Here is a 66,082-nt window from a genome sequence, read left to right as displayed (position 1 = left end):
GAGAGCCAGGCCCAGGCAGGCGGCAGGACTGCCACCGGCTCCTGCCAGGCCCCTGGCAGCATGAGCAATGGCAGGCTGAGCGATAAGAAACTAATAATTTATGTTTCCAGTTCCCGCGGCCCCGGCGCCGAGGGAAGGCTGGGCCACAGCCTCCTCCTCACTGCGCGGCCGCAATCCTTTATTGCACAAATTATTAACGACCAGAGAATGAATGACTCTGTAATCAGATCAGGCCTGCCAGCACTTTTCATTTCATTTATTTGTATAAATTCTGAAGTCAGGCTCTAGCCTGAGCTCAAAAGCCAGCCTCACTCTGGCCGGGGCCCAGGTCCCCACCAGAGCATACCCCTCCCTCACCATCATCCGTGACTCCAAGCGGGTACTGAAGACAGAGGGGGTTGGGGAGGGGGCAGGGAATGGGCCTAAGCTGCAAGATGTTGCCACGTGCCCACCGAAACCACCTCAGATCATGGGTCCTGGGCCAGGATCAGAATTTTGTCCTTCAGCCCTCTCAGGGCCCCCTCCTACCTGTCCTCAGACCAGGGGGTTCCTGGTCCCTGAGGGAGACCCGCCCCTACCCATGCTTCTCCTTCACCCCAGACCCTCACTCCCCACAGGAGGCCCTGATACTCCAGGCCGCCTCTGCTTCCTCTGGCCCCAGGCCCGTGCCCCTTTCCATCTGCTTCTGCTGCCTCCTGGTCCTCCTCCCCCGTCACCACCTGCCTCATGGGCTGGTCTCTCCCTGCCTTCCACCTTCCTGTCCTGCTGCTGGACTGGGCCCTCACCTCCCTTGGGTTCAGGGGCTGTGAGGCTTTCTGGTCGGCACTGAGCAGTGAGCTGCCTATGGTCCTCTCACGAGCCCACTTTTAATCTCATTGACCTCTCGTTATACTACAGCACATAAATTCAGATTTGGAGAGCTTATGTTCCATCATAAATTGGGCTGGCAGACTTCCGATCAACAAGATAAAGCTGTCTCCTGTGAGGTGGGTGTTTTATTAGTCTTGGCCTCCGTGCTGCAGGCAGTGGAGGTGGGGTGGGGGAGGGAGGTCTCTGGAATCCTCCTGTGCTGTTTCAGATGGGCCTGATGGTGCTTTTTGCCATCATGGGTACAATGGCATCCCCTAGACCCCCATCCCCATAGCATCAGAATGAGCAGCCACAGCTGGACCCCCAGGCTAGGCACTGGAAGGGCAATAGGGAGACCCCATGTGCACCCAGGCATGTGTCCATGTGTGCCCCTCCCCCTGTGGTGGAGCTTCGTGAGCTTGGCCAGAGCCAGAATGGGGTTCAGGGGTGGGGAGGCAGCTGCACATGCCTGGGCATCCTGAGGGACAAAGGGCTGGAGGATGGGCCCAGAGAAAGAGCATCCAGGATGCAGCTCCAGAGACATGGTGGCCTGGCCTGGCTATTAGAAGCTGCAGACGCCTAACCACCAGGATCCCCAGAGATGGATACAGGGAGGTCTTGACATCTTCAGGCCACCCAGCAGGGCCTGGGCTCCTGCTGCCCAGGATTGGGGATGATGTCTGCTGACTGTGCCTGTCCCTCCCTGGAGGACAAGTCCTTCCTCAAGAATTCAGTCTCTGCCAACACTCTCTCCCTAGGCTCCCAACACTTCCAGCCCAGCCTGCCAGCACCACCACTGTGAAGCCACCCAAATCAGCACAGTGGGAGCTCCACCTGGCTCTTTCAAGCCACCAGCCCTGTGTTCCTACCCACTCTGAGTTTGCTGTGATTGGAGCACCTCTGAGTACCCGGGCCTGCCCAGGGCCCTGGCAGCACAGCAGGAAACCTGGGAGACTGGATATATGATGGTGTTCTGGGGGCACACTGGGGCTCTACCAGGAGAGGAGGTGATCCTGGGAGGCTTCTTGGAGGAGGGGATGCTGCTCTGAGTCTTGAAGGTGAGTAGGTAGTTGTTCAGTCACTAAGGCATATCCACTTTTTGTGACCCCATGGACTGTAGCACGCCAGACTTCCCTGTCCTTCACCATCTCCTGGAGCTTGCTCAAGTTCATGTCCATTGAGTCAGTGATGCTAATCAACTATCTCATCTTCTGTTGCCCCCTTTTCCTGTGCTCAATCTTTCCCAGCATCAGGGTCTTTTCTATTGAGTCAGTTCCTTGAATCAAGCCAAAGTATTGGAGCTTCACCTTCAGCATCAGTCCTTCCAATGAACATTCAGGGTTGATTTCCTTTAGTATTGGCTGGTTTGATCTTGCTGTCCAAGGGACTCTCAAGAGTCTTCTCCAGCACCACAGTTTGATACCATCAATTCTTCGGCACTTAGCTGTCTTTATGGTCCAACATTCACATCCGTACATGACTTCTGGAAAAGCCATAGCTTTGACTATACAGACCTCAGTTGGCGAAGTGATGTCTCTGCTTTTTAATATGCTGTCTAGGTGCTTGCTCCTTGGAAGAAAGCTATGACAAACCTAGACAGCATATTGCATTGAGCAGAAGCTGACAAGTTTCCTCAGGGCCATGTTCCTGGCTGGAAGATGGGATGACCCAGCCCAAGTAATAGCTTTGCTCTTTACCAATTTTGAATCACCTGTCCCATTTCTGAGGCCTTAGGTGCTCAGGAACCCACACATACCAACTGGATCTCAGACAGAGTTACACAACTGCTGACATGGGGCAAACTCTCAGATTTTGACAAGGCCAGTTAATCCAGGAGAGTAGTGTGTCTGTTCTGGAAGGAGACTCTGTTGGCATCTGATATACAAAGAGGATCAAAGACTGGGGTCCTCTGACCTGACAGGGCATGAGGACCCCATATTTGGAGATGCCTACAATCCTCTACACAGCGGTGAAAATACCCTATATAAGCCCTTGCTCTGCTAGCTGCCTCTTCTCCTCCTCCCATTCTCAGTGGCCTCCAAGCAGTCTTCCCACTTCCCCAGTCTGCAGGTGGAAGCCCCCAGTGCTAAGCTGGGACTCTATTAGATGCTCTGAGGAACACATCAGGTTGTGGCCTTGGACAGAGGCCTGGAGCTGCTGCCCTCCCACATCTAGGGTAGATGTGGTCTGGCCTCAGCACATGGGCTCTACTCAGGATCTCAGCCAGTACCACGCTGTGCCCTTCAGCCAACTCACTTCTGGGTCCACATGCGGGGCACTGTGCGTGACTCCAGGGGTATGTGCATCCCAGGGCCACCCATTGTGACACCCTAGACATCAGCACAGAAGACAAGATGGACTCATGGAGAGCTCAGCAGCTCACACTCAGACAGTGCCCACAAAGACATCAAAGCACCCCACAGGATGTTACTGATTCAACCTGTCCTGGAGAGATGGGCTCCTTGGCAATGGGAGTCCAAGACTTGCCCTGGGATGGGGTCAGGCTAAACCTATGACCTTAGAACACCAGTCTGGGTCAGAGTTGTGGGGAGAAACAGTAAAACTCACTGTGCACCTAAGCTCTCTACTTTTGAAAACCCCTAAAGGACAAATCGATGCTGACAATGTGATTGCTGGCTCTCCAGGTGACCCTGTGGTGTGACTGTGTATGAGAGGCTCAGACCACCCACTCCTCCTCCTGGTGCAGCAGGTGCAGAGCAGCAATCCCACCAGGGCACAGGTGGATGAGATCCTAAAATATATAGCCAACTGCACGGTGAAACCCTGTAAATTCTGTTGGGGTACAAGTTTCATTAAAGAAAGAAAAATGAATGGTAATCCAAAGCAACAGTGGTTTATGTGAGGTTCCTCAGTACCCCTGACCCCACTTACTGGCCATGAGGCGGGCACCCTGGAGAGCAGCCAAGAGTGATGAGGTTGGAGGAGCCCATTACCCAGGACAGAGAGTGTGAAGGCCATTTCCAGGTACCTCTGGCTGTTTCTCTTTGAGGTTCTACTCTGCTTTCCCTGTGCTTGAGTTCTGCCCTCTAAGGTCCCAGAGAACGAAATGCTGGTGACCCCTCTATGTAGCACAGAGAAGGCACTCTGCGGAAAGAAAGTGAAACGGGACTGGAGGGCTCAGCCAGTCACAGCCTGTCTCTGAGACCTCCTCCAAGGTCTATGGTTGCTTCTTCATGCAGGAGTGGATGCAAGCCTTGCCAGGACCTCAGAACAGTGGACCACACCTCTCCTTGGGCTCTGACCTCCCTCCTCTCTCTGTGGAACACCTGCCAACAACCAAGGGTGCTCACTCTGACTCCTGCGGGAGGGTCTCCCAGCCTCCTGAGTTTTTTCTCTTGCTCTGGTGAGGAGGAGCTTCTGGGACAGTAGGGTGGGCAGGTGCTGGGAGAAGAGGTGAACAGGGGTGGAGCTGTCCCAGGCCGGGAGGCCAAGCTGGGCTGGGAGTGGATCACATGGGGACGGCCCCCAAAGACAGTCCTCACACTGACACATGAGTGTGTCTGGGGAGCTGTTGCCAGGAGCTCACATTCCGCAGGAAGTCCATCATATAAACGGTTACTGCTGGGCCAGTCTGGTCTCCCTGCACAGCCTGGGAGCCTCGCAGAGCTGGGCCTGGAGGCAGTGACTTCTGCTACCACTGCTGAACCAGCGCCTCAGCTCCAGCTTCTCTGTCTTCAGGGTCCTGCCTGGACGCCCTCTCTGCTTCAGTTTGCACCCAGCAGCCTGGCAGAGAGCCTACCTGGTCCCCTCTTCTGTAAGCCCCCTCTTACTGCCCCCAGGGTCCTTGACTGATGCCTTGAGGATACACAGTAGGTGTCTCTAAGGGTCCGGGAGGACTCCCATCCCTTCGCTTGGCCCCACTTTCAGGGGGAAGCCTCCAGCTCCTGCACTCTGAGACCATTTATGGAGAAAACATGGAGGGTACGCCAGGGCTCATCACAGTATTGACTAGGGCCCCTGCAGCTATATATCACCCTGTCTGCTCCAAGCCAAAGGGGACCCCACAGATGTTGAGCCCCTCTCTCATTTTCAGATGGGGAAACCAAGGTGACAATAAGGGCAGAGGGGCCTATGTCACACAGTGGCTGGCCAGGAGGACCCGAGTCTCAGGACACTGCAGGGTCTGCTCTCTCCACTGCCTGTTTCAGCCTCCCCAGCCCAGCTCAGGCCCAGGCAGGGCCATGGCACTGAGCAGGCTGCCCCAGTGATGCCAGTGAGTGAGTGTTTTCACTCGTGGGGAGGGACCAGGCATGCAGAGCCAGTGGCAGCTAAGACACCCACCCATGTGAGCAGACAACAGTTCCCTCTGTGCTGGCATCAGTGCACCCAGTGTATTCTGTAGCTTGTCAAGCACATGTGCATCACTGTCCTTGTGTCTGGGGTCACTTCATCTGTCTGAGAAGCTATGTACACGTCAGCATGTGTAAAACAGCAGGTGAATATCATGGCACATGGAACCGACAGTGTGCACCCTGGGGGTGCCCCGAGTCGAGACACCGGGCCCTGACTCTTTACTTCTTTAAATGGCATTAAGTTAAGGTCAGTGGACTATAAAGAAGACTGCATGCTGAAGAACTGGTGCTTTTGAAATGTACTGGAGAAGACTCTTGAGAGTCTCTTGGACAGCAAGATCAAACCAGTCAGTCCTAAGGGAAATCAACCCTGAATACTCATTGGAAGGATTGATGCTCAGGCTGAAGCTCCAATACTTTGGCCACCTGATGCAAACAGCTGACTCACTGGAAAAGACCTTGATGTTGGAAAAGATTGAAGGTGAAAGAAGAGGGCAGCAGAGGATGAGATGCTTAGATAGCAACACTGATTCAATGGACATGAATCTGGGCAAACTCTGGGAGATGGTGAGGAACAGGGAGGCCTGGTATGCTGCAATACATGGGGTTGCAAAGAATTGGACGCAACTTAGCAACTGAACAACAACAAAAGGTCAGTGGACAGACCAGCCTCAGAAACACATACTTTCCTGAGAAAGAGGAAGAACATGGCCTGCAGCCAGTTCACAGCTGGCCAACAGCGAGGCATGTCCCAGCAGGGTGGCCCCTCATGTGTCTGACCTGGAACCAGGAACAGATGCTTCCTGAAGGTTCTGACCATTTCTGCAGGGGTGTCTGAGGGAGCCACTGTGCCACTCACCTCTGACCTCGCATCTACCCTTTCCTGATGGAATGGTGCTGCAAATCAGACCCTTTAACTGGACAAGCTGTCTTGGACATGACAACGGTATCCATCTGGCACTCATGCTGCAGGCCCGTGTGTCTTTGTATGTTTCATGCATAGGTCCTGGTGGTGTCTTCCATCTTGGCTGTCATATAAGTTAGCACACACACCGTCTGTGCATATTTGTGCTGAGGATGTCAGCATCTGTGTCTGCACCTGTCCTGTGCCAGCAGCTTTGGGAGCTGCTGGGAGTGAGTGTGGCTGTGAGCACACATGTGGGCTGCTGTCTGTGTGCCTTTGAGAAGGCATGGATCTGTTGGTTGCCGTGGGTGCTTGTGTGGGCATGTGTGTGAGGCTGTGCCCACACCTGTGGGGCCCCTGTGATCTGTCCTGGCATGGCTTCCTGTCTGGGCGGGTCTGGGCCTGTACTCCTACACCCTAAGGTACTTGGGTGAGCACAGGAGGCTGAATGAAGGTGCCCCTGCACCTGTGGTCTCAGCGACCCACTGCTTTCTTCTGTATTTTCCAGCCTCACCTCTAGGTCTCTCTTTCTGGGGTTTTACCACATCTGGTACTCAATAAGTGATTGATTGGTGAAGGAATGGATGAAAAGGGGGCTTTGAGGGGGTGTTCTGGAGGGGAGGAAGGCGGGCAATCCAGGATGGGAGGGAGCACCAGCTTTGGACTGGCCGGGCAGTGCCAGCCGGGCAATGCTGGCAGAGCCTGGGTCGGGGGCATCGGGGTCTGTGGGCCGCCCCCGCGCTCTCTGGGGACGTCTCGGGTCACCGTCTGCACCGCCGGCCGCGCCGCCCCGCGGGTTATTTATGACCCCCTCTCCCTCCCTGGCGGCGGCGGCGGCGGCGGCGGCGGCGGCGGCGGCGGCGGGCGGCAGCAGCAGCGGAGGGCCCCGCGCGGGGGAACCTCGAGAAGCGATGGCGCCGCGGAGGCCGGCGGGCTGGGGCGGGGCCTCCTCGGGCAGAGGAGGAGCTGCAGCCGCCGACCCCACCTTTGCTCTCCGTGGGGTCGCCAAGCCTGAGGGCCAGGTGGCGGTGATCCCAATGCCAGAATTCTGTCCCTCTGGCCTGACTCCAGTCTGAGAAGTGCAGAAGAACATGCGGGCTCAGGCGCCAGACGGACACAAGTGGACAGGCGGGAGGAAGGGAGCAGATCCTTTTGGGAAGGCAATGACAGCCAAGATGAGGATACCTAGTCCTCCAGGGGAAAGCTGCTCTGAGCCCCCGTGGGCAGAAGGCTCTATTTCCCAAGAACAGGGGGAAATATGTGGGGGCGGGGGTGAACTCCCCTGATCAGTCAAGACCCTGGAGGACCCCTGGAAGATGTCTCCTTAGAGTCAAGAGCAGCTCTAGGAGGAGGGGGGTCCTGCAGGTAATTTTGGACCCAGTCAAGGTGTTTTCAGGAGGGTCCTGGTCCTCCAACGAAGGCTGGAGCCAGATGGCAGCATGGAGATTAGGCTGGGTCCGGTAGGTCAGCCCCACACCTTGAAAGCTGGGCCCCTCCTTGAGAGCCACAGTTGGGGGTCCCGCGTGCCACTCCTAACCACTGTGAGAGGCCAGGGATGAGTGAAGGGTGGTCCTGGGAGGACCCCTGCTCAGGCTCAGGACAGAGGAGAGGCCAGGCCTGACAGCTGCCTGGTATTGTCTCAGATCTAGAGATGAGCTTTCAGCCTCCCTTCCCCAGACCACAGTGTGAAGGTCAGGGGTTAAGAGGCCTGAGGCTGAGGGGACAGGTGCAGGCAAACGTTAGAAGAGCTGGGCGGAGGCTGTCTTTTGGCAGCTGGGTCAGGGCTGTAGCCAAACAGGCTCACTGGACTTGGCCTCTCCATATAGAGCTATGACCGCAGATTAACATGACAGCTCCCCGAGGGTCTTGGCACTCAGGTGAGGACAACCTCCTGCATCCATTAGACATGGAGCATCACACCTGAGAACAAGACATAGGCCACAGAGGCTGGGTGTGGGAGGAGCTCCCTAGCTGTCACTCCTGGGGTCAGGTATGTGCAGGAGTCCAGGTTACAAAGAGAGCAATGGGGCTGAGGGTGGTGAAGTAAGGAGGGGTCACTTGCATTCACACCTGTCTTGCCACCCACCCCTTAAACCCCTACAGACAAATAAACAAGAAGTAAAGGAGTGGAAGTTCCCAGACACATCCCTGGTCTGAGCCCGCATCTCACTCCCCAGGTTGGTCTTGGGGCTGGTTGATACCTAAGCTGAGAGTGAGGAGAGCAATGTACATCAGCACGGAGGTCCCCAGCAGTCAGCCACATGCCCACCTGGTGCTGACGTCTGGTAGGAAGCCCTTGGGGAGTAGCGGTGGAGTGTTCCCTCACTCCCAGCCCACCCTTGCAGAAGGTGCAAGCACTCCTATGATCCAGCTCACTTCCCCCCCCCCCCCCCCCCTCCACCCCCCCCCTCTGCCCCAGAGCCTGGTCAGGAAGATGCTCATATGGGTGCCCCAGTAGGTACATCTCAGAGGGGCAGGGGTCTGAGGCTACTTTCTAGCTTGTCCAAAATGGCACACCTGAGAAATTACAAAGTCTCCACCAAGTACTGTCAGAGCCACTGGGTTTCTCAGTTTCTCTTCCTAATTATCCCACCACGGGGCCACCATGCCAAACTGTAGGGAGGTATGGGTTGATCCCAGGGGACAACCCCCCCTCATTCCAGGGCTAGAGCAAGGCTGGAGGAGGAGGTGAACATGGATGCAGAGGTCCATCTTCCTCAAACTTGCACGTGGCAGGTAACAGAAATATGCTCAAGTGCACAGTCCCACATTCAGCTGCCTCTCCTCCCCACACACCCCACCCTCCACCCACATTGCCTCTAGCCCCACTTCCTTGCCCCACCCCATACTGTTTGTTGTGGAGGCAGACAGCCCGGATTTGAAACAACTGTGTGACACCAGGACAGATACTTGGCCCTTTTGTATCTCGCCCTTCCTCATCTGTAAAATAAAAACTCTTTGGGTGTCAAAAAAAAAAACAAACCCTCAGATGATCAGGTGAACTAAGGCTTGTGAAGTGCATGGTAAGGGGGGCAGTTATTGATAGAATTATCGTTGTTATTCACAGACCACAAACCTTCCCCAACACATTTTCCGCCACCACACACCACAAACCCACAGCGCACACCCTGTAGACGCTGAGGAGACCACTCATGCCCTCTGCACTGATTCCCAGAGCTGCTGGCTCACGCGCACCGCCAGGAAAGCGGCAATTCCGATCCCGGATACGCTCTTTCGCAAGGAGCCAGCCCTCGGTCCCACGTGGACTCCGGGACTCTGACTGGGGTGCCCAAACAGTGACTCCCTCAGCAGTGTCGCCGGCTGTGCGTGCCGCGACTCTCTGGCCTCCGTCCCGCGCACCACCACCTCCCACCCGCCCCCCACACATCGGTCTCCTCTCCTCCCAAACGAGAACTCCCACCCTGGAATAAGGCAGGAGGTGCAGCCAGGTCCCGTCGCCCCCGTCTGAGCCCAGTCGGCCGTCACGCACCCCCTACGGGAGCCCGTGCCGCCCGCCCGCCGCGCCAGGGCCGTTTAAATGGGCCAAGTTGTGGCGGCGGCGGCGGCGCGAGTCTCCCAAGTCCCCGCCGGGCGGGCGCGCGCTGGAGTACGCGGGTGCGCGGCTGGGACGGTGGGGCGGGGCGGGGGCCTGGGACCCTCGGGCGGGGCGGGGCACGCGGCCGGAGGCTGCACAACTCCTCACTGCCCGGCTCGGCCCCGCGGGCGCAGCAGCGAGCCGGGCGCCGGGCCGCCCCAGGGGGCGCGGGCGCAGGTGGCCCAGCGCCCAGTGGAGCCCCAAGGCCCTGGAGCTGCGGCGCTGGGCAGGTCGATCGGGGATCGATAGAGCTCCGGCAGCACCATGTCTCGGGCGGCAGAGGCCCTGCCAGCCGGACGGGCAGCGGTCCGAGGTGGCCCGGCTGGGGCGCAGTAGCGGGGAGGGCGGGTGTGCAGCCAGGAGGCTCCAGAGCCCCGGCCCTCGAGACCCAACTCCATCCCGGCTGGAACAAGTTGCGCCGGCGGCGGAGGGCCAGGCTGCAGGAACACAGGCCCACCATGCCGGCGGTCAAGAAGGAGCTACCCGGCCGCGAAGACCTCGCTCTGGCTCTGGCCACCTTCCACCCGACCCTGGCAGCGTTGCCACTGCCGCCGCTGCCTGGCTACTTGGCGCCACTGCCCGCCGCGGCCGCCCTGCCCCCGGCCGCCTCGCTACCAGCCGCTACAGCGGGCTACGAGGCGCTGTTGGCCCCGCCGCTCCGTGCCCCTCGCGCCTACCTGAGCCTGCATGAGGCCGCCCCGCACCTCCACCTGCCCAGAGACCCTCTGGCCCTCGAGCGCTTTTCGGCCACTGCGGCCGCGGCACCGGATTTCCAGCCGCTGCTGGACAACGGCGAGCCCTGCATCGAGGTGGAGTGCGGCGCCAACCGCGCGCTGCTCTACGTGCGCAAACTCTGCCAAGGCAGCAAGGGTCCGTCCATCCGCCACCGCGGCGAGTGGCTCACACCCAACGAGTTCCAGTTCGTCAGCGGCCGCGAGACGGCCAAGGACTGGAAACGCAGCATCCGCCACAAAGGTGCGGCCGCCGTGGGGGCGCGGACCGCTCCGGTCCCTCGCCTCCGCTCCCTGAGGACCCGTGGGTCCGGATCCCCCTCGTCTGCCACCTGGGAGACTCCAGTTCTGCCTAGAGAGGGCGCTGCGACTCTGGGGCGGCCGCAGGGACATCCCCTTCCCCCAAGCACGGTCGGCCTTGTTGGACCCGGGCTGAGCGCCCTCGGCCTCCGTGGTCCCCCCCAGAGCTGGCCGCACGAGCCGGCGGCTCTTTCTGCCTGGAAGGTCTTTGCGGGGTTCCTGGGCCTTCAGGCTCCGGGGAAGTTTACGGGAACTCGGGAGAGCGGGCGGGAGGCCGACTCGGCAGGATACTCTCCTCCGGGGTTGAGGAGCCACGGGTTCTGGAGGGAGTGGAGGGGCACAAGTGAGGCCGGGTGTGGACGCACGCTGGTAGAGAGAGCGGCAAGGTGCATGGGTGGCGCAGGCAGGTGGGGGCTGCGGGGGCGCGCGTCGGGGCGGGAGCGCGCGCGGAGCAGAGTGGCGGCAGGGCTGGGAGCAGTCTCTAGGGCTCCCGCAGGAGTCTGGCTCCAAGGCCGCGACGTGTGGGCGCCAGAGCCGGCATGCGGAGGGAGAGGGGGGGTGAGCGCCAGGTGGGGGGTAGGGGATAGTTAGAAAGTTAGGGACCCAATCACGCTCGTCGACTCAGGGGCTCGTGGCTCCGCGGGGTCAAGCGCAGTCCGGGGTCCTGACAGCGCCGCTCACCTGCGCCGGGCCCGACCTCCACGGTCCAGCTCCGGATTCCCGGGGACCTGCTTGGAGAGGGTGGAGCGCGGGAGGAGGGGCGCGCGGAGGCGGGGGAGGAGCGGGGAGAGACCGCCCTGCGTCAGGGGAGGGCGCTCGCTGGATCTTGAATTCCGAGCTCTGCAGATCCCCGCGACGTCTGCGAGGGTGGGGTGGGCGGCGAGGCCGGGTGTGGGTTCGGAAGTTGGACAGAGGCGGTTGTTCATACTCGTGGCGGGAGGGAACCCGGCCTTGCCTCTGGCAGCGCCCCGGAAGCATGCCCGCGTGCCCGGCCCTGCCTGTGCCCGGCCCCGCTCCCTTACCGGTCCTGCCTCGGCTCTCCTTGCAGGGAAAAGTCTGAAGACGCTTATGTCCAAAGGGATCCTGCAGGTGCATCCTCCGATCTGCGACTGTCCCGGCTGTCGAATATCCTCCCCAGTGGTGAGATGTGGGAGAAAACCTGGGGCTTCAGGGTCTTGTTTCTCCTCTGCGGAGCTTGGCCTATGTTTTCTAGAATCAGTCCTAACCTCAACTCTGCCAGGGGGCAGGAGGGAGCCCCCAGGGGCAAATAAATAGAGGAGAAGGCTTTGGTGGGTATGCTGGGGCGACAGACCGCGTCCCCCTTGACTCAGGGCAGGGTCCTGCCTATCCTGAAGCGTCTCTTTGGGAGCCCGGGAGCTGCTTCTCCTGAGGTCCTGGGGACAGCCTGTGGTGTGAAAGACACCTCCCTGGACAGTGTCATCTGATCGGGGCCTGGGGACTTTGCCTTGTAAACAGGTGTGTGTGTGGGATGTGGGGGGAGTGCAGTTTCACCATGTCAGTTGGCCCAGCCTGGGAGAAGAGCTGGTCCTAAGGGGATACTTGTTATAGGACGTGACAGTGTCGGCCAGCCTGGATGGACTTTGTGAGCAACCTGCATGTCTAGGGCTGGAGCCCTGTGGGACAAGGCCAGGGATGTCCAGGAGTGTCTGAGGATACAGCCTGGTCTGAGGCACAGAAGGTGCAGTGTGGGCCTTGGTGTCAAGAGAACTACAGCTAGAAGCTGGTGTGGGGCCTCCAACCCAGCGTAGAAGTCTGTTGAGCCCTCATTAGCCTGGGGGTTGGGGTGCGCAGGAAAATTGGGGCCAGGGCCTGCCCTGAAGCAATGCCTTCCCCCTTGCATGCCCTCCAGGCAGTAGTGGCTGGAGGTGCCATCTGAAAATCTTGTCTTGAGAGGGACAGTCTGAGCTCCGGTGGGAGAGCCCATGAGGACCACGGCTCCTGGCACCACTCAGCAGCCCCCTCTGCCAGGAAGGCCTGAAAGGACCCTGCAGGCGTCCTTCAGCTTGTTTACTTTGGACTGGTGGTAGGGCGGGGGCGGGGAAGTCTTGGATTCCTGGTGGGCCTTGGGGGTGGGCAAGCCAGGAAGCCACAGACAAACCTGTAAAGACACACAGGTTGGGCAGGGGAAGGGGACACAGCTGAGCCTCCCCACTTGCCCACCCCACACACTGTCTGGCTCGAGCTCATAGTACTCACAGGCAAGCCTGCATGCAGAGGCCCCCAGACAGAGCATGTGCTCAGGCAGCCTACCTTTGCCCAAAGCCACCACACCTGCCTGAGTTCAGGAAGCTGAACTCTCTTTCACTTCTCAAGCAGTTGGTGCCAGAGAGGACACCCTCCAGGCTGGTCTGGGGCCTCTGCTCAGGCGGGAGGAACCCTGCCTCTCCCACCATCCCCTTCTGAAGGTCTCCCACAGGAGGGGGTGGGCAGGTGGCCCGAGCCCAGCATCAGTTCCCTCTAAGACATTTCTTGATGGGAAGGCCTGAGGAGCCAGTGCTTGGCTGGGACAGGGGCTTAGCACCCAATTCTTAAATCTGTGTGCTGAGCAGAGGTCAGCAGCTGAGATCCCGGGTGCTTGGTTCAGGTCAGGACTGCTCATCCTGGTCCCTCTTCCTTAACTCTCCACTACCAGACCGATTCCAGGCCACCGTACCTGGTATGGCCTTACCCAGGTGGCAGCCTCACTGCTCCATTTCCCTCTCCTCATCCTTGTCCCACAGATGAAAGGGAAGTGGAGCATAGTTTAGTTAAAGTGAAAAGGCAGGAGAGGAGGTCCTGGTGCTTGGCCTACAGCAGGCTAGAGAAGGGCAGAGCTGAGGGGCTTTGCAGCCAAGCACATTCCAGACAGGCCAGAGCTGCTGAAAACCCTGTCCCCCAGAGCCTGGCCCAAGAGGCATGGGGCCCAGTCGGTCACCCCCTCTGCCTCCCTGCCTCACTGAAGCTCCGCTATCACTGGTATACCTTGGAGCCAAGGCCAGGGTCTTAGAAGCATGGGGCGCCCCTCGTTTCATCTCGCAGGCCTACCCCCAACTTCACTACTCCCTCCACCCTACCTTCCCCAGTGCTGCCCACTCTCTCACTGGGTGTGTTGAAGAGAGGACCATGGGACACCTCCTGGGTGGATTTGTGAGGGCAGGTGTGGCAGACTATGGCTCCCTGACTGATGTCAGGGGCACTGCCCAAATCTGGGACTAGGGTAGGCCATGTGTCTGGAGGTGAGGCTGGTCTGGATCTGAAGAGAACCTCTCCTCTGGAGGATAGGGCTGTGGCGGCCACACACAGCTGCCCTTCAGATCCAGGGGGACACTCTGTGCGGAGGGGTGAAAGCCCCCTGGATACCTTCCTCCCCAAGCTCCTTCGTATGATGGGGACAAAATTGTCCTGGCAACAGGAGGGAGGAGTCCTAGAAGGCCTCAGTCACTGAAAAGATGAAAGAGAATTTGGTAATTCCAAGGTTCCTGCCACCATCCTGAACCAGTAGTTATTAAATAAGAAAAAGCCTCCAGCCCACTAGAAAATGGGAGCTCTTCTTCCCTGGGGTGGCGGGACCTGCAGACACCAGTGGCTGCCATGCTATGCAGGGCCCTGGGCAAGAGCTGCCAGTATGTGTGCAGGCTCTGGGCCCTTCTGTGGAGGCTCTGCTCTGCTCTCACACTGCCGGTGCAGGGCAGGGGAAAGGTACACCTCTTAGAAAAACTCTGAATCTCGTAGTTCCTGACCAAGGGGATCAGTCCCCCCAGGGCACATAGGACAAAGGGCCTTGGCTGCCAGATGACCTGTGAGCCAAAGGTCTGCAATTTACAAGGGATCAGCCTCAGACTCCAAGCTTCAGACACCCCTGAGCTGGGCTTCATTTGGCACTAAGCATTGAAAGCGGGCTTGGCATGGGTAAGAGTCTGAGTGGGATTGCCAGGCAGGCATATATGCAGAGGTAACTGCACGGGGTCAGGACACACAGCGTCCTGCGGGTGCTCGCAGCCCTTAGGGGCTGGGAATGCCAGATTGGTCCCAGCAGGCGTCTACATATAGGCCGAGCACCTGTGGAGGGGCTGTGCCGAGTGTGGAATCTGGACAGGGCAGTGCCCATACCCTTACTCCTGAGCTCCCCCAGGGTGGAGTGGAAGGCAGTCTCTGGATGGGTTTGTGAAGGAAGCCTTGCCTCCCAGCTCTTGTCTTGGCCTCTGGCCGGTTGTGAGTGTCCTGGAGGGTTGGAGGCCCCTCTGCTGTAGGTGGGGGCGCCCAGGAGGCTGAGCAACACGGTTTGGCCTAACCTTCCTCTCCTCCCTCCCTGTCCAGAACCGGGGACGGCTGGCAGACAAGAGGACAGTTGCCCTGCCCCCTGCCCGGATCCTGAAGAAGGAGCTGACCCCCAGCTTCTCAGCCAGTGATGGCGACAGTGACGGGAGTGGTCCGGCCTGTGGGCAGCGGCTGGGCTTGAAGCAGGAGGACGAGCCGCATGTCCATATCATGAAGAGAAGGTGCTAAAGGGACCAGGAGGGGAGGGCACGCGGGCTCTGGCGGGGGTGGGGACTTCAGGCAGTGGAAGGCCAGTCAGACCTAGAGGTGGAGAGTCTTTGCCCTGAGGACAGGGCCCCAGCTTAGCTTCTGTCCTCTCTGCGGATGCTGATAGCTGCCACAGGTGAAACAAAGCCTGGACTCCCAGGGACATACCTCAGGACCACTGTGAACCTGCCTTGCCCCCAGCTAGGGGCCGAGTGCCAGGCCAGGACTCAGTGGCATCACTGAGGAGCAGGCACCACCAATAGTCATGGCCAGAGCAGGCCAGGGAGGGTCCATGTGGCCTGTGTGGGGAAGGGCCAAGGAGGGCCAGAGCCGCTGGGTTGAGGAAGGAGAAAGGCTCTTGGAGGAAAGTCTCATGGCACCACAGCCAGGCAGGGAGGAGGGAGCTGCGTGGATCCTCATGGGAGCACCCCTGACACTCACACTCCCTCTCTTTGGAGTGGCCACTCCCTTGGCTCCTTACTTTCTCCCCCAGGCTTGGGGCCACCATTCCTGACCTCCTTCTTTCTCCCCTCTCCCCTGGCGGAAGCCTTCCCCTCTGCCCACTCACCTCTTTTTCCATCCATCCACCCATCTGTCCATCCATTGTCGTCTGTCCAGCATGTCATATGTATCCCCAGAATTTCCAGGCCTTTTTCCTGCTCAGTCTTTTTTAACATATTCTAATTTCTCCTACCCTAACCCTCTTGGACACCAGAGAGCCCCACTCCCAGTGCCCACTCCCACCTGTGCTGAGGGAAAGCACCACGTGGGCCTGCCACCACCCTCCCTCAGCCCAGGGGTCTTCTCAGGGACACTGCTGTGGGTGAGAGGGTGGGCACAGCACAGAGCTGTTTGCTTGCTTGACCCCTCCTACCTCTGCTGTGTGACTGTCACTTTCAGGAGGCGGCTTGGCATTAGCTGGGACCCAGAGGCCACCACCGGAGCCAGTGGTGGTGGCCATGGGATTCATTCCTTGACCTGGTTCCCAGCACCCCCGGAGCAGCTCTAGCAACTAGGAATTTGGGTTCAGTCACACAAATGGCACATGCAGAGGAAGTCACAGCCCCCACCCCTAGCACAAGTGGGGCCTCTGCTGGCTCCACCACCACAAGAGGCAGAGACGTGGGACCTCAGTTCTGTCCGTCCCAATTCCTTGTCTGGTGAGCCCTGGAGCAGGCACCTGCCCCGTGGGTCTGTCCTGGCTGCAGCTGCCAAAGTGTTGAGCTGGTACCAGATGATGCTAGAGGCGGTTCTGAGCCAGCCCAGTTCCCTTGAGGCTGGCACTCCAGGGCAGACACAGGGCATGCCACATACATGCTCTGCTGTCCACGAGCTGAGTCCTGGAGGCCACACTGACCATCTGCTTCTCTCCTTGCAGAGTCCACACCCACTGGGACGTGAACATCTCCTTCCGAGAGACGTCCTGCAGGTAGGGCCGGGCCTGGGCCGGGCTTCCCTTACATGTTGTGCATGGGCAGCACAGAGCCTTGTTGCTCCACGTCCTCTGGTTTGGACTCTAAATCCCTCCAGCCTCCCTCTCCTCCTCCTCCCCTTGGTCCGTGGTCTACTGTTTACTTGTGCCTAAGTTGTGACAGCAGCGCAGATATGGGTTCTGGGCCCAGCCCTGAAGCCAGAGTGTGCTCCGCCTCTCACATTTGAGCCCATCTGCCCAAAGATAAGGCCATGCCTGCCCCCTCCCACTCTCCCAGAGACCTAACAGAATGTGAGAATGGTGATGTGTGAGTGGGATCTTGAAGGAAACATAGGCGCTCACTAGGGAAACGGGGTGTCTACAGAGACATGGAGGAATGAGGGAAAGGGATGTGGGAAGGGAGGAGGGGAAGCTGGCAGGCCTGCCTTAACTGGGTGCTAAAGGGCCTTAAATACTGGGCCTGATGGGCATTTTCCTTTAGGCAATGGGGAGCTACTGAAAGCTCTTGAGCAGAGAAGTGGTTGGTGTATGCTTTGACAAGGTCCTGCTATAGGCCCCATCCAGCAGGTTGGGGGTTTGCTCCAGTCCGTGGAGGGGCTGTAAATTCAAGCCATAGTAAGGAGATAAAAATGGGGAGACTTGATGTGGAGGTTGGGGGTGTTGGGGAGACCTAAGTCCCCCATCTCAGAAGGGCAGAATGGAGCCCAGGCTGTGGTATCTGGTCAGTGGGATCAAGTCTTAGCCCAGGGCTTCCAGGGAAGGCACAGGACAGGCCCAGCTATGCAGGCAGTGGGCATCCAGTGCCTTCAGGCCCCTCTCACAGCCTGGCTCTGTGCCAGATGTGTTATTATTTATACTTCTGAGAATGTCTAGGTCCTGGAGCCAAATTACAATGAAAACGTCTTTAAACTTATTTCCACCTCATTTTGAAGTTACCTGCTCAACTGATCATTTTTATGAACCGTCATGAACGTTGATGACATTTTATGAGCCTTTACTTGGGAAGCTACATGAGAAATTTGTCAGTAAGGCCTGTAGGGGAATCCCAGGCTGCTCTTTCCCTGCCTGCAACCTCCTGCTCACCCCAGCTGGCCGTGGGATGTGGGAGAGGGCCCGGGTGTCCAGATACAGTAAGAGGCCAGGTCCCAGTGTGTGGTGGACCCTCAAAACAGCTGCGATGATTGTCTGGATTTTAACAGAGGGGAGATCGAGGGGGTTAGCCAATAGGACTTACAGCCCATCTGCCCTCCACCTCGCCCTGCTGTGGCACCCCGGCGCCTGGCCAGGGAGGGCTGAGCAAGCCCACAGCACAGCTGCTTCACAAACCCCCATCTCAGCTCTGCCTTTGTCTCTTCCTGGCTCCTTTTGGCCCCGTCCATGTGTCATTCTGTCTCGAGTCTGCTGTCTGTCCTTCAGGCTCTGTCCATCTGTTTGATGTTTCCATCCTTTCTGTCCATCCAGTAGTGCCTGTCCTTGTGTGTCCATCTCCATCTGTCTAGTCATCTGACTTCATCCATCAGTCTTCATCTGTCTGTCTGTCCCTCCGTTCCACTCATCTATGCATTCACCCCCATCCCTCTGTCTGCCTGAGTCTGCCATAACCACTTGCCTGGTTGGAGCTCCCCCTTAAGCCCTGTGCATCCAGGGCAGCAGGCAGGAGATGTGGGCCCTGTCTTCCTGAGGCCCCTGAGCTGGACAAGGACTGGACAGTATACCAGGCACTGGAGGGGCTCCTCATGGGGAGAAAGAGTCCGATGGTTCACACATTTTAAAAAAAATAATTATATTTCTCTCTTTCTGGCTCTTCTGGGTCTTGGTTATCCAGGCTACTCTTTAGTTGTAGCACTCGGGCTTCTCAATGCAGTGGCTTCTCCTGCGACAGAGCGTGGGCTCTAGGGTGTGCAGGCTTCAGTAGTCACCGCATGTGGGCTCAGCAGTTGTAGTTCCTGGGCTCCAGAGCACAGGCTTAGTAGTACGGCACATGTTGCACATGGGATCTTTCCAGACCAAGGATCAAACCTCTCTACCACTGAGCCACCAGGGAAGCCCTCTTCAAGGTTCTTTACATAAAACCCGGCATAGTTTGCTCAGTGAACAACCGAGTGTCCACACAGGTTTTCTGGGGCCAGGCCATGCTGTCTTGGAGCTCATGGGGCGAGCCCGCAAGGCAGGAAGTGGAGGTTTGATGTGTGGGCTGTGTCTTGATTCCCACAAGGCATCACCTCCGTGGAGCTGTAGCATCACCTCCGTGGAGCCGCAGCACCACCTGAGTGTCTGAGTGACCAGCTGAAAGAGTTATTGGCCACAGTGGTGGTGAGCACTGAGCCCCAGTCCCTGCGTAAGCACTCAGCTGAGGATTCACGGGAAACAAATGAACGGGCCTGATCCCACCTTAAGTCTCTGGGGGCTGGTCCACCTCCTGCAGGAGTCCTGGGGACGCCAAAAGGAGGTTTTCTCAAGGGAGAACTCTGGCAGCAGCAGTCCTGGCACCAGGCACCCCTACCCCTCCCTGATGCTGAGGACAGCACTTCTCTCTTCCACCCCCACCCCCCGCATTGATGAGGATGATAGAGAGGATGAGAACTGCTGCCAATTAATCCCATAAAGTACTTACTCCCACCCACCTGCCCTCTTGTTTGCATGGCCGGGGGGTTGGGGGGGGCCTTCTCTTCTCCAGGGAGAGGGGTTGGGGGTGGGGAGAGAGCTTGCATCAGGGTCTCCCAGCGGCTCTAGAGCCCAGCCCTGGAGGCTTTGGTGCTGAAACTGATCTGCTTAGGGGCCAGCTCTGGATTAGCCTGCTCCGGCCACCCCGGCCAGAGCAGGGGTGGCAGGGCGGGGGGGGGGGGGGGGGGTGGTGCCTAGGGGTTATTTAATGAGGTTTAGGGTTGGTTCCCAGGTCACTTGGTGGAGGCCCCCCTTGAGGTGGCGCAGCCAGGAGGCTGCTCCATTACAGGTGGGCTAGGGAGCAAGGGTGCTGGGGAGGGATGTGCTGCAGGGTGGGCTGGGGTCCCTCCCTGCTCCTCTTCTGTCCTGTCCTGATTTCCTGCCACTCCAACTTCGTCTGCAAGGTGGCAGGGACCCTTCTCTGTGCTAACAGAGATGCTCTCAGAACCCCAAGGGCAAATGCCGTGGGGGCCATTCCCTCCCTCTTTTGTCTGGGGTTCTGTGATATAGGCAGTGAGCTGATTTAACAGGAAGAGCAAAGAGAGAACGAAATTAAATTCCTGTTTATCCCAAGGTTCTTGATGGGGAGCCCTGGGAAGAGCACAGTGTCCTGAGCACAGGCACACTGGTGACTGCTGTGTGCATCTGTGTCTGTGTGTGTCTGCAGGTCCGTGTGAGTGTGTGTGCACATGCCCTTGTATGGCCCTAGATGGGCACACACCTGGTCGGCTGCAGATTTTGGTCTCAACCTAGGTTTCTGTATTTGAAAAAGCTGAGAGTCCGTGGGTGGTTGGAAGTTTTAGTTGCAATAGCAGTATGTGCACAGGAGCAAGTGCTGGGTCCACGTGTCCTCTCTGGCAGCCTTCTGCCGGGCCTGGTGGGACCTGGCTGCCCCCCAGAGCAAGAAGCAAGGACAGTGGCTGGTCTCTCTGGAGAGAGCAGAGTCCGGACGGGGCCAGCCCTGCACTCCACATGGACGACCCTCCCTGGGAGCAGCAGTGGGGTCTGAGTGCAAGGCTGCTGTGTTCAGCAGGCACTTGGCAGGTCCTGGGTCCCAGGTGGGGCCTGCGTAGGTCAGGGTGAGACTCCAGCACCCATGAGGAGATGGAGATGCTCACAGGAATGGTGTGCATGAGGTGCTGTCACACCCAATGTCCCTTGGGCCATGCATGCTCACACTCAGGCTCAGCCAGGAGCCCTGAGGGTTCTCACCTTCCCTGTCTTGCTTCGCTGCAGCCAGGACAGTGACCTTCCCACCCTCATATCCAGCGTGCATCGCAGCCGCCACCTCGTTATGCCTGAGCATCAGAGCCGCTGTGAATTCCAGAGAGGCAGTGTGGAAATAGGCCTGGGAGCCGCAGGTGAGGAGCCAGGGCAGTGCTGGGTGATGCAGGGCTGCCAGGCTGCGCAGAGCAGCGTGAGGACAGCCGCCTTGCAGCCTCCCTGCGTCTCTGCTCAGCGGCTCTGGATGCCGCCACCCCCAGCAGCCTTGGCGGGCAGCCAGGGAGGCCAGCGGAGGAGGCGGGAGGTGGCGAAGCCGGCTGTCCCCTGGGGCTCCGTGTGATGGTAATTGTGTTAATCCCAGCCAGCCGGGCAGACAGGAGGCGGAGGCGGTGGCTCCACTGTGGCTGCTGCTGGGGTGGGCTTGGAGTGGCCAGAGGCCACAGCTAGCCCCTGCTCTCAGGGGCAGATGGAGGCAGGACAGTCAGGGAGCGCAGGCCTCATGGAGATGCACACCTGGGCATGGCTCCTGGATAGGCAGGGATGCGCTCTGCACATGCCGACCCCAGAGCCAGGGCCCCTGGGAGAGAAGGATCCATGTCCTGAGAGAAGAGGGGCTGGGGCAGGAGGGTGCTTTCCCGGGGCTCTGTCCCTGTGGAGGGCTAGCTCCTGGAAGCAACAAGAGCTCAGAGGGAGGGGGCAGCTTGCTGAGCTTTGGCTGAAGGGGGCTCTGTGTGCCGAGAGAAGATGGCAGGGGTCCCTTGCTGCCCTATGGACCAGGGAAGACCCAGGAATTTCCCAGCAGTGGCTGCAGCTCTCAGGAAGGCTGGGCAGGGGTGGTCCATCCTGGGACCCCTGAGTACCCCCATCAGGCCCTCTAGGTGTGCCGGTGCCTGGGTAGTCCTCTGTGGTGGGTGGGGAGCTGCTGCTTCTGGAGCCGAGTTAAGAGGCTCTGAGCAGGCGGCTGATAAAAATCTAATTGCCCCATCGATCGAGTGAGCCTCCAGAGTCCCACAGTGATTGAGATATTCGGAGCCAGAGGGCTCTTTTGCTGCCTGCACACACGGAGACCTCCTCATGGTGCCTGGCCTGAGTGAGTGTGCCCCGGGCCTGGCCAAAGGCTTGGGCTTCCACTTACGCTCGTGTAACACGTGTGTGTCAAAGCACCCTCACTGTCTTCCTGCTGAGGTATAGGACCCACATATGAGCACTTCACGGGTCACACATGATCTGTGTGAAGTGCCGTGTGTGTCCTGTGTCCGGGTTTCATCCAGGTCCTGCCCTCTTCTTGGGACTCTAGTCCTCACCAGCTTCCATGTCTTTCTGCCAGCCCCTGGGTGGAGGCCTCGGCCTGTCCTCACCTCCTCCTCCCCAGGAGCATGTGTCAGCCCTGTGTTCACCTGAGCAGGAGGGGTCAGGGAGGACTGGGCTCGTGGTGGGCCCTGCAGACATCACCTTTCTGTGTGTGTGTCTGTGAGTATATGCGGCCCTCGTCAGGGACTGGTGAGCCCTGGACCCCCATGGCAGGATTCGCTGGGTCCCCAGGGGGTATGTGCAGGGTCGGGTGCAGGCAGCAGATGTGGACCCAGCCTTCCCCAGGCTTGGCACAGCTGGACGCTGCAGCCCTGGTGGTGCTGCTGGCCAGAGGCTCTTTGCCTTCCTCAGGGGCTTCATGCTGGTTGAGCACCCCCTACCCATCCTACCAGGTCACTAAGGTAGGACCCTTTGTCTGGGCAGTGGGGACCTCGTCCTCGTCCCTCCCAGGGCAAGGTCTGGGGCTAGGCCACTGGGCCCAGGCCAGTGGCAGGAGGTGGCTGAGATCAATAAGTTATTAGCACCATTCTGTCAGCTGTAAAGTGGAGATTGATCGGCACTCCACTGCTGCACTTCCTCGCCTGATAAAAATGACAGATTAAGGGAATAAGAAAAAGGAATTAGGCTCTGGAGCTGACCGCAGGGTTTCTCAGGCTCCCCTTGCTGAGGTGTCATGGTGCGCCTGGGTCACTGAGGGGGTGGCCCCTTCACCCAGATGGCCTCATGAGGAGGGAGCGGGGCCAGGAGCACAGGGTTGGCACTGGAAACTGACACAATTGCTGAGCTGTTCCACAGAGACCTCCCAGACCTTGGGCACAGGAGGGAGCCTGGCATCAGGGTGCCAGAGGCTGGGGTAGAGAAAGGCTGACTCCAGGGGATCGGAAAGAGGACTTTAGGATAGGGGTGGGGTGGGCTCTGGGCCACATGAGGGGCTGTGCACAGTGGGTGATGGGATGCCCTTGGCACTTAGCCCAGCTGGACAGGTAGTGTCCTCGGGCTTTCTGGGGGCAATGACGGGTGTGGTCTGGAGGGGAGGAACCCAGGAAGAATGGATGGGGGCAGATGCACCTGATCTCCAGGGCCCGTGGCCTCTAGGAGGAGGTTGGGCTGCCCTGGCATGGGACCCTGCACTGCTGGTAGTCAGTCATCCCTGCCCCAGGAGGAGAGGTTGGTAAGGTGCGGAGAAGGGCTCCTTACTCTGCAAAGGAGGCTCGTCTGGCAGGTGGGAGCAGCATGGTGCCTGTGGGGTCCTGAGTTGCTGCCTGAGGCCATAACCATGCATCTCCCATCACATCTACACACATGCAGCCCAGAGCCCAGGTCTGGACTGTCCCATTCCCTCACTCTGACCCAACCCTGCTGAACTGGGCAAGGCTTGAACCTGGCCAGGACCCATAGGCACCCCTGAGTGATGAGAGCTGTGGTTCTGGGCTGAGCAGGAGCTGGGCCGGCACTGAGGCAGGTACTGGGGCTGGTATTGGGGTGGGCCGGAGCTGTTCCTGTCCTGGCCTCTATGAGCCCTTGAACGCAGGATGGGGTTCACTCTGCCCTCTCCCAGGTGACCTGTTGGGCAAGAGGCTGGGTCGCTCTCCCCACATCAGCAGTGACTGCCCTTTGGAGAAAAAGGCCCGAAGCAAGTCTCCTCAAGGTTTGGGCTTTACCCTGGGGGGTGAGGGAACAGCCACTGGAGAGGGAGGGGTACAGTCTGGACCCTCTGCTGGGCATAGTCAGCCAGCAGCAGATTCTAAGAGGGGAGCCCCTGCTTCTCTCCCTCTGCAGTGTCTAAAGGGGAAGCCCCCTCTCCTGTGTTTGCCCAATCCAGAGACTCTGTTGCTTCCGGAACTAGGGCCCAGCATGGCCCCCGAGGATCATTACCGCCGGCTGGTGTCTGCCCTGAGTGAGGCCAGCACCTTTGAGGACCCTCAGCGTCTCTACCACCTGGGCCTCCCCAGCCATGGTATGTAGCCCCTCCCCACAGCACCATGAGTGTCCACAATGTGCTTTGGACTCACCCTGTCCTGTTAGGTCTCTGCTCATCCTGAAAAGAGTGGCTGCTGACACCAAGGCTGGATTGGATGTAGGTCTTTTGGCTCCTCAAACCTTGAAAGCCCTTGTAGGTGGACAGTGAGGCCCACCTCCTCCTCCCTTCGCCCAGTACAGTGGCCTGTTTGGGCAGATCTGGTAGGGAGGGTGGTCCCTCACCAATAAGTCTGCCGAAGGCTCTCCCAGCAGGGCCTCAAATGGCCACTGCCCATTGCCATTTCACACAGGAGGAAGCTGCTTGGGGGAGCTGAAGGGAGAGTGGGAGGTGGGGGTTTCACCAGGCCTATCCATCCCTCTCCAGCACATGCAGGTCCTTGTGGGTCCCTGCCCACCCCTGCCCCATCTGAATGGTGTGGTCTGGATACTGTAGTCCTTCCTGACTCTAGCGGCAGTCAGGGCAGAGTCTGTGCTAGACCCCTTCTCGGGAGGGTGGGGCCAGGAGCAGAGCATCAGTCAGCCAGCCCCCTGAACGTCCACGTGGATGTCTGTCCAGAAGCAGGATGGACAACAGTTCAGGTTTGGTGGCCCAGCTTTCACTGGTGCTCAGGAGGAGCTCCAGCCAGAAGCACTGCTCCCAGACCGGACACCTGAAAGTCCCCCTACCGCCACAGGGGCACCGTCTGGCACCCTGTCCTGCTGCACCCTGACCTTGCAGACCCCAGCCCAGGGGGAGTAGCTTGCCTTTCCTGCCTGAAGCTGGGTGAGGGGTACTTGCTGGGAAAAGGGGCTGGATTTCCTCTCCTTACACAGGCACTGTCCCCCAGGGCAGTCAGGCACCGAGAGCCTGAATAATTCACCAAATGTTAATAATTTAAAAATCTTCCTTTTTAATTGCTTTCCCTGCCCTGCCTGGGGCCGGCTCCGCTGGCTGTGCGGGGGAGGGGCGCCGGCCGCCAGGAGCGGCGCGGAGCCGGGCTGTCAATCAGGCCTCCGCCTGCCGCCCCCGCCGGGAGCCGACGGTAAATAACCGAGGCCGCGGGCGGGCGGGGGCGCAGGGCCCTGCCGAGATCGATGCGGGCGGCCGCGCCGGCTGGGCTCTGCGGGCTGGCACCCAGCCCGGGGCAGGACCCACCTCCGCTTTTCGGGTAATTAATTTATAAACAGGCGGTGGCAGCGGAGCCGGCACAGTGGGGGACTGCGGGGGGCGGGGCGGGGAACTCTGAAGTCCGGGCCTGAGCTGGACAGAGGGCTGGGGGTGGAGAGCAGAGTGCCTAGACTAAGCAGTGAGCCCAGGTGTTACCTAGGAGAGGGCTGGAGACCTGCCCCAGCTCCTGGACTCCAGCCCCGCTGCCCTCACACTCTAGCCTTTGCGTGACCCCTCCCCTCACGGACCCTGCAGTCTGGCTCTTGGCAGTGTCAGTTCTTGTCGAAGTCAAGGTTCCTGAACCACCAGCCTTCCCTGTCCAGGCCTTTCCCTTTCTCCATCCCAACCACGTTCTGGTTCCTAACATCTCCACATCCCTTATAAATGCTCACTTGGCCCCCCTCCCAAGACCAGGCGGTGCAGTCAGGCACCTTGCCTAGGGATGTCTGGTGTCTGCCCTGCCCTGTGGCCTTCTGCTCATCTTTCTGTCCCGGTGACCAACCAGCAGGATCTGGGAGAATATGCTCCCAGTCTGCATCCTTGGCCAATGTCCTGTGCTGAACAGGGTGAGGAACAGGAGAGCCTGGTGGGGGCTGGCCTCTGGGTCACTGCTGGTGCCTACCCTCCCCAGATCTCCTGAGGGTCCGACAGGAGGTGGCAGCAGCAGCTGCGAGGAGCCCCAGTGGCCTGGAGGTCCACCTGCCCTCATCCACAGCAGGTCAGCGTCGGAAGCAGAGCCTGGCTCAGCACAGAGACGGCACCGGCCCAGCTGGCGCCCCGTCCTTCTCAGAGAGGTATCAGGGTGCCTGCATCTCAGAGAGGCCCCTACATTTCCTGTGTGGGCTGCTGGGCTAGAGAGCTGCAGATGGCAGACCCATCAGCTGGTGTCTGCAGGTCAAGTCCATAGCCCGTATCTCCCCATCCCAACCGCACAGCCACAGAGTCCTCAGTGGACCTGGTGCTGTGCTCGGGCCTAGGTTGGCGGCCTGCTCTGCAGCAGCAACGTAATGCCCCCCAAGCCGGGCAGAGGCCCAGGGGAACATTCGTGGGGTAGACTGGGGATGACCGCCCCTCTGGATGGGGTGTCTTTCTGCGGAGCAGCTGGGGGTGAATCCAGGAGCCCCTGGGACAGCTGAGGGCTTTGCTTCCCCAACAGGGAGGTGAGGGGGAGCAGCACGAGGTCTGGCAGCCCCGAGGTCGAGGTTGGGGGAGGGCTGAGGAAGGGGAGAACCCCGGAGCAGCACCGACTCAGACACTGGAGCTGCTGGCTGCACGGAAGAGCCCCCCAGGCTTGTAGGGGCCGGGAGACTCCAGGCAGGGGCGGGGGCTGGAGGACTTTGACTGCTCCCCGCTCCTCCCTCCGGGAGACCCCCCCCCCTGCACCCGGGCGGTGTTCGCAGCAGCCGCCGCCTCCCGGAGCATGGCTAATTGCGCCCGGTTTGCACAGGGTTGGCTGAGCTGGGCGGGGGCGGGGGCGGTAAAAGGGGGGCCAGGGCCGTGGGGCCAGGGGCTCCCGCGCGGTAATTACCGCCACAGTCGCCGCCGCCCGCCAGGCCAGCGCCTCCGCGCCGCCGCCGAGATTAATTGGCGCCGCCAGCGGGGGCAGGGACGACCGGAGCCGCGGCGGGCGCACATCGACCGCCCGCGGGGCCGGCAATTAGCAGAGGCGGCCAGAGCGGGGGCCGCGGGGGCTGGGGCGGCAGTTCCGGGAAGGAGGGGGCCCGAGCCTGCGGCGCGCGCGGCCCAGCAGTCCACAGGGAGCTTTCGCCTTGCCGCCCACAGGGAGCTGTCGCAACCGCCCCCCTTGCTGTCGCCCCAGAATGCCCCACACATCGCTCTGGGCCCCCACCTCAGGCCCCCCTTTTTGGGGGTGCCCTCAGCCCTGTGCCAGACCCCAGGTGAGCAGTGGGCGGGTGTGCGATTCTGTTCCCCAGGAGCGGGGAGGGGCTGTTGGTGCGGGGCCATCGGGTATGTCTGTTACCGAACCGGTGTCCATCAGTGCTCCGGGCGAACCCACCCCTGCCCTTGTTGAAGCCAAGGACAGACCAGGGCGGGCTTGGCTGGCCCTGGACCACTCGGCCACCCGGCCTCGTGGTCTGTCCCCTTCCCCCCAGGTTACGGCTTCCTGCCCCCTGCCCAGGCGGAGATGTTCGCCCGGCAGCAGGAGCTCCTGCGGAAGCAGAATCTAGCCCGGTATGTGCTTTGACAGGGAGGCGTGGGGCGAGGGGGGGGGGGGCGCGGAATTGGCTCTGCCGAGCTGCCTGACCCTCTGCGGGCTGTCCCCACCGCCAGGCTGGAGATGTCAGCAGAGCTCTTGCGCCAGAAGGAGCTGGAGAGCGCGCACCGGCCACAACTGCTGGCGCCCGAGGCCGCCCTGCGCCCGCCGGACGGTGCCGAGGAGCTGCAGCGGCGCGGGGCCATGCTGGTGCTGAGACACAGCTCCGCGCCGCTGCTGGCCCTGCCTCCCCAGGGCCCGCCGGGCCCCGGGCCCCCTACCCCACCCCGAGAGCCTGCCCGCCGAGCTCCTCGGAAAGGGGGCCCCAGCCCTGCCTCAGGCCGGCCCAGTGAGTCCAAGGAGACCACGGGGGCTGGACTCTGGGCACCAGACGGTTCTGAAGATGAACCCCCCAAGGACTCAGACGGCGAGGACTCCGAGATGGTGGCTGCTGGAGGCCAAGCCCCCCACCCAGGCCAAGCCCTACCTGGAGGGGCCAGCTCTGAGGGGAAGGGTCTTCACTCAGGGTCCATGCTGCCCCCTCCACTGCCCCTGGGCTTACCCTACACTGTCAGCCCCTTCTTCCACACAGGTGGGCACCCCCCCCCCACCCCATGCCTTCAGATCTTTCCATGGGGTAGAAGGAGACCCAGTCCCCCTACGTCCCACCCAGGGTCTCAGGGAGGTCATGGGGGGAAAGTTCCTTTCAGTCATCAATCCAACATTTCTGAATAATTAGGGTGAGCAAAGGTCAGCAGACGGGGCTGGGGTCATAGAAAAGAGCTCGCTGGAGTCCTAGTAACACCCTCCTCCCCAACTCAGGCACCATGGGGAGCCTCTTCATGGATGGGGAGGAGGCCACAGCCCCTGAGGACGTCAGCAAGTGGACAGTGGACGACGTCTGCAGCTTTGTGGGGGGCCTATCTGGCTGTGGAGAATACGCACCGGTGAGGGGGCACCTGCCCAGGATGGTTCTGAGCCCCCCCATTCCCCTACTGTGCTGCCCACTCCAGACTTCTCAAAGACTGGGGGAGGGAGGTTCTGCTGAATGCTCCTTCCCCCCTTGTCAGTGCTTCTGCCTCCAGCATGGGCACATGCTCAACAGAGGAGTTTTCTTTCTTCTGACATTTTCCCCCAGTTGCACCACCAGGGTCTCTTGGCTCTGCTTTCTCTGGGAGAGCGGAGGCCACCCTGGGACACACAGCCCCAGCACTCAGGCCCTGATACCGCCCCCTGCCCACCCCCCCACCCCAGGTTTTCAGAGAACAGGGGATTGACGGGGAGACCCTGCCCCTGCTGACAGAAGAACACCTCCTGACCACCATGGGGCTGAAGCTGGGGCCTGCTCTCAAGATCCGGGCCCAGGTGAGCACCTGAAAGGGGCAGTGGTCTCCAGAGAGCCGAGGGGTAGCAGGGCGGTTCTGCGTGTGGCTGCACACCAGCAGCCTCACAGGCCCCATTGGGCTGTCTCTCCACAGGTGGCCAAGCGCCTGGGCCGCGTCTTCTACATGGCCAGCTTCCCTGTGGCTCTGCCACTGCAGCCACCAACGGTGCGGGCTCCTGAGCGGGAGCTCAGCTCAGGGGAGCAGCCCCTGTCCCCAGCATTGGCCCCCTCCCCCTATGGGGGGGTGCACCCCCCAGCCAGCCACGCCTCACCCAAGCAAGAGAATGGAACCATGACTCTGCTCCCAGGGCCTGCGGATCCCTCCCAGCCTCTCTGCTGAGCTGGTGTCAGACCCAGGCCTTCAGTGCCAGCTGCTCCCAGGCAAAGGCCACTCTGCCCACAGCTTATCCCCTTTTTGTTTTGGATGCAAAAAACAATTTTAAACATGACATTCAGTTTCCACAGACTCTGGGGGTGACTGCAGAGCCTGGTGCAGACCCTGGGGGTCAGTATTCTGTATCCCAGGAGCTGCAAATAAGCCAGAGACCAAGGAGCCACAGAGGCACATGGTGCTGGCCACACCGCATGGCTGCGTCAGCCCGCCTCACCGGGTAGGTGCATTCCCACCCGCCACCGTGGGCTGTGGTGGGAAGCGGGCCCCATGGTGGCTTACGGACGCAGCTCCAGGAACTGGACAGCATTTGGTACTTTCTGGTCTTTTATGTTGTAAAAATAAAGGCCTCTCTGCCATCTACTGCCCTTTCACCCCGCAGGGGCGCTAACCTCAGGGCCTCTGGGCTCAGCCCCAGTGGAGAAGCAGCACACCTGACTTCCCGGGGAGGCGGGAACCCTGCACAGCAGCCCCCGCAAGACTCTAGGTGGGCAGCCATCAGTCCTCCTCAGAGAGCTGTAGGTCCTGCAGCTCGTCCTCTGGCCCCTGGGCCAGCTGCCACAGCTCCTGGGGGTCCAGCCCCGCCTCTGTGTCTGGGCTTCCATCTGCAGGGAGAGAGCACAGCTACATAAATTCTGCTTTATCAGGAAGAAGCCAGCCTCAGAGGTTACTCATCACTAATTAATCATAGCACTAATTAATTTATCGCTGCTGCTGTTGCCGGCTGCCAGAGCCAGCCAGGATGGAGCAGCTGGCCTGGTGTCCCCAGGGAGGGGCGTGAGCCCAGCTTAGAGCCAATGGCTCTGCCCACCCACAAGATCCCCCAAGGCAGCCCTGGGCTCCAGATAGACGGGCTCAAAAACCATAGCAACCCTCACTCTGGGAAACACTTACCCTCTGACTTGCTGACTTCCTCCTCCCCACTGCTACTACTGCTGTCATCGTCCTCCTCCTCCATTTTCTGCCAAGCTCCTGGGGACCCAGGCGTCCCTGGGAACCAAGCACAAGAAGCCATGGGAGTGGACCCACCAGCAAATGCAGAGGTGGCCGCTAAAGCAGCAGGGGGGCTGGGGCACAGCCTTGCACCACACCTTCCCTTAGGTCTCCTTTGTTCAACTGGAGAGGACCCAGAACTGCCCCCAGAAAGTTATGGTGGGAGGGGGTGACACAAGGCTTAGGGGCTTGTGTTCCAATTCCAGGAGGGCCCCCACCTCAAAGCCAGCCATGTGGCAGGAGGGGCAGAGGGTGATGATGAGCACCCTTCCTGTGGTTCCATGAAGTGGGAAGCCTGCTAGGCCCACCTGCTCCCAGGACCCAGCACAAGCTGAAGCTCACTCAGGCCAAACCTCTCTTTGTGAAGTCCGGGGCATCATCCTCATCATCACTATCCAGATCGAAGAGGTCCTTGAATTCTGTCCTGTCCTCATCCTTCCTGTCCCCTACCTTGCGGCGCTTTACCTCTGGGAAGTTCAAATCTTCCAGCTGGAAGGACAGGGACCAAGAGCAGCAGCTGAGGGTGGTAGCCCACCCATCACAGCCAGAGGCCCACTCACACTCCCACTGACGGTTTTACCCAGACCCAGTCCGGCTCCCTCCCCACCCTCCCCAACACCCCTCCCCTAGCCTCCAGCCTACCCTCCAAGCAAGGACCCTGCCCAGCCACTCTGGGGACGATTAGTCAGCATCACCGGGTAGGATTCCTGGACAGCAGCCTCACCAGACCAGTAAGGAGGCCACTAAGTACCACTGAAGCTCCAACCTTCCTGTTCCCCCCAATTTCACCCATCACCCCAGAACAGATGGCAACCCTCACTGACACCAGGGCAGGGCTGCAGATAGCCATATCACTTGGCATGAAGCCATCCCCTCAGGTCACTCCATCCACACCCACTGCTCAGGACCAGACCCAAAGACAGCTACAGCCCTCCCTGCTGGTCCACAGCTGGCCCACATGACAAGGTCAGCCCAGAACTCACCCCACAAAAGTCCTAACCCATCAGGCCTGATAATGGGCAGGAGATGCTCTGCCCCTGCACAGCCCTGGGGCCTTTCCTCCTGGGGGTCACAGAAGCCCCCAGATTCTACCTGGCTCTGCACACCATCTGCTGTCAGAGCAGCGGCAGCTGGGGGTAGCACCCACCAACCCCACTCACATCCTCCCAGCCAAGCTCACATCCCGGAATCCCCGCCATACTCGTTCTTTGCCACTAATCTCCAGCTGAATCTCGCGGTCCCTCAGCTTTCGCCACTGGCTGTAGTACTTGGTAAGCGGGGTCCCCTCCTCTCGGGTTCGCTTCTCCCAGGTATCCTGTGCAGAAGTCCAGGGTCATGTCCCACCCTAGGCAAACTCCCATACACCAGCCATACACTGACTGGTGCCCCCAGGGCCTGGGCTCTGGCCCCCAGCTGACCACTGCACGCTGATCAGACACGCTGAAGCAGACTTTCTGGCGGACACTGCGGATGTGCTCTGCATTCTCCTGCACCTTCTCGAGCAGCTGGCGCACCTGACGGCAGTAGTTGGCCACCTTGCACTCCCGGAGGAAGGATTTCAGCTGCAGAAGAAGAGGCTCAGCCTAGCTCCAGGCACAAGGCTGTTCTGTACCCTGTGTGCAGTGACCGCAGACAGGCAGGGGTAGGGGGTGGGCCGGTGTCATGGGGTCCTATATTTCAGGCCTGGGGGACACTCCTGTGACAGGGGAGCCCTGGTGCACACTGGGGGGGGGGGCATGTTGCTGTGTGACATCTATAGCCCAGCCCCTGGGGGCCTATGCAGGGCTGATGGGAGAATGTGCGCCAAGCCAGGGGCCAGGGAGAGGGGTGGGCAGCGGCAGGCACAGCACGGATCTACTCTCCAGGCTACATCCCACCCACTGCCTGTATCTGTAAATAAAGCTGTACCGGCGCATTTGTTCATGAATTTCTGTAAGTTTTTTTGTCCTTCTTTCTGCGGGAAAGTTGAGCAGTTTCGAGAAACCATGTGACTGCAAAGCTTAAATTATTTGCTGACCCTTTTCTAGACCACGATCCCTGGGACTCAGACACAGCAGGTGCATACACACTACGTGTGGGCAGCCCCACCCCACTCACCACCAGGCCCACAGGCACAGGCCTCCCTGAGATGGGAAGCACCGAGGCTGAGGGTAAACAGGCCTCCAAGTGGCCTAGAAGGAGCTCTGGGGAGGGAGAATCCCCCCACCCCTCCAAGTATTGCCTGAAGAAAAGCTGAGGTGGACAGCCAGGGCTTCCTCCCACCCCAAACCTCTCCTAGTGCATCACCCGGCCCAGGAGCACCTGGAAAAGCACGCACTCAGACTAGCCCAACCCAGAGCGGAGGGGCCAGGTCCAGCCTGCTCAACCCCGGCACCTCCAAGCAATCTCATGGCTGGTCTGGACCCTGGGCTGTGGCAGGGTGGAGATGCGCTGGCAGGTCCTGGGGTCCTCGTGGTGCACCCATGCCAGCCCACTCCTCAGGCTCCACACCCAGGATCTAGCTGCCAGGCAGTGTCAGCAGAGATGTCACACTACCCAGGTTCTGCCACTCATCCCGTGTGGCTGGGTCTGCAAAGTCCCACTCCAGCCCCACATGAGGGGAGCTAGCCTGTTAGGAGATGGTCTGGTCTGCTGAGGGGTCTGGGCCCATGGAAGCATCCAGGTGGGAGGCAGCGGGCACACACCTGCAGGATAGCGGGCAGCACCAGCTCAGGGAACGCGATGCTGTGAGCCTGACTGTGCAGGTACTCCAGGGTGAGGTCGTACAGCTGCTCCACCAGGCCATCCTGAAGCAGCGAAGGAGCGGTCAGCATCAGGGCAGATGGGGGCTCAGGTTTACCAGGCTCCCCCAACCCCAGGAGGCCCACAAGGTTCAACTCTGGAGGGAAGTGAGCCTTCTCCTGTCCACACTCATCTGCCTCCAGGCACCCCACACACAATGCCCTCCGACACCCTGCCATGACCCTGCCCAGGGCATTTCCAGACCCTCCCAGAGATCAGGCTTACCCGGTATGCCTTCTCCTGCAGGTTGACCTTGGACAGCTTCAGGATCACAGCGAAGTTGATGGGCCTGGAGCTTATGCGCCCCGGCCTCCTGTTGAAGTCAACCTGCTGGAAAATCTGTCCCAAGGACCTGTCAGCCCCTCCTGCACACGATGCGACCCTGGGTCCCTAGAGACCCTTCTTGAAACCAAGGATAAGACACAGTGCCAGTCCTTCGGCCCCCAAACACAGCCTTTCCCCCCATCAGCTCGAGTTCCAGATCTCTGGTCCCCCAGAGTCCCTCTGCCACAGAGCAAGTCCCTGGTTGAGGGAACAGGACTAGGGCAGGACCTTCATGTACTGCTGCTGCCCTCCTCAAACGGGCCGGAAAACCTTGAGAACCAGCGTCTGGAGACAAAGAAGGGTCCCTCCAGCCCAGGGTCACCATCACTGCAACTTCCTCACCCACAACCGCACCCCCACAGCCTGGTCCTGGTTTCTAGTGTTTGGAGAGAAGCCTTTCCTGACCTGAGCTGTGTGCACACGTGTACACACAGATGCACATGCACAGAGACAAGCACGGGAACACAGTTTTGGAGTTAACGGGGCTTCCGGCCCAGCTCTGCCCCTGATACTGGCAAACACCCGGATCAACCCAAGTCTGTGACCTAAAACCAGCACTCTCAGGCCGGCCCTGCAGAGCAGCTGTCCTCACCTGTAGTGCCACTCTTGCCCACCACACAGAGTACTCACAGGCAGGCTTCATGCAGAGCAACACCCTCACAACACCTACATGCTATGTCATACCCATATGCTTTGAACAAGGAGCCAGCACTCAGGACAGTGGAACCAAGGTGAGGGGTGATCAGGCCACATGCAACAGGAGGCATCTCCCCCCAACAACCCTGGGCACAGGCTCACCTCGAGGATGAAGGGCAGCACTGGGATGAAGGTGCCCGTGCTCTCCGAGAGCAGTGTCAGGGCGCGCACACAGTGCATGCGCAGCGGGTAAAAGCGGGCCGTGGGGACCAACCTGGGCACGTGGGAAGGAGGGAGTAAACAAAGGCCCAGCCTCAGAGAGCCTCCTGGCCCAGCTGCCCCAACCTCTCCCCACCCACTGGGCTCCAGTCTCAGGAAGGGTTCTTCCCCGGCAGGGCCAGTGGCCACGCCTGGCTCGGACAAGCAAGGGCAGAGTAAAAGGCCCCCACCAAAGTTGTGAGGACCTGCCTCTTTACTCAGTTACACCGGGACACACCCTCCCTGCCTATCAACTCAATTTCATTTCAAGGCATGACATGGTGGGGAAGCGGAAGCCTCTGGTGAAAACCTTTTTCTTCCCGTCAGGAGGTCAGCGATGCCCTCTTCTGGCCACACATGGCTCCTCCAGTCTCTGCTCCCAGAGACCAACACTGAATATGCATACCGTGGCACATCACACCAAATCTGCTCTGTGCAAGAGGCCTGGGCAAACAAGCCCAAATTCCCTTCAGACTGCACACCACCTCCTCTGCCCCATGACTCCAAAATATATGTGTGTGCCACATTCTTGACTAAGGTCACAGGCAACCAGAAGCCCAGCTGACAAGGATTCTGGAATGTAGGCACAAGGCCACAGACGGCCTAACCCCAGACCTTTCTCAGGTGCTGCCAAGTCACAGCACCATGCCCTAGAGACCCGAGTCACCAGGGGCACTGGCCAGGCCCTCCTGGAAAACTAGCTCCCCCTGGCCTTCCCGGATACCTCCTTGGGTGACCCGACCCTATCCTGACCTCCAGGACAGCCTCTTGTATCCTTGTCCCCAGAAGGCCCTGTGTAACCCCAGCCCTGACCCCCTAGGACACCTATGTAACCCTGGCTCGTCTCTTCTTAGGCCCTCCGGGTGGCCTCACCCAACCCCGACTCACTTGATGCAGCCGATGATAACCTGGGATAGCGGGTAGATCAAGGGCTGCAGAGCTTCACTGGGGCAGATGGTGCTGAGGGCACGGCACCACAGGTAGAGGCAGTGCACGAACTGCCAGTTGTACACCGACTGGTATGTCTCCTGCCGGAGAAATCCACTCGGTCAGTCCCTGGGTCCCCTCTATCTACTCCACAGCCCCCACCAGCAAGGCCCCTGCCCCGCCAAGAGGCTGAACTGTCTCTCCTACAAGGCTCAGGGCCCACGGTGGGTCAGGCTCCACTCCTGCACACCTTCTTGCGTGTTGTCATGGCGTTGCGCAAGTGGATGGCGAGCTGGCGGATGTAGAGGAAGGCGTGCTGGTAGGCCACGCCGGTGTCCAGAGCCAGCAGCTCCGTCAGGGTCCGCTGCATGAAGTTGATGAGGGGCAGGGTGCTGGGAGAGGTGAACTTGCAGTTCCTCACATACGTGATATACATTTGCTGCCGGAAACACCCCAGTCAGAGCTACCTCTGAACTCCTGGTGCCCTGTGCTCCCAAAACGCAGCTCTAAGCCCCCTCCAGACACCAGGGTCTTTCCCTCAGAGCTGGCCTCAGCAGGAACCACAGCCCAGACACATCTGCCGCAGACCCCTCTCCTCAGCATGGTCCTGCTCCTCGAGTCCAGCAGCCCTGAGAAGGGTCTGCAGCGCAGAGGGGAAGGGTCTCACTGGGAGGCCTGGGACCCAGGAAGGAGAGAGCTGCAGCATGAATAACCTTGGGATCAGGCAAGGAGCCACAGTGCCCTTGGCTTGTGAAGAGCCCCAATCACAAAGGCAACCTGCCCAGCCCCTCAGGTCAAGCCTTGCAACCCAGACCCCAAGGGAAGACCTGGGGGCACCGCTACCTTGAGGACAGGGCTCAGGAAGACATCCTTCTTGTGCCGGCAGACCTTGACGAGGACGACGAAGGCCAGCACCCGTAGTGTCTCCTCACCAGTGCTCCACAGGACCACCATCCTCTGCAGAGACAAGCTGTCATCACCTGCCCCACCCCCCCAGAGCCCAACCAGAGGCAGCCCTTCCCACAGTGCCCAGGGGAGCCACAAGATAGAGCTCCATCAAGGAGAAGCAAAAACACAGCATGCCACCCCTCCTGAAGGCCGCACAGTGAAAACGGACCTGTCATCCACACATGCATGCATGGGGTGACAGAAAGCTGGCCCACTACCAGGGCAGCCCACCCTCGAGTAACTGGGCTCTGCTACCTCGAGTGTGCTCACACAGAACCCCATGGGGTAGCACGAATGCCACCTGCACACCAGCCAGCAGTGCCCGCCCCAGTTCACCTTTAGCAGCATGCGGCACTGCTTGGGAAAGGTCAGGTAGTAGGGCACAGAGCTGCCCACATGCTGGAGGACGGCTGCTGCCACTGTTGCCTCTGCCACGCAGGCCACCAGCTGGGGAGGAAGGAGAGGTCAGTGAGGCCCAGGATGTGAGTAGCCAGGCCCCTATGTGACTGGTAGGCCCCACCTCCCAGAACTGCACCTGGATGACGGAGCTCAGGTAAGCCTTGACATCCAGCCGGAGCTTGGCCCACAGCGGGCTACTGGATGGCTGCAGCACCCTGTGGAGAGAAAGCACCCCCCCAGCTCAGGAGGCCACTAGGAGGCAGAGGCCAGTGTTCAAAGCACAAGGGCATGTGGGCCCTGTAGAGACACACCACCACCCCCGCCGACCATCTTTCCCATGACATTCAGGGGCTCCTCCAGCTGGACAGACACAAGACACACACTAGGACTCTCTCAAGGGTAGCTCCTAGCTATGCTTCAGGTGAGGTACCATCAAGCCTCAAACCCCCACCACATGGCCAGAGGGTTAAACATTCTCCCTGTCTGAGCTGGGGCCAGCCACTTCCCCCAGAATCTCCAGACGGATCTCTGGCCTCTAGCTCCCACACGGCTCAGGCACCCATTCTGCACTCCTAGGTCTGACCCAGGCATCACAAGCCAGAACCACAAGCTGGCTTCCTTTGGGCCACTCTTGTCTTTTTGTTGGCCACGCCTCATGGCTTTTGGGAGGGCTCCTCAATCCCTGGGCCATGGACCAGTACTGGTCCACAGCCTGTTAGAAATCAGGCATCATAGCAGGTAAGCAGTGGGCAAGTGATCTAAGCTTCATCTGTGCTCCCCATTGCTTGAATTCTCGCCTGAACCATACTCCCACCCCACTCCATGGAAAAACTGTCTTCCATGAAAGCCATCCCTGGTGCCAAAAAGGTTGGGCCCACTGGCTTATAGGGTCTCAGTCTCCTGACCAGAGACAACCTGAGCCACAACAGTGAAAGTGCAGAATCCTAACCAAGTAGACCACTAGGAAACTCCCTGGGTCACATACACTTTAGAGAGACCAGGCCGCTTACTAATAATTTCAGCAACAGTGGGGAATACTTCTGGAAGTTTCTCAAAGGCATCATCCCTCAACACTCAGAACTCAGCACGTAGGTGTTCATTCTAACTGCTAAAGCATGTGAAAGAATAAAGGACAGGGGCTCCTGAAAGTCTGCTGGCTGATACCAGCTACTGGGCACCTAAAGCCACAACCCAGGAGGTGGTGCCACCTCCTCCAGCATCTGCCATCCTCCATGGAGACTGCTCTGTATAGGGTAGCGGCCCCCATGGGAGCCCACACCCAGCACCACCTATACCGCCTGTTTGCTGCCCACTCACTCGCTGCCTGGCCCCCTCCACCTTCACCGGTCTATCAACTTCCCTGGTTCCCTCAGATACAGCCACCTCCACATGGCCACGCCTTCAGTCCAGCTGGACCCATCAGTCCAGCCCCCACCACCATGAGACCTAGGTATTCCCATCCCCAAATCCTGGCCTCCCCACCTCCCATTTAGATGGTCACAGCAAGACCTCTCCCTGGAGGTTCCCAGATTCCTCTGAGCCCCAATGTAATCCACAACCTGCCATGTCAGCTACTCATCTCTCCCCTCTGAAGCCCTTCCACAGCACTCTGCTCAAGCAACCTCTAGTATGGAAGTCAAGGCCCAGAACCCGCATGGATTAGGCCCCTGCTTAGAGACACGCACACACACACGCATGCACACACACACACACATGCCACAGAGCAAAAAACCAAGGAGAGTAGAGGGGACTGATTAGTCCAAAGAAGAAAAGAGAGAATCCTGACCCAAGAAGATGGGGGACCAAAGCCAAGCACACACGCTGTAGCTGTTGAGGAATCTGGGCAGGGAGGAGGAAGGACAGAGCTACCCCCATAGGGCCTCAAGTGTCCAGCTTCTGCCAAGAGCCCTGCCAAGAGCCTGGCTCTGTCCTCAACATTCTTCTGGAGCCACTAGGTCCCAGCACCACTGCTGTTCGCAGGGCAGGGCCCTCACCACATCCCCGTGCCGTCCTTTTCTCTTACCTGCTGCTGTCTTTTGGGGCTTTTCCGAACAACAGCTTCTGGAGACAGCCGAAAAGATCTCTGATGCAAAAGGTGACCAGAGCATTGAACACTGCAATGAGGGGTCCAGAGATGCCATTCTCAGAACAGAGGATCAAATAGAGAGCCTGTATCCCTGGTTCCCTTGCCCCAGCTCACCAGCACTGTCCGTGACCTGGAATTTGCTGGTCTCAGCGCCTTCCTCGTCTCCTTGGGTGGTGGCCACGGCTGCTCGGAATGCCTGCACAACTTCATGGAACAGCTTTGGTGTAAGGTGCTCCTAAAGGGGCAGAAGGACCCAGACATTGGGGGTGCAGTCAGTTGTGCTTGGCAAAGCAAAGGCAGCTAGCTGGAGCTCCAGGAATTGCCTTGAAAGAAAGGCATTCCTCACCCATATCTTCAGACCAAGAGCAGAGGTAGGAGCAGTGTTACTTAGCCACATGTAGGGAACAAAGAGAGTCCAGAATCCTCCTGGAAGGGCCACAGGGGAGGGGTGGAGGGTCCCGGATCTGAACTATGACCAGCTCCAAGTGATATCTGGAGTTCTCCCTTTCTGTCCTTTCTTTTCCCTGAAGAAACCACTGCAAGGCCCTCAAAATGGCCCTGCCTCCACCAACTAGCAAAGACACAGAGACCACATCCTCCCCACAGTGGACTTCAGGGAGCCCTGGAGAAAAACTGAGAAAAAAGGTACAGGCAGAAGCCCTAGTCTCTGAATGAAGGAGAGAATGAAGCCCTGAGCCTGCACAGCCCCAAATCACTGAAATGAAGGAAGGGCAGACTCGGGGAAGGGGGACAGCTGCCTCCCACCCCCGCCACTTCTCACCTTTGCTGCCTGCTTCCATTTCTCCACCATGGCGAGGGTCACAGGGACAGAATCCCTCCTCTTCCCCTCAGGTCCTCTGGGGACCCCATCCTCCTCCTCCTCCTCCTCTTCACTTGCTTCCTGTGCCAAACACAGGGGGTCGGGCTGCATGGGATGCAGAGGCCACAAATATGTCCCTGTCCCCCACCAACTTTGCGTAGGGCCTCACTTCCAGCATGTTCGGCAGGGAGTGGAGCTGCTCCTCTTCATCCTCAGAGCTGTCTGAATCACTAAAGTTCAGCAGGCTCTGGTCATTCTCCTGCAGGAACTTGTAGAACTCGGGGTCTTTGTCCTTCAGCCGAGAGAGCTGGTCCTTGTGCTCAGATGCACCACCTTTACGCCGACTGAGAAGGTGGGGGTCTTCAAGTCTGATTGGCAGCCACAGCCAAGGCCGAGGAGAGAGGGGTTGGGGGAGGGGGCGGGGGAATGTGGCTTCCTGTCTTCCTCAGAGAATCTATGAGGTTTAGTCTGCTCCCTCCATAGCAGCTGCCAACAACCAAGGCAGGGGTATTTCCACAGACTAAGTTTTCAATAGATCTCTCTCAGTCCAAAACCCAAACTCATACACTCAACAGTCTCTCTACATGTTTCAATGCACTTATTTCAATAAGTGCATATGACACTGAACTTGGGCTTCATCCAAACTTGCTCTGCCCACACCCTGCTCTTGGAGAACCTACCCCAGTATTCTTGCCTGGCAAATCTCATGGACCGAGGAGTCTGGTGGGCTACAGTCCACAGGGTGGCTGAAGAATCAGACATGAATTAGCGACTGAACAACACCACCTCAGTTGTTGAAAACTCCCCCTTTCCAGGTGCTTAGGTGAAAGGTAAACTCTGACTCTCACATTGAGCATGCAATCTGTCATGAGATCTCACTATCAGTACTTTCAAAATTCTCATGACTCCTCTCCAGCCAGCAACATCTCTCAATTTCTTTGTCCATCCCTGACCCTTACAGCTGCTCTTAGCACAGCAACCTAAGGTACCTATTCTGTTAACAGTTACATGACATTACATCACTACCCAAAACCATGAGATAACTTCTGGCTGTACTGAAACACAGGTAAAAAGTCTACAAGACCCCGCCCACCATCATGTCTCCTCCTGCTAGTTTCCCCCTCATTTCTGCCACAGCTGAGCTCACCTCTGAATGAGCACTCTCACCAAAGGACCTTTTCTGTTCCTGCTGCCATTCTTCCCCTGCTGCTGCTGCTAAGTCGCTTTAGTCATGTCCGACTCTGTGCAACCCCAGAGACAGCAGCCCACCAGGTGCCCCCGTCCCTGGGATTCTCCAGGCAAGAACACTGGAGTGAGTTGCCATTTCCTTCTCCAATGCATGAAAGTGAAGAGTGAAAGTGAAGTCGCTCAGTCGTGTCCGACTCCTAGCGACCCCATGGACTGCAGCCTACCAGGCTCCTTCGTCTATGGGATTTGCCAGGCAAGAGTACTGGAGTGGGTTGCCATTGCCTTCTCCATTCTTCCCCTACTGCTGCAGTTTACTCTCTTAGGTTTTGCTAAATTAACACCTCCTTAAATGCTCCCAGCTAAAATTCCTATTCTCTTATCTTTCTGCTTTTCTTTCTTGTCTGCAGCACTTTTCGCTTCTACCACCCTACATACTGTCGTTTATCCAAGGCCCGGTAAGCTCTCTGAGGCCAGAAAAGAAGACTATCCTCCAACGTTGGCCCATCATCCGGACGACTTGGCACAAAACAGACGCCCGGTAAATACCGATGGAGGAATAAATAAGCCGAAGGATCTGGGGTTGGAGTCAGAAGTCCCTAGGCCTCAGTTATGAGGCGCCAAGAGTGGTAAGCACACTTCTGGTAGGGCGGGCCAGGAAGATTAGGATTAAGGGGGTTCGGCTTACACACAGCCCATGAAGGATGCTCCCACTCACCTGGCCAAGGGACTCCCACCTGGTCCATCCGGACCCCGGGCTGCCGCGCGCACCGCCTGCGTCTCCGCCTCTGGGGCTCCTTCGGGATCCGATTCGGACTCGGAATCAAAGCCCGAGGCCAGAAACTCATCCACCGTCAGCTCCTCAAGGCGCCTGCGGGCCATGCCGTTGGAGTCACGATTCCCCACGAGCCCAGTGTGCCCAGTCCTGCCTCCCCAGGGACACAGAGGGGCTCAAGGGGAGCCCCTATGGACGTAAGCACCCTCCGAAAGGCTGGATAGGAGCCTCAACTCACCGCTTGCGGCTAAGCGCCGCTGCCATGACTGCCGTACCTCAACGTGCACCCTACCTCCGGTCCCAGCAGCCCTTGCGCCAGGAGAACTTCCTGCAGGCCGACCCCGCCCCTGGCACCGCCCCTTCAGGTGGCTTTAGGGTTCTACAACGGTGGCTGTGGAGGCATCTAGGCGGGAGGGCGCGTTCACATCTCTTTTTTCAGATGGCCGGCGCCCCTACTCCCAGGGTGGCAAGCGGGACTCGAGCTTCCGGCGCAGGCCTGGTTCTGTCACGGCTCCCGCACGCTTCTGTTGAGGGACGGACTGCAGAGGTCCAGAACCCGGCAGGACTGCGTAGGGCGGAATCCCGCTGTCCGCTTACAAATCTTTTTCTCCAAAAAAGGCACTAATAACGACATCGACCTGGCGGAAGGTGGGATTGGAGCCCGGGTCGCCTTCGCCCAGCCCTGCCCACAGCCTTCCAGAGCTCTGTGAACACATGCCAGTGAGGATGTCAATACATCGACCGAGGAAAAAAATGCATGAGAGTGAGGGGAACCATGTGTCAGAGAGGACTCTTATACAAAGAGCTTTTCCAAATCAATAATAAAAAGCCAACAATCTAGTTTTCCGCAGATCGGAAAACAAACAAAAACAGAAATGGAGATGCTACAGATGAGCAGTTTGCGAAAAGATAAATGACACTGATGAGGATCAGAAGGATGAGGACCTCTTCATTGGGTAGTCCCTAGCACCTGCGCTGGGCGGGACTGAAGGGCAGGAACCGGCGGCAGACAGCGGAAAGATTCAAGCATTGTTTTGAAGCCAGTTTGGCCAAATCTCCCTGAAAGAGGATGCCTGATACTTCAGTCCAGCGAGTCCTCTCCTGGGACTCCAGTTACTAAGGCATTTGCCTAAGTCTTCAGGCCCGCCCGGGCAGGGACAGCCACTTTTCCTCTGCCTGCTCTGTGGAACAGCCTGCCAGTGCAAAGACCGTGAGGCTGGAAGGTTGCCTTAGGGAAGGAAGGAGATGGAGAACTCAACCTATGCCCACCCCTCCCTCCACCCGTCTAATGGCAGAGGTCCGCAGGCCTGGACAGCCAGATCCCAAGACAGGGGACCTCACAATCCTACGGGCTTGCAGCCCACCCGCTCTCCCACTCCGCAGCCAGCGTCCAGTCGAGGCCAGACGGGCAAAGGGGCCTGCGTGGCGTTGGAGAGAGGCAAGCAGACGCACCCTGGGCAATCACGTTGGGCCTTTCGGCCCCCAGAAGATTCCAGGGCTGGGAAGGCTTGAACGAGGTGACGCGGGTAGATCTTGGAGGGTTCGCAGATATAGGCGACGGGCGCGGCCCGGCGGGGCTTCCTGGAGGAGGAGGCGGACGGAGCCCCAAAACATTGAGAGGATTCGCCCTCTAGGCAGCGTCCCCGAAACCGCGGGAGAGCGCGGGAGGCCGGGCGGGCGGCGCCGAGAAACAGCGGCTGCGGGCAAGCGGCGGGATCGAGGGACGCCCAGCCGGTCGCCACCGCGGAGCAGCCCTTCAGCCGCCCGGCATCGGCTTGTCTGTGCGTCCTCCGCGGAACGGCGGCGGGCCAGCGGCCGAGCCCCATGCAGCCTCGCACCGAGCGCCCCGCCGGCAGGACGCAAAGTCCGGAGCACGGCAGCCCCGGGCCCGCTCCGGAGGCTCCGCCGCCGCCGCCGCCGCCCCAGCCTCCAGCGTGAGTGGGCCAGGGGTTAGGGTTAGTGACTGGCTAGGGCCGAGTAGGAGGGAAGGAGGGGCGCGCCAACCCTGGCAGGCTGCCGGGAGGGGGCGGCCTGGCGCCCTGCTGGTTCGTCGGACCGCGGAGGGTCCAGACCCCCTGCGTTATCCGCGCACACAGCCGGGGCAGGGCATCCCGAGGTGGCTGCTCCCGGAGGTCTGACCCCACCCGCCACCCTTGAATTCCGGCTGTGCCTCTCAAAGACTCGCGCGGCTTGTCTGCAGGATGAGGGATTAAGGGTCAAAAGAGGTTACATTGCCTGTCATGTAGGGGTCCGCTTCAGGGCCACCGGCCAGTACGCATCAGTTCACCTCGTGCACTTCCCGCAGCCCGTGCGGAGGACACCGGACTCCGACGGGGGCGCGGGAAGGGTGGCCAGCAATGGACAGAGAGCCTAGTCCCAAGGAGGGCCTAGGAAGCTGGGGGTGCTCCCGGCGGGAGGGAAGTATGTGCCTGAGCAGGGATCGTGGCAGAGGAAGCTGTACAGGTTCAACGAGCGGGGTCTGGCATGGGAGCCGACCTAGAGCGGGGAGCAGGTTGGAGCAGAGTCTGGCTGGACTCCGAGGAGGCTCCCTGGCCGTGAGGCAGCAGAGTGGGTGGCGCCTGGAGAGCGCATGGGGTCCCCAGGGGCATGGGTCCTTCATGGAAACTTGGTTCGGGCTTCTTTGGGGGAAGGTGGCCTCCTGGGTGCCCAGGCCCTGACCAAAGTCTCTAGGGTGGGTGAGCAGTTCTGTGCAGAGTGCACCCTGACTGGTCACTGCCCATGTGCAGCCCTGAGGCAGAGCGTGCCCGGCCCCGGCAGGCCCGGCCCACAGCCCCCATGGAAGGCACAATGCAGCTGCTGAGCCGCGAGGGCCACGCTGTGTCCCACAACTCCAAGCGGCACTACCACGACGCCTTCGTGGCCATGAGCCGCATGCGACAGCGCGGCCTCCTGTGTGACATCGTCCTGCATGTAGCTGCCAAGGAGATCCGGGCACACAAGGTGGTGCTAGCCTCCTGCAGCCCCTACTTCCACGCCATGTTCACAAGCAAGTACAGCCCATCCCGTCCAGGTGCTGGGGGGCTCTGCAGCTCTCCTGGCGTGGGCCCCAGCCTGACTCGCTGTCCCATACCTCCCCCCACCCAGACGAGATGAGTGAGAGCCGTCAGACACACGTGACACTGCACGACATTGACCCTCAGGCCCTGGACCAGCTGGTGCAGTTTGCATACACAGCCGAAATCGTGGTGGGAGAAGGCAACGTGCAGGTGTGGCGGCCTCAGCCTCACGGCCCGTGCTGCCACGGTGCCGGTGCCTCCACTCACCCCATGCCCCCAGCATCTGTAGTGTGGCCACTCCCTCAGTCCTCACATCTGTTTCTCTGCCCCTGCTCCCCTGGCCCTCTCTCCCACCTTGCCTCACAGACTCTGCTCCCAGCAGCCAGCCTCCTGCAGCTGAATGGCGTCCGAGACGCCTGCTGCAAGTTCCTGCTGAGCCAGCTGGACCCCTCCAACTGCCTGGGCATCCGGGGCTTCGCCGACACACACTCCTGCGGTGATCTGCTCAAGGCAGCACACAGGTACGTGCTGCAGCACTTCGTGGACGTGGCCAAGACCGAGGAGTTCATGCTGTTGCCGCTGAAGCAGGTAACTTGGTAGCTGGGGAACAGCCTGGACCTTGACCCGGATCCTGACCCTGACCTAGTTCCTGGACCCCAGAGCCAGCCTTGGTCCCTGGCTCCTTCATCTGCATCCTAAAAACCTGGTCTTTTGTTTCTCAACCTTTATCCCCAGTTTCTGACCCACATTCCAACCCAACCACCGTCCCTTGGGCACAACCACCCCTGTTTTTCTAACTCCACCCAAGCACTCACCATTGATTCCTGACACTCTCCTGTCTTGATCACATTCTACCTACTACCCCAGTAGTCCCTGGTTCCACATCCCCAGGACGACCCTGGAATTGGCCCCCAGGAACTGGACCTGTGGCTTCTGACCCTGCTTGGCCCGTCCTCATAGGAACACTGGGCCCCTTGGACTCTCCCTCCCAGGCACCTTCAGGGCTCCATGGGCCCCAAGATCCTCCCCAGATCTCAGGTCTGAGGGTCCCCACCCCCAGGTGCTGGAACTGGTCTCTAGCGACAGCCTGAACGTGCCTTCAGAGGAGGACGTCTACCGTGCCGTCCTGAGCTGGGTCAAGCATGATGTGGATGCCCGGAGGCAGCATGTTCCTCGGGTGAGGCCAGGCCCGGGAGCGGGGCCCACGGTGCTCAGGAAGGGACCCAATGGCTGAGGACCCAGCTATGCCTGGGCTCTTCTGTGCCCACAAACCCCACAGGGGTGATGCAGGCATGTGTCTCAAGAAGGTTCCAGGGTACCTGAGAGGGTCTCAGGGCAAGGCCTGCTACCTGACTATAGCATCCACACTCCAGCTGATGAAGTGTGTCCGCCTGCCCCTGCTGAGCCGGGACTTCCTGCTTGGCCATGTGGACGCTGAGAGCCTGGTGCGGCACCACCCAGACTGCAAGGACCTACTCATCGAGGCCCTCAAGTTCCACCTGCTGCCCGAGCAGAGGGGCGTCCTGGGCACAAGCCGCACCCGGCCCCGGCGCTGTGAAGGCGCTGGTCCTGTGCTCTTTGCTGTGGGTATGCCCACCTGTCCTGTCCCCCAGGCCCTGCCCCATGTCCCTACCCATGAGCCCAGCACAAGTCCTACTCCCCAACCCTGTGCTAGTTCCATCCTGCACTCACCCCACATCTGCTCTTCCATCCCCCATGGTGTGACCCACTCACCAGTCCCCACCCCACTCGCCCTGGGAGCCTCCAGGCCCTCAATCTCGAGATGTGATAGAGCCTTCTAGCCGACTACCTCCCTGGGCCCTCGTCCTGCCCCGTCACCTCCCCATCCCTAGGTGGTGGGAGCCTGTTCGCTATCCACGGGGACTGTGAAGCATATGACACGCGCACTGACCGCTGGCACGTGGTGGCCTCCATGTCCACACGCCGAGCCCGGGTGGGCGTGGCGGCAGTGGGGAACCGGCTGTATGCTGTGGGCGGGTAAGACTAGAGGCTGGTCTCAGGTCAGGGGCTTGGCGTGTGCCCACTGGGCCAGCCCTGACCAGCAGTGGACCCTCCCCTAGTTACGACGGGACTTCAGATCTGGCCACCGTAGAGTCCTACGACCCTGTGACCAACACCTGGCAGCCGGAGGTGTCCATGGGCACGAGGCGCAGCTGCCTGGGTGTGGCTGCCCTGCATGGGCTCCTGTATGCAGCTGGTGGCTACGATGGGGCCTCTTGCCTCAACAGGTAGTAGCCGGGGTCAGGGCCGGGTGGCCTTTCAGAGTTGGCTCAGCAGGTGCGGCTATACCAGGCCTACAGGGGTCCTGCCTGTGAGGAGCCAAGGGGCACCCTGCCTGAGGTCACCAGGGTCCCCAATACCTTGGCCAGCCCAGTGGCATGATCTTTCCTCTCTGGGGTCCTTCCCCCAGGGCAGGGGCTGGACCCAGGTGGACACTTGCCCAGCATTGTCCAGGCAGTCCATGGCCCATGTCTACCCAGCATGGCCCTGCTTTCAGCTCCAGTGGGATTCTGGGGTCAGCCTTCCTGACTGCCTAGCACGGAATTTTAGTCATGCTTCAGGGGAGGGCAGGTCCTGGGGCCGGGACTGCCTTTCCTCCACTGCTCAAGGTCAGCCGCAGTCCTGGTGTCTACAGTGCTGAGCGCTATGACCCCCTGACGGGAACGTGGACATCCATCGCCGCCATGAGCACACGGAGGCGATACGTGCGCGTGGCCATGCTCGGTGGGCGCCTGCATTGTGTAGCACCCAGCCCCAGAGGCTCTCACACACAGCGGGGGCGCCATGAGTGTGTTCACTCCCTGCAGATGGAAACCTGTATGCCGTGGGTGGCTATGACAGCTCATCACACCTGGCCACCGTGGAGAAGTATGAGCCCCAGGTGTGAAATTCCCCAGTCACATATCCCTGTTCCCAGAGGTGCTTGAGGTCAACACTGTGGCCACCCCTATCCCCCAGAGGGTAATCCCTCTATGTCCACATTGTCTCACAGACTCCCCACCCTAGAGTAGAGGTCTGCACGTGGAGGTGGAGGGAGGCTGGTGGTGGGTCGACCCCCAGCCCATCCCTCCACCTCAGGTGAACTCCTGGACGCCCGTGGCCTCCATGCTGAGCCGGCGTAGCTCAGCAGGCGTGGCGGTGCTGGAGGGGGCCCTCTACGTGGCCGGTGGCAATGATGGAACCAGCTGCCTCAACTCTGTGGAGAGATACAGCCCCAAGGCAGGCGCCTGGGAGAGTGTGGCGCCCATGAACATCAGAAGGTGCACGGGCCCCAAGAACTGTCACCACCATTGCCCTCTGTTCCCCCAACTGACAGGGCCTTATCCCTGCACAGCTTGTCCCCCACCTCCCTCCTGAGTCTCCCCTTTCAGGGCCCCGCCCCCCGTATCAAGGCCCCGCCCCAAAGACGCCTCCCTAGGCAGTGCCCCCAGGCTTTTCCAGTGGCCACAGCCCCAGACCCTGGCCCTGCCCCCTCCTCACCCCCGCCTCATCCCCTGCTCGTCCCCTTCCACCCTGCCCCCAGGAGCACACACGACCTGGTGGCCATGGATGGATGGCTGTACGCCGTGGGGGGCAATGACGGCAGTTCCAGCCTCAACTCCATCGAGAAGTACAACCCGAGGACCAACAAGTGGGTGGCCGCGTCCTGCATGTTCACGCGGCGTAGCAGCGTGGGCGTGGCGGTGCTGGAGCTACTCAACTTCCCTCCGCCCTCTTCACCCACGCTGTCCGTGTCGTCCACCAGCCTCTGACCCAGTGGCACGGCTGCACAGAGGCCGGCCGGCGGCCTCCCTCGTGCCTTAAGCCCCCAGGGCCCAGCACTTCCCTCCCCTGCTCGTGGGGCGGGGCTTGGCCCCCACCAGGGACATCCAGCGCCGACCGTCCACCGTGCGTCTAGCCCGGGCGTTACTGTGTTTCTTTCTCAGTGTGTGTGCCGTTTATTTATTCACTCATTAATTTATTGATTGATGTTGAGCAGGCTGCAGCTACCCATTTCTTCGTTTACTCTTGAAGTGTCCTATCTCTGGGGCCAAGCTGCTCTCCTGGGTGTCCTCCCACCCTACTGAGGGCCCTGGGGAGCAATGGAGTGGACACTGGCATTCCCCATGGGTGAGGAGCCAACTTGGACTCTGCACACCTGGAGGGACCGAGGGGTGATGCAGAGCAGTTATGGGCGGGGGCCTTTCTGAGTCAGGTGCAGACCCCCCAGCCTGTGCTTTGCACACCACCCTTGACGTGCCCAGCCAGACACTCTCCCAGGGAGGGCACAAATTGGGCTTCCTTCCCATGGCTGTGGTGTCATTTCTGGATCCTGCACTGAGCTGGGCACCATCTGCTGCCAACCCCACACAGCAATATGAGCCACTTGAACAATAAACATGTTTCTTGGGCTCTGCGGGCCTATGGTTGAATATCCATTTCTGCCTCTCAGGGTCCTGTCTAGGGTGACCAGAGGGGCCTGGGGTGGCTGTGTGCCCCAGCCGAGGCTCCGTGTTGGCATCTGGGAGCTTTGGGACAGCGCCGTCACATCCAGGGGCAGGGCTGTGCTGGCCCAAGTCTTACCCAGGCTCTGCATGGCATGCCCCCTGACCTCACCAGTCCCAGGTACACCTGGGAGGGTCATGCCCTCTCTCTTAGAATCTGGATTCTGGTTAAGCCTCAGAACCATTTATCTTGACCTGGGGTGAGAGTTGGACGGAGGCAGAGAGGAGGCTGCAGGAGGGTCCTAGTTCCTCCTTCCCCAGTTGCAGACTCCCGCTTCAACAGCTGAGAGTGAGCACATGTCCCGTACAGTCACTGGTGACTCAGGCTGGCATTTACGTGGAAACAGGATGTGCACTCACATGTCTGGAGGGGGGTCGCTGGGCTCAGGGAGCTCCTTTCTGGTCCTCCGACCCTAGACAACCTCCAGTCTGATGCAATGGCCTTTGAGCCCCTGTACAGACTGGGGGCTCTTGACTGGGCTATGAGTGGGGGGAATCTCTCCTCCCCCTCCCCTACCTCCCAGGCTGGCTGATATGTGGCGGACCCTGGGAAGGGAGCTGAAAGGCTCAGCTTAACCTCTGGTAAGGGCCAGCTCCCTCCCAGAAAGACTCCGCCTCCCCAGCCCTTAGGTGCAGGGCTGGCTGGCCCAGAGCCCCGCCCCAGGAGGTGGGGCAGGAGGCTCGGGACAGAAAGACCCAGACCTGTCGACCTGCTCTACTCAGGTCAGCTGCCACTGCCACCCATGGGGAACAGCCACTGCATCCCTCAGGCCCCTAGGAGGCTCCGGGCCTCCTTTTCCAGAAAGCCCTCGCTGAAGGGAAATAGGTGAGGGGGGCAGGGTACGGCCATGGCCGCTTGGTCACAGGGTCTCCCTCGATCTGCCTCGGGCCAGGCTGTGAGCCCCCCCTCCCTTGTCCCCAGAGAGGACGGCGCAAGGAAGCTGGCTGGCCTGTTTGGCACCGAGGCTGGTGCGGATGGGGACACCACTGCTGACAAGATCTTCCACTACATCCCAGGGACGGTGAGCGACTGACTGGGTAGCGTACCTTGGCTCGGAGGGGTGTGGTAGCAGTGGTCTGCGTATGACTGCGTGTGTGTCCCATTTGTTCTGGGCCCAGGGTCTTCCCTGTCGGCCCCAGGAGAGTCAAGCCCAGAGCACAGCGAGGAAGTAGGTGCAGCCCCGCCCTGGGGAGCTCATAGGCCGAAAGTCTGAGCGGAGAGCGAAACTGAGACCCGGCACTGAGTCAGTGGGGCGGCAGGGCGGGGCCTCCGTGCCTAGCCACGTGCCAGCCCTGCCTGGGGCCCTGGTGTCCAGCCCCCACCCCGCGCCCTGATGCAGGACATCGTGTCTGGGCATGTTGAACCTGGGCAAGCACGTGTGTCTGTGCTGCTGTGTGGGCATGGGTGTCAGGCGGGCGATGGGGCTGTGAACCACCACCCCCACTGTTGCTCCAAGAAAGTAAGGGGCTTCTTGTATTCAGTGAGCCAGTCTCTCCACTACGCTTGGCCCTGGTTTCTCTAAGAGATGTCCCCTTGGGGTCCACTACTACATAATCCTGTACCCCCACGCCACACAGCAAGGAGGACTCCCAAGCATATGCTGGGCCACCTTTGAGCTGAATACCTGCTGACCAAGGGGGAGAGACACCTGCCCTTTAACCCGGCACAGCCTCCAAGGGCTGGAGTGAGGCTCTGCTGTGTGCAGAGGCCCTGGCGTGTGAGGGAAATGAGCCTCTAGGCTATTGCTCCAGGAACAACATCTGTGATTATGCGGGGATCACTGGCCAGCACCCATCCTCACAGCTGCTGGTGTCAGCTCCCAGGCAACCTTTCCAAGTGTTCGTCAGGCTGGGAAGCCCGGGCCTGTCCCCTCTCCTGCTCCCTGGGGTTCCCTGGGCTCCCTGTGCTGCCTTCAGAAACCAGGCTACCTCAGAGAAGCAGACAGGGCGCTTCAGTCAAGGCCCTGGCCAGAATCCCTCCATGTGGCCACATCTCAGACCTCAGTTCCCTCCGTGCAGGTCCAGGACGCATCATGTGGTCCCGGTGGTCCTCGTGCCAGGACATGGCAGCTGGAGAGGGGACTGGGCTGGCTGAACCTCGGGGGGTAGGGCCAGGGGAGGAGCCAGCACTCCCCTTCCCTGTCAGGGGGTGGGCTCTGCCGCCACATGGGAGCCTGCCCCACCACGGCCCCAAGCCTGAGCCCAGGCCGCGGGCCAGCTGTGTGGCCCTTCCCGCTCCGTGGCCTATTTTTCATGGGTCCCATCCCAGCATCGTTCCCCGCACTGGGTGTGGGTGCAGGAGGCCCCACCCAGAGGCAGAGAGGCCCGGAAGCTCTGAGTCTGTCTGTTCACATTCCTGGGCTTGCCCAAGGGGTGGCTCAGCTTGGCCAAGGCACAGCAGCCCCTGCCAGCTCCCCAGTGTGCCCTGATCCCCAGACTTCAGCCCCAGTAGGGCACCTGTCCTAATCTGGCTCCCATTCTGATCATCAAACCCCTGCTTATAGAGGATTCTCTATTTGCCAGAGTCAGCTGTTGGTGGGCACTGACCATCCCTCCCTTCAGCAGACAGGCATTGAAGCCCTAGTACACCGAGGGCTTACACCTAGTACACCAGTACTGTCCTAGGTCCTGGCCCAGCAAAGGGGCAAATAAACAAGGGCCCTGTTCCCATGTCATTCACATCCATGACAAAGCTGATGACAAGATAAAGAAGGAAAAGACAGCACATCAGATGTGGCTGGCACCAAGGTGAAATGCAAAGGAAGACCAATGGGCAGGGGCCAGTGAGGCTGGAGCGTCGGAAGGGCCCCCGGACAGGAGCTCTAGAGAAGGGGTCTGAGCCGAGTGCTGGAGTAGGTGAGAAGGGGCTGGGCTGAGTGCTCCAGTCAGAGAGGGCAGCAGGAGCAAAGATCCTGAGATAAGTAGATGCCTGAAGTGAGGGGAGAGGACCCCTTGGCTATTGCCAGGACCGTGGCCTCTGCTGAGAGGGAGATGGAGGCATGTGGCAGTGTGGCGCTTAACAGGCTGTGATGAGAATACTCACACCAGGCAAACTGGCAAACACTGCAAATCAGCACCCCCTTCTCGGTGTGGTGGTGTTCAGTCACTCAGTTGTGTTGAACTCTTTGTGACTCCATGGACCCTAACCTTTCTGCGTAGAGCCAAGTTTTAAGCCAGTACCAGCTGACGCTGAGGTGTGGGAGGGTTTTGAGCATCCTCTCACTCAAACACCTGAAAACCCCTCTGACCAACAGGATTTGGAAGGTTGAGTAACCAGTATAGGACTTCCCTGGCGGCTCAGCAGTAAAGAATCCACCTGCAATGCAGGAGCTGCAGGAGATGCAGGTCGGATCCCTGGGTTGGGAAGGTCCCATGGAGGAGGGCATGGCAACCCACTCTAGTATTCTTTTTTTTTTTTTTTTTTTCCACTCTAGTATTCTTGCCGGGAGAATCCCATGGACAGAGGAGCCTGGTGGGCTACAATCCATAGGGTCGCAAAGAGTCAGACATGACTGAAGGGACTTCAAACAGCACAGTAACCAAAATAAGGGAACACAGTTAGGAAATAGTGAAGCTAAGAGTTGAATTCCCGATGAGCTGAAAGGTTGCTGGCTCCATCACTAGACCACAGAGTTCTGTGACCAGCAGAGGCTCTGTGTGTGTGTGTGTGTTCTGCACTGTTGCCACATGAAGAGACTGTGTGTGTGCAGGGCTCTGTACACATGTGATGCTGTTCGTATGTTCTTAACCTATGTATGGTGAGACTGTGGGCCAAGGCTGCTCCCCTGACCTCTTCCCCCACCCTAGAACATTCCAGGTTTGCAGAGCCAGCAAGAAATCCTGGAGCAGCCTTTCCTGAGTGTGTTCAAGGAGGGGCGGCGAAGGGCAGCAGTGAGGAGTCTAGGCAGCGTTGTGCACTACGCCAAGGTCCAGCTGCGTTTCCAGCACAGCCAGGTGGGGGCTGGGCTAGGGGTGTGTGCTTGGGGGGAGCCACCCTGGAGCCTGCCCCCCAGTCCTCAGACTCTGGCCCCCTCTCCCCTAGAATGTCAGCGACTGCTACCTGGAGCTGTTCTCCTCCCACCTCTACTTCCAGGCCCATGGTCCTGAAGGACTCACTTTCCAGGTGCGGGGAGATGGGCAGAGGGAGGTGCTGGGGGAGGGGGAGAGCAGACCCTCGGGAGGCAGAGGGGCCCTAGCCCTTCTCTCCCGCTATGCTCTGGCAGGGGCTGTTACCACTGATGGAGCTGAGTGTCTGCCCCCTCGAGGGGTCTAGAGAGCACGCCTTCCAGATCACAGGTGTGTGGGAGCACGGGTGGTGCTGCCTGTGCTGACCTTCCCCTCGAGACAAGGCGACAGCAGTAAGGCTGCTCAGTGAGCCTGGCTGTTGACCCGGCCTGGGACCTTGGTGGGACTCTGAGCACGTTGAGGGGTCCTGGCTTTTCCTCTGATGGGCACACGTGCAGTGCCAGGCTGGGGTGGAGGACAGCGGACTGGGGGCCTCCAGAGCTGTGCATGTGGTCATCAGTGGTTCCTGCCAACCCTTGAGGGGCCTCTCCTGTGGGCCCCTGGCCTAGCCCACTCTGTCCCTCCCCCGCAGGCCCGCTGCCCGCCCCACTTCTCGTGCTCTGCCCCAGCCAGGCTGAGCTGGGCCGCTGGCTCTACCACCTGGAGAAGCAGATAGCCCTCGTGGGAGGGGTGCCTCGCTGCCCCCCAGAGCCCCTGCAGGTCAGTGCTGGGAACCCTGCACCCCTTTCCCTTCCCCTCCTCCACCTGCCCCTGAACCTTTCCTCCCAGGGCCCCACTGAGGACGCGCTCCCCTGGACTCTGCAGCACAGGCTGACCCGGCTGCGGACAGCATCAGGCCGCCAGGTGATGGGCAGTGCCATCTGTGCCTCAAGGGTCAAGTTGCAGCATCTGCCCTCACAGGTGGGGGCACAGAGGTGGGAGGAGGTGGAGGCGGGGTATGGGCTCCAGATGGGGCCAGGCCCTGGGTGTATGCCAGCGGAGACCCCACTCCACCCTGTGACCTCCCTGCAGGAGCAGTGGGACCGGCTTCTTGTCCTGTACCCAACCTCCCTGGCCATCTTCTCCGAGGAAGCAGATGGGCTTTGCTTTAAGGTGGGTCCCTCCCCACTGCAGACCCGCCCCAGGGAGGCTCCCTGCACATGGGGGTGGGAGGGGGCAACGGCTCAGGAGGAACCTGTATGTCGGGGCCTGCTGGGACAAGTGGCCCCACCCACCCAGCCTGCTGTCCTGGTCAGTCTGGTCTCAGCCTGATGTGGGCAAGGAGGGTGAGCACCTTGCCTCAGCACCCTGTATCATGCTAGCAAGTCCACAGCCACCAGCAGGCCAGTCACCTGGGGGTGGCATGGGGTCCGCAGTGCTTCTGGAAGGTGCCTGTACCTCTGAGCAGGCATCTTCCTGGTGCCTGAAGGTTGTGTGTGTGTGCATGTGTGGGTGTAGGCATGGGCGTGAGGGTCCATCCTGTGCATCAGGGTACCTCCTACTCTGGGGGTGATCATGGCCTTCAGTCATCGAGAAACACAGGGGGCTTCCTCGTGATCCCTTCCCACCCACCCCCATCTTAATGGGTGGCCCAGGGTACCAGTCCCTGACCAGTCCTGAGTCAGACATTGGCTGGAGAAAGCCCCACCTGGAGCCCGGGTGAAGACACCCCTCTAGGACAGACAGGATGTGCCTGGCCTCCCTCAAGGTGTTGACCTCAACCCTGCTTTGCCCTCTGCCTGGTGTCCACGTGCCCACCCAACTCAGGAGGGCTCACCTGGGGGGTGGGTCAGGGATTGTTCCCTGACTCAGGCCCTGTCCCCCTAACGCCCTGCAGGGGGAGCTCCCGCTCAGCGCCATCCACATCAACCTGGAAGAGAAGGAGAAGCAGATCCGCTCTTTCCTGATTGAAGGTGGGTGGGAGCCAGGCTTGGGAGAGGGGCTGTGGCCCCGGGTGGGCACCTAGCTCTGCACTGGGGCCTGGCAGGGAGCACCCTGCCTTCCAGGCCCCCTCACAGCATCCGTGCACCAGGCCGTCTCATCAATACCATCCGTGTGGTGTGCGCCAGCTACGAGGACTATAGCCACTGGCTGCTCTGCCTGCAAACAGTCTGCCGTGAGGACAGGGCCTCCCCACCACCCGGCCCTGAGAGCCTCCCGGGGCTGCGGGCGTCCACACAGGTAAGGAGTCAGCAGGGCAGGTGCTGCCAGGCTGCGGTAAAACAGACAGGTGTGCCTGGGCACAGGGAGGTGGGGAGGGTTCCTGCCACCTGGCTCACCTTTACCCCTTGCCGGCTGCCCAGGTTGTGGTCAGTGGCCGAGGCTCGCTCTCCTCTGATGCACGGACCAGCTGGGACTCAGGGTGCCCGGCGCCCCCCTCCACTTGCACCAGCCACTCCCTCCCTGAGTCCTCAGCACCATCCACTGCAGGCTGCCCAGCCCGGCCCCCACCAGTGAGTATCTGCAGGGGTGGGTAATGGGCAGAGGGGGTACAGAACCATGAGGGAAGTTTGTGTTGGGGACCCCATGGCATACTTGCCTAGTTCCTAAGGGGAAGGGAGTCTGTGTAGCTTCAGACCGTTGTATGGGAGAGGGCCCCAGGAAACCTTCTGGAAGGTCCTTGGTTCCCACAGGAGCAAGCCAACCCTGGCTGCACCAGCGTCGGTGGGCACAGGGCAAAGCTGAGACGGGGCGGCAGCAGCCGATCACCCAGGAACAAGGCCCGGGCTGAGAGGCCTGGCCCAGCCGCCCTGCTACACCTGGACCTGACCAAGGTGGGCCATCATGTTGACCCTGGCTCCAGGCATGACCCTCCGCTCCCTCCCACCATCCACCTCCTTGGCCTCCTCAGTCCTGAAACCACCAGAGGTCCCTTGCACAGAGAAGGAAGGGCTTGGCCAGTTCCAGCCCCAGGAAGCTGTGTCTCCTGTCTCTTGCCTATAGTTGAGCCTAGACAGCAGCCCTGAGGCTCCAGACCATTCCCTGGAGACACCCCACTCCCCGCTCTACGCTGACCCCTACACACCACCTGCCACTTCCCACCGCAAGATCACAGACGTCCAGAGCCTGGATGAGGTCAGTCCCCTGCTAGGTGACAGAAAGAGCTGGTGTGCCTACAGCCTGAGGCTGAGAGGGTACCCGAAGCCTGAGGTCTGCTCAGGCCACTGTGGGTGGCTAAGGGGGTTTCTGGGGCAGGGGCCTCTCAGGGGGCCTCGGTCACCAGTGCTCTCCCGACAGTTCCTCAGTGTGATGCAGAGCTCGCTTGGACCTGAGCCCTCCAGCCTGTTCTGCTCGGTCCCCGTGTCCGTGCCTGTCTCTGACTCCAGTTGTGGACTCTCTGGCCCCCTCTTACTCTCTGAGAAGGCAGTCCCACGGGCCCGAGCCTCTCGGCACCATCGTGCCTCCATCAAGGGCTGGGGGCCCCAGCCCCCAGACTCCCCTCAGCTTGTGAGTAGCAGCCCCCACCCTGGGCAAGGGGTTCTGTTGGGGAGAGGAAATTGCGTGGAGCCTTCTGAGACCCTGAGGGAGCAGGAGAGATGAAAACAGCGGAAGAGGGGGGTGGGTGGAAACCAGGGACTGGGCTTGGTGGCAGGAAGGGAGCAGTGGGGAGAAGGGGGGGCCAAGGGGAAAAGGAGGGGGTGGGGTCAGGCAGATTCGAGGAGTGGTCTCCAAGCCCCCTTTCCTGGGGCCCATCTCTCAGACCTGTGGTTGGGTCCCCAGGTCTCCCCTGAGAAAGAAGCTTCGCCCAACCCCTCACCACCTCCCCCAGGTGAGTGAGGGCCCTGCCCCCTTCTGGGAGAGTTTGGGGTGTCACCTCCTGAAGACACATGCATGTCTGCCCTCCCCACCAGATGGCCGCCCCCCCCAGGGCTACGGCAGCGTCCAGGACAAAGCTCTGTCACCTTCCCAGCGGCAGGGGCCTCGAGGAGCACCAGAGCCTGAACGGGGGCTCATCCAATGGATCTGATGGCCCCCAGCAGCTGCTTCTGGGGACCACCTGCCTGCATCGGCCCTGGAGGAGGGGCCGCAACAGGACCTAGGACTTATCCGTGGGGCCACAGGCAGTGTCGAGTCTGGGTCTGACCCTAGCAGGGGGAGGGAGCGTCAAGGACCCTGAGTTACCCTGGGCCCTGGACACCTTGGCCAAGGTGACTGGACACCCAGAGGGGCCGAACCTCAGCCTGCCTCTCAGGGAAGGAATGAGGACGCGGACTTGGGGCAGCGGCTTCACCTGGGAGGGGGATGGCACAAGCATAAAGGTCAGAGGGCTGAGAAAGATTAGCGAGGGCCAGAGTATGTGAAACCAGAGGGCACAAGGGTCGGAGGTCAGCGAGGTCTGAGACATGATGAGCAGAGGGAGGAGGGTGGCCTGGGCGTGTGTGAGTAGGACAAACTGGTCAGGAGAAACCGGCAGGAGACCGAACAGGAAGGAAAGAGGAGGTTTTATTGGTGCTGTGTGTCCATGCGTCCTGTCCTCAGCAGCCAGTAGTCTCCTGCGTCTTGGGGGCCCTGCATGTGCTGCTTCCAGGGCTGGACACCCACCCAAGTACCCCTTGCTCCACCACTGCCTGCGCCGTACCCACTTTCCTGTCCCATCTCCAGCTCCTCTCAGCCCTGGGCAAAGCCAGGTGTCCAATCCCTCCACCCGATACCCTTGCCTTCCATCTCTGCAGCTCCTCCAGGGCGCCCCAGAGGCTGGGCTCCAGGCCCTGCCTACGGACCCCTACCCCTCTGGGTACCTGCTCACTGTCTCAGGCAGGAACCAAGGAGGCCTTGACCAGACCTTTGGGGTTCCAGGGTCAGAGAAGCCTCAGAGGCCTCCACTGGCCCAGCCTCTTGTAAATAGGGCAGAGGCTGGGACAGTGCCCCCACCCCCAGCCTCGAGGCTCTCTGCCTCCTTGCCCTTGCCCCCTGCCCGGATCTCCTTCTGGGGCCTTGCTGCTGCTCTGAACCCCTCTAACTTCCACTGCCCTGTCGTGGCCCTCCCTCCAGAAGCATAACCACATAGGATGAGGATTCCAGTTAATTCCGGTTTCAGATAAACCACAAACAGTTCCTTAGTGTAAGTGGGTCTCATCCTGAGGGTCTGAGATTCAAGTTTTCATTGGATGCCCTGTGTTTTTTATTGCTAACCTGGCCACCTTACTAACCAGCTTCCGGCTCAGCCCCTACCTGCCCAGCCTTCCAGAATCTCCCTGCTCCCAAGCGTGGAGCACAGCCTTGGCCTCGGCCACTGGTCAGACCCTCAGTGGAGTCCAGGGGAGCCAGGACCAAGGACGCAGTCTCCATCTTAGACACTGCAGAACACAAAGAGTCAGAGGGCAAGGCCTGAGGGCAGCGCCTTGTCCTGAGCACCTGTGGACATTTCCTTGTCCTGCATCTTCCTGGGCCGAACCTGGGTCCTAGGGGCTGGGGCTAGAGCTGGGGCTGGGGCTGCGACTACGGCTGTGGCGCCCCCGCTCCACCTGCCGGCGGAAATATCGGATGGCAGAGACGGTGCCAATGTTGGCCAGCAGCACTGCAAGAGAAGCACAGACCTCCTGAGCGCCAGCTCTGTCCTGGCCTGGCCACCACCCTCCATCCACACAGGCTGACTCTCAAAGGACAAGGGCAGGCTGGCAGAGCAAGGGTAGGTCTGCAACGCAGGAAATCAGTCAGCGAGAAACCCGCACCTCCCCATGGGCCTCTCATCCCTGCTAGCCCAGAAGCTGGGACTGGACACCACTGCCCCTCCACTGGACTTCTGGACACCAGCCCACCCCACCCCGGCCCCACAAACCTGTTTTCCAGGCATCTGGGGCGTGCAGGTCTGACGTTCTCACAGCCCAGGTAGCAAAGGCTACGAACACCATGCACATGTCTTTCTGGCTGAAGGTGAACGAGGTGAGGGGACCGCGGGGTGCCACTGGGGAAGAGAATCATGGCCTGAGCTCCTGCTGCCCCACTCAGACACACCTGACCTGGCCACGTCTATCCTGAGTCATGTCCTTCCTGTGACACCTCTGTCCCAAGACCCAGGGTAGCGTGTGGCAGAGTTGAGTCAGGCTGACTTGGGCGAGTGCATCTGGGGTGCTGTTTCCTGGTTTGTAAAATATCTTCTAGAGGGAATGTGAGCCTGACCTGCAGACAGTGCAGACTGAGCTGGGGATGACCCAAGTTGTCTGGGGCTGAACACAAGGGGACAGCCACTGTGGAGCCACCCCCTGCCTGGCTGGGGCTGCCCCACCTGGACTGTCTCCTGGGAGTTGGGGAGGAGGCAGGAGGAGGGGCCCCTCCTGAGCAGATCACCCCTGAGGCCCCCCCACCAGCTCACAACCCAGGATCCTGAAGTCCCTGTCCCTCCCCGATGGCCCTCTTGGCTGAACTCCCCGGACAGTGTGTTCCCAGACAGACCAGGAGGCCCCCGCAACACATACCTGCTTCCCTGATGGCCAGGGTGAGCTGTTCCACTGTGGCTGGGCTAGACTCCGGTGGGGCGCCAGTCCCCACTCCCCAGAGGACTGACCTGGGGGGCTCTGTGACCTGCGTCTGGAGAAGGGCGGCTGGCCCCAGGGTGCCCCCTGACCTGTCCTCCTCGAGGAAGTGTTCATATGCCTCAGGGATGGAGATTGGCATGGGGTCTCCAGGTGGAGGGGCCAGCACAGGCCCAGCCTGTAGGGGTGGGGCCTGGGAGCGGCCCTCCTGGTGCCTCGACCTCTGGATTTGGCTGTCTTGGAAGAAGAACTCACATACATCCGGCCACTGGACTTCAGCTGGAGCCTGGGCAGCCTCTGCTGCCCCCTCAGCCTCTTCGTCCTCCTCCTCAATGGTGTCACAAAAGAAGAAGTCATAGGCTTCCGGGAGGGTCACTGCAAAGCAGCTCCTGGGCCCTGGCCCCATGGAGGCAGAGGGGGCAGGCGGGGGCAGGTGCTTCAGAATCCGAGGCTGGGGGCTCCGGGGCCCAACTGCCACAGAGTCCCAGGCTCCAGAACCTCTGTGGCCCCCAGATGCCATCCTGGGGGCTGTGGCCGGAGAGGGTGGGCCTGAGACCTCTCCTGACCATGGCTCTTCGGAGCTGGGCACAGCCATGGAGAATCGCACTTTCTTCTTCCTGGGTGCTTGGATGGGGCCTAGAGGGGGCTCCCCAGTGTGGTGTCCAGGGGCATCTATTGAGGGCTCCCCTCTGGGCTTCTGTTGGTGCCCCTCTAAAGACCAAACAGGGCTCAAACCCAGCTTGGCCACAGGAACAACCTCTGCTTCCACCATGTCAGGCCCAGCCTGGGGTGTGGGAGCAGGTGGTGTAGACACACCCACATCAGACCCAGCCTCGAGCACACGGTGAGGCAGAGCTGTGCATGGTACAGCCTTTGAGGCAGGCATAGATGAATCCACCTCTGGCTGGACCACTGGGCCCGGCACAAGCAGGTCCACATCCAGTCTAGGCTTGAAGGTGAGTGTAGACTGAGGCTCATCGGGTTGAGGTTCAGAGGTGGGTGTAGACTGAGGCTCATCGGGTTGAGGTTTGGAGGCAGGTGTAGACTGAGGCTCATCGGGTTGAGGCTTGAAGGCAGGTGTAGACTGAGGCTCATCGGGTTGAGGACTGAAGGTGGGTGTGGACTGAGGCTCTTTGGGTTGAACGTTGAGGGTGGGTGTAGACTGAGGTTCATCGGGTTGAGGCTTGAAGGCAGGTGTAGACTGAGGTTCATCGGGTTGAGGACTGAAGGTGGGTGTGGACTGAGGCTCATTAGGTTGAGCGTTGAAGGCGGATGTAGACTGAGGTTCATCAGGTTGAGGCTTGGAGGCAGGTGTAGACTGAGACTCATCAGGTTGAGGTTTGGAGGCAGGTGTGGATAGAGCCACGTCTGACTTCATGGTGACGTCTAGAGGAGCCCCTGGGTCAGACATGGACGCAGCGCATGGCTCAGCTCTGGGGCTCATTCCAAGTCGGTCTGCTCCCTGCTCAGTAGTAGGGACAGACGTAGGCAGATCCACACCTGGCTGTTGTCTGGCCACCTGCTCGGGGGCTCCTGCAGACTCTGGCCCAGTTCCTGCTGTCTGCTTTGCTGCTCCTGCCGGGAGACCCTTCCCCCTGGACCCAGCAGGGCTGAGGCTGTCCTCAGGCTTGGCCTCTGTGAGCAGTGGGGAACCCAGCTGGGTGGGAGCAGGGCCTGGGCCACCGGAACGCCCACCCGCTTTGGTGCCTGCAGTGCGCCTCTTCTTTCGGCCAGGGCTTCTTGGCGGGGCTCCAGGGCTGCCAGGGGACCTCTGGGGGGCAGCACTGTGGCCAGGGGACTCAGGACTCCCAGCGGGCTCACCAGCGGGAGCAGGGGCAGGGCCCCGGGGGGCTGGCCCCTGTAGAAGCCTCTGCATCTCGTCTCTGGAAGACACTGGCCCCGGGAGGGATGAGCCCTGGATGAGAGGGGTGGCACCAGAGCTGAGGGACAGCCGAGCTTCTGACCGTGCGGACGTGCTGGGCGTCTGCTGACAGGCCTCTGGGGCCAGCATGGGCTCATGCCAAGACCTGCTGACCAGCTGCCGGATTGCAGCCTTGTCCTCCTCCTCAAAGCTGGGCCAGCTACTTCCTCCGGGAGCCAGTTGCCCCTCGAGAAAGGGTGAGGGTCCTGGGGGGCTGCTGCCACTGCTGTCCCTTTGGTCAGTGTCGCTAGACAAGGGTTCATCCCCAGAGGCCAGGCCAGCCTGCAGGAGGCCACACTCTTCGGTGGCGGCTGAGAACTCAGCCCAGTCCTGGTCGCTCAGCTGGATGCTGTACTGGAAGTTCTCCATTCTGGGTCAGCAGAGGCACATGAGCCACAGACCAGGTTCTTCACAGACCCAGGCCTGGGGCCCCAGCCTGCACTCACTGCCACCACCCCACCTGCCCCCTTGGGTTTCCCTGGCCCAGAGGCCAGCGCTCCATTTCTGTCCTGAAAGAGAGCAGAACAGAGTCCAGAGAGAAGCTGTGCTGCTTCCCGGAGTTGGAGCATCCAAAATTCCTGGCTTCCCTGCTCCCCAATTGAGTGCAAATGGTTAACATTAAAAGGACATGTTGCTACAATCCTGGGTTGGAGTCAGTGAAGTTCACTAAAACACAGGGCTCCTCACCCCCAGGAGAAGTTTCCCTCCTCAAGGTGTTTTTTTTCTGTTCAGCTGAGGCAGCCTCTAGCTTCCCTGCAGAGCTGCTAGTAGAAAGGCCAACTCAACGCAGCAAAGCCCATTTCAAGGACCACCCTCTAGGGTTCAGTTCACCTGAGTGATAGTTCTGGAGTGTCCCAATGTGCCCCAGGTGGCAGCTGGCCACGGGGGGAAGGGCCGTGGTGTCCAGCAAGTGACCAGTCTTTAGGGATGACCTTCCACCAGCCTTGGCTGGGACAGGCTGCCGGGCTTCTTCTGAGCCTACCAAGGTCACACCGGTGCGACCAGACCCCACTCAGGGTTCATCAGGGAGAGGCTGGCTCTGCCCCTGCCTGGGCAGGAGATCCCAGAACAGAACAAGCCTCCTGGTTCCCACCATCCCCCTAGGGCCACCGTCAGAGTCTGTGCCCCTAACCCAGACCTGCCCAGCTGACAAAGCCCTCCTCCCTACATCTCACTGAATCAAGGCAACCCTTCTTGGTTGGGAGCCCTAACCTCTCAGCCCCCGATGGGGGGCTGCCCTTTGGCCCTTGGTCAGGTACCGCTGGACCCAAGGGGTGGGAGGCTATTGGCCAGACCAGTCCTGCGATGGAGGTGCCTTGAGACCAGGGCACCGTGGCTACCTGACCCGTTGCCCCTTGTCCTCCTCTCTGGTCCTAGGGAAGCCCCCTGTAGGGGCTGTCCCCTTTGGGACCCCTTAGGGTAGGAATGAGGGGCTGACAGTACTGTACCTGGGACCCCACAGCCAGCCGGGGCAGCAGAGCTGGGCGTCCGAGCTGCCTGTTCCAGAGCGGCATGGTGCAGGGCTCACCACACAGGCCCCACCCCCAATGCCAAAAATACCACAGCCCCATAGTCACATGTCTCCTGCCAGGCAGCATGGTCCAGGCCACAAATAGATGGCATTTGAGGGGCTTCCAGCTACGTGAGGGATGCCTTCCTGGTCAGGTCAAATGCTGGTCAGAGAATGCTGACCAACAGTCTTGCCTGCAGGGGCCTCCCTTTCCCAAACTGAAGGCCACTCTGCAGTCCATCTTGGCTGAAGGCTGCTCTCTCCTTTTAAAGTGGCCCCACCCACTGTGAAAATTCAGACCCCTGCTCCTCCTGCCTCCTCACCTGCTGGCAGCCCCCCAAGACCAATCTGAATGCTTCTGGGTCTTAGGGCTTTACCCTGATGCCTTTGGGGAACAAAGGGAGTGAGAAAGTGATGAACCCAGAAATGAGGGTCCTGGAATGTTCCTAGAGGTCATTTGGACATGGCCACCACTGACCTGGGTCAAGGCTTGCCCTCTGGTCTGGCCCATCCCCTGGCAATGTCGTGAACCTGCCCGGTTGGGCTCTCAGTAGAACACCCACATGGGAGTGGCTGCAAGCAGTCAGGGAGAGCCAGTCACTCCTGCCAGCATCTCTCCTGACCTAGGCTCCTGTAGGCAGAGCCCAAGATGGGGGTGCCAAGCAGGCTGTCCCTCCAGAAACGGGGTTCTGGTGCTGCCACCCACAGCTCACCAGGAGGAGCTGGGCAGGAGCCATGGCTTCTGGGAACAACAGCCCCTTGCAGGCACCACCCTGCTCAGCCCTCTGAGCACTTTTCCAAAATGTGTCCGTCCTGAGAGGGGTGCCAGAAGGACCCTCTCTCACTGTTGAGCTTGGTAAGATACAGAGAGGGTGAGTGACTGGTCCGTAACCACACGGTTAGTAAGTAGCGAACCTGGGCCCTAAAGGCCCTGCTCAGAGCCATCCTGCCCTCAAGGCTAGTGTTGCCTATCCCCAGACAGGGACAGTGACACACACCCCTCCTGCTGAGGGACAGAGGAGGGAGTGAAGGGGTCGGACAGTAACCATCTAGACGGGTAAGCGGGGTCACTTATGACAGCAACACGTCATAAGAAGGAGCTAGAGTGGAGAGGAGGGGCCCTCTGAGGAGCGTCTGCGGGTGGAGGGGGAGATGGGGTGTGGGGACCATGAGGACTGAGGTGAAGGAGACCAAGACACCCAGGAAGAGCAAAGTCAGGTGGCATCCTCAGATGCCCTGGCCACCCCGGGTGGGTGAGCCTGGCCCGGGGTGTTTCCTCATCATTGGGTGTGGAGAAAACCCAGGTTACCCTCCTGTGTCTCTCCTGCAAGACTGCTCACACAGAACACTGCTCTGCGCGGTGTCCCAAGGACGAAAGAACAGATGAAAAAACCAAGGAGGGTCTTGGAATGCAGGAACAGACAGGCCTTTATCATCCCTCCCCCATGTAGTAACTATTAACGAATTTCAGGTCCTCTTGAGGACCTTAGGACTCTGTTTGGCTCATCCAATCAGCAAATGACCCACAAGACCCCTGTCCCGCTCCTTGAACCCTGGCTATAAAAATGGACTTAAGGACCCCTGTTCAACATCATCTCTCCCTTGAGCCAGCCCGCCGTTCTAACAGCATCTCCCTCTCCCCCTCTAATAAACTTTATTCTCCTCTCATCCTGCCTCATGTCCGGAAATTCTCCCGCGCACAGACCACGACACTCTGGTCACCAAAAGTGGTGGGGGAGGTTCCTATGCCAGGCAATTTGGTGACACCAGCTGGGTGTCCCACAGGTTAATTTAATTCTGATAGTATCTGGAGATTCTTGGGTCGGGGGTTCAGTCCCACAGACTGCCCTCAACTTCAGGTGCCAATGGCAGAGTGGTCCCCCAGTCACCCGTCACTTCTGTCTAGCTTGGCTACAACTCAGAGGTTCCCATGACCTCCTGCCCCTTGCATTCAATTAATTTGCTAGAGGAGCTCACAAAACTCAGGGAAACCTTCACTAACGCTCACTAGTTCATTATAAAATTTGATGTTTTGTTGAAGGATAATCCCATGGACAGAGGAGTCTGGTGGGCTACAGTCCATGGGGTCACAAGGAGTCGGATATGACGGAGAACACACACATCTGCAAGACGAAGGACATGGTGAGGTCCAGATGGGGGATGGGCAGGCTGGGCAGCTGGGGGCAAGGGCGCCTCCATGCGTCAGTGTGGGATTTTGCAGAGGCTTCCTCATAAAGGCATAATCACTTATTAGCCGCATTTTCAGCTCCTCTCCCTTCTCAAGAGAAGGGGAGTGGGGCTGAAAATTCGAAGCTTCTAATCTGGCTTGGTCTTTCTGGTGACCAGCCCCTACAGGGGCCTCATTAGAACAAAAGATGGCCCTGTGCTCTCAGAAGAAATTCCCAGGTTTTCAGGAGTTCTGCGCTGGAGCGGGGCAGACAGAGGGACCCCTGCTGTCCGTGTGCCTGCCATCCCACCATCTGCTCCCTGCTCCTCACCAGGCTCTGAACTCAGGAGCTGAGGCCCTGTTGATCACTTCGCTGCGGAGGGAGGTCCCACTGCATCACTTCCTGTGGACAGACGTGGGTCGTTTGCAGCAGCTATTACTAAGAGTGATGCTATGAACATTCTGGAACCTTTCTCTGGGCAGTCTTGAAGTCATGGAGTCAGAGGTGTTTATCCAGCTCCAGAGGACACTGCCCAACAGTTTCATGGGGTGGCTGTGCCTTTGCTCCAACATGTCTGCGCCCACATCGTCTGGTGAAGCACTTTCCTTAATAATAAAGTTATTGGCCTTTGGCTTCATCTTTAATGAGGATGTGTGTCTCTTCAGTGCTTCTGTCTTTTCCTGTTGATCAGCAAATTTGGAAAACTCAACAGTGGCCACAGGACTGGAAAAGGTCAGTTTTCATTCCAGTCCCAAAGAAAGGCAATAACAAAGAATGTTCAAACTACCACACAAATTGCATTCATTTCACATGCTAGCAAAGTAATGTTCAAAATTCTCCAAACTAGGCTTCAACAGTAGGTGAACTGAGAACTCGCAGACTTTCAGGCTGGATCTAGAAAAGGCAGAGAAACCAGAGATCAAATTGCCAACACCTATTGGATCAAAGAAAAAGCAAGAAAATTCCAGAAAAACATCTACTGTTTCATTGACTACATTAAAGCCTTTGACTGTGTGGATCACAACAAACTGGAAAATTCTTAAAGAGATGGGAATACCAGACCACCTGACCTGCCTCCTGAGAAACCTATATGCAGGTAAAAGAGCAACAGTTAGAACCAGACATGGAACAACAGACTGGTTCCAAATTGGGAAAGTAGTACATCAAAGGTGTATATTGTTACCCTGCTTATTTAACTTAAATGCAGAGTATTTCATGTGAAATGCCAGGCTGGATGAAGCACAAGATGGAATCAAGAATGCTGGGAGAAATATCAATAACTTCAGATATGCAGATGACTCCACCCTTATGGCAGAAAGCAAAGAAGAACCAAAGAACCTCTTGAAGAAGGTGAAAGAAGAAATTGAAAAAACTGGCTTAAAACTCA

General features: G+C 59.7%; 4 protein-coding genes and 2 long non-coding RNA genes across 25 annotated transcripts in view; 4 read left to right on the top strand and 2 right to left on the bottom strand.

Moving 5' to 3' along the window:
* LOC105609731 (uncharacterized) overlaps window positions 1–3,687 on the top strand; it is an 11,025-nt gene extending 7,338 nt beyond the window's left edge. Inside the window, exons 2-4 of the long non-coding RNA XR_006055548.2 lie at window positions 898–986; window positions 1,608–1,907; window positions 3,495–3,687. This is a non-coding gene — a long non-coding RNA (uncharacterized LOC105609731). The remainder of the gene's footprint in view (window positions 1–897; window positions 987–1,607; window positions 1,908–3,494) is intronic.
* Window positions 3,688–9,630: 5,943 nt separating this feature from the next.
* Window positions 9,631–29,039, top strand: SAMD11 (sterile alpha motif domain containing 11). Of its 7 annotated transcripts, none has more exons than XM_042229392.2 (14): window positions 9,631–9,681; window positions 11,741–11,832; window positions 15,010–15,191; window positions 16,595–16,645; window positions 20,549–20,673; window positions 23,406–23,495; window positions 23,670–23,804; window positions 25,606–25,768; window positions 26,757–26,872; window positions 27,089–27,167; window positions 27,267–27,781; window positions 28,012–28,136; window positions 28,444–28,554; window positions 28,668–29,039. In XM_042229392.2, the coding sequence occupies exons 2-14, from the start codon at window positions 11,761–11,763 to the stop codon at window positions 28,911–28,913; spliced, it is 2,010 nt and encodes a 669-aa protein (XP_042085326.1). In that variant the 5' UTR covers window positions 9,631–9,681; window positions 11,741–11,760; the 3' UTR covers window positions 28,914–29,039. The 7 variants fall into 7 exon arrangements, with proteins under 7 accessions (XP_042085326.1, XP_060252156.1, XP_027831655.2 ...); XM_060396173.1 differs by lacking the exon at window positions 9,631–9,681 and adding an exon at window positions 9,727–10,636 and having other exon boundaries at window positions 25,606–25,692; window positions 27,115–27,167; XM_027975854.3 differs by lacking the exon at window positions 9,631–9,681 and adding an exon at window positions 9,727–10,636.
* Window positions 29,040–29,273: 234 nt separating this feature from the next.
* Window positions 29,274–43,141, bottom strand: NOC2L (NOC2 like nucleolar associated transcriptional repressor). 4 transcript variants are annotated; one of them, XM_060396172.1, is made up of 19 exons: window positions 42,549–43,141; window positions 41,040–41,192; window positions 39,306–39,504; window positions 39,098–39,217; window positions 38,431–38,551; window positions 38,254–38,344; window positions 36,367–36,445; window positions 36,168–36,278; window positions 35,727–35,840; window positions 35,134–35,322; window positions 34,845–34,984; window positions 33,861–33,972; window positions 32,964–33,077; window positions 32,642–32,743; window positions 31,376–31,519; window positions 31,159–31,272; window positions 30,311–30,446; window positions 29,859–29,954; window positions 29,274–29,569 (listed from the first exon to the last, which is right to left on the bottom strand). In XM_060396172.1, exons 1-19 carry the CDS (start codon window positions 42,920–42,922, stop codon window positions 29,463–29,465), a joined length of 2,616 nt encoding a protein of 871 aa, XP_060252155.1. In that variant the 5' UTR covers window positions 42,923–43,141; the 3' UTR covers window positions 29,274–29,462. The 4 variants fall into 4 exon arrangements, with proteins under 4 accessions (XP_060252155.1, XP_042085324.1, XP_012042846.1 ...); XM_042229390.2 differs by having other exon boundaries at window positions 39,306–39,480; XM_012187456.5 differs by lacking the exon at window positions 42,549–43,141 and adding an exon at window positions 41,335–41,374.
* Window positions 42,789–57,069, top strand: KLHL17 (kelch like family member 17). 11 transcript variants are annotated; one of them, XM_060396166.1, is made up of 28 exons: window positions 42,789–43,030; window positions 43,844–44,103; window positions 44,202–44,323; window positions 44,480–44,701; window positions 45,174–45,290; window positions 45,487–45,700; window positions 45,967–46,111; window positions 46,195–46,362; window positions 46,770–46,858; window positions 46,942–47,015; window positions 47,213–47,394; window positions 47,658–47,765; window positions 48,567–48,739; window positions 49,342–49,444; window positions 49,541–49,640; window positions 52,426–52,572; window positions 52,661–52,741; window positions 52,842–52,914; window positions 53,216–53,343; window positions 53,413–53,544; window positions 53,656–53,736; window positions 54,461–54,536; window positions 54,656–54,804; window positions 54,927–55,076; window positions 55,257–55,397; window positions 55,567–55,698; window positions 55,861–56,070; window positions 56,475–57,069. In XM_060396166.1, the coding sequence occupies exons 1-28, from the start codon at window positions 42,921–42,923 to the stop codon at window positions 56,661–56,663; spliced, it is 3,876 nt and encodes a 1,291-aa protein (XP_060252149.1). In that variant the 5' UTR covers window positions 42,789–42,920; the 3' UTR covers window positions 56,664–57,069. The 11 variants fall into 11 exon arrangements, 9 of the variants coding, with proteins under 9 accessions (XP_060252149.1, XP_060252147.1, XP_060252148.1 ...); XM_060396164.1 differs by adding an exon at window positions 56,344–56,392 and having other exon boundaries at window positions 44,202–44,701; XM_060396165.1 differs by having other exon boundaries at window positions 44,202–44,701; window positions 53,449–53,544.
* Window positions 57,049–62,543, bottom strand: PERM1 (PPARGC1 and ESRR induced regulator, muscle 1). The gene is made up of 4 exons (XM_004013791.5): window positions 62,466–62,543; window positions 59,040–61,526; window positions 58,403–58,528; window positions 57,049–58,141 (listed from the first exon to the last, which is right to left on the bottom strand). Exons 2-4 carry the CDS (start codon window positions 61,384–61,386, stop codon window positions 58,026–58,028), a joined length of 2,589 nt encoding a protein of 862 aa, XP_004013840.3. The 5' UTR covers window positions 61,387–61,526; window positions 62,466–62,543; the 3' UTR covers window positions 57,049–58,025.
* On the top strand, window positions 61,485–65,332 carry LOC114117241 (uncharacterized). The gene is made up of 2 exons (XR_003590965.3): window positions 61,485–64,669; window positions 65,029–65,332. It is a non-coding gene; the product is annotated as an uncharacterized LOC114117241 (long non-coding RNA).
* Window positions 65,333–66,082: the final 750 nt, after the last annotated feature.

The sequence above is a fragment of the Ovis aries genome, chromosome 12 (assembly GCF_016772045.2).
Source record: "Ovis aries strain OAR_USU_Benz2616 breed Rambouillet chromosome 12, ARS-UI_Ramb_v3.0, whole genome shotgun sequence".
NCBI lineage: Eukaryota > Metazoa > Chordata > Mammalia > Artiodactyla > Bovidae > Ovis > Ovis aries.
This window is presented reverse-complemented; position numbering and strand designations above follow the sequence as displayed.

Excerpts from the sequence above, each read along its gene's own strand:
- KLHL17 (XM_060396163.1), top strand. The coding sequence starts at position 42,921 with ATGCAGCCTCGCACCGAGCGCCCCGCCGGCAGGACGCAAAGTCCGGAG. Across the intron at positions 53,737-54,460 it reads CAGATGGGCTTTGCTTTAAG|GGGGAGCTCCCGCTCAGCGC; the intron begins GTGGGTCCCTCC and ends AACGCCCTGCAG. Across the intron at positions 56,071-56,474 it reads CCCCAGACTCCCCTCAGCTT|ATGGCCGCCCCCCCCAGGGC; the intron begins GTGAGTAGCAGC and ends CCTCCCCACCAG.
- SAMD11 (XM_027975854.3), top strand. The coding sequence starts at position 10,120 with ATGCCGGCGGTCAAGAAGGAGCTACCCGGCCGCGAAGACCTCGCTCTG. Across the intron at positions 15,192-16,594 it reads GTCCATATCATGAAGAGAAG|AGTCCACACCCACTGGGACG; the intron begins GTGCTAAAGGGA and ends CTCTCCTTGCAG. Across the intron at positions 20,674-23,405 it reads AATAGGCCTGGGAGCCGCAG|GTGACCTGTTGGGCAAGAGG; the intron begins GTGAGGAGCCAG and ends GCCCTCTCCCAG.
- PERM1 (XM_004013791.5), bottom strand. The coding sequence starts at position 61,386 with ATGGAGAACTTCCAGTACAGCATCCAGCTGAGCGACCAGGACTGGGCT. Across the intron at positions 58,529-59,039 it reads CCTGGCCATCAGGGAAGCAG|TGGCACCCCGCGGTCCCCTC; the intron begins GTATGTGTTGCG and ends TCTCTTCCCCAG. Across the intron at positions 58,142-58,402 it reads CCCAGATGCCTGGAAAACAG|TGCTGCTGGCCAACATTGGC; the intron begins GTTTGTGGGGCC and ends CTTCTCTTGCAG.
- NOC2L (XM_060396172.1), bottom strand. The coding sequence starts at position 42,922 with ATGGGGCTCGGCCGCTGGCCCGCCGCCGTTCCGCGGAGGACGCACAGA. Across the intron at positions 38,345-38,430 it reads CCAGGTCACGGACAGTGCTG|TGTTCAATGCTCTGGTCACC; the intron begins GTGAGCTGGGGC and ends CCCTCATTGCAG. Across the intron at positions 36,279-36,366 it reads ACCTGAGCTCCGTCATCCAG|CTGGTGGCCTGCGTGGCAGA; the intron begins GTGCAGTTCTGG and ends CTTCCTCCCCAG.